The following is a 72,089-nucleotide window of genomic DNA, read 5'->3' as shown; positions in this document are numbered from 1 at the left end:
ATATCCTGTTTTTAAACCCTCTGCCAGACCAGATTTAAAATCCACTCCACCTCCGTCATCCCGGAATGTTCCCCTCCTCACCACGACTCCAGCCCCTGGAGCTGCCAGGGTCAGAGCCTATCGCCCGAGGATGCTCTGGAGGAACGCTTCCTTCTCGAATCCATCGACTGGCCTGAACCTCCGCGCTTTCCTAAAGCTCCTCACTTCAATCAGACCAGCAGCCCTGCACACAGCCACTTCACTATCCTCCCAGCAGAGGGGGGTAGAGAGTGGCATGTAGGGGACCAGCTGAAAGCTCTCATCCAAATGTATGACTTTCAGGTGTGTAAAGTAACTAAGTACATCTACTTAAGTACTGTAAAGTACACTTTTGAAGTATTTGTACGTTACTTGAGTATTTCTGATTTTCGATACTTTTACTTCTACTCCACTACATCTCAGATGGAAATATTGTACTTTTACTCCACTACAATTATTGGAAAACTTACTTTGTAGATATAAATTATAATATCATAAAACAAACATAAACCACTTTAGCCCTATTTCATACCTAGGCTGTTTGAAAATAGCAGATCTACAAGCTCACAATGCGTCGCATCGCGACGCGTTGTGAGCTTGTAGATCTGCTATTTTCAAACATTTAGTACTTTTAATGTTGGTACTTTAAGTACATTTTGATGCCAATACTTTCATACTTTTACTCAAGTACATTTTCAATTCTGGACATTTACTTGTAAGGGTGCCCTCACACCAAAATACCTATGAGAGTGGAATCCGCGTTCCGCCAATGCATTTCAATGATAAGGGAGCGTTTTTTGGCGAAATCCTCTGCTAGCATGAAACCGCTTCACTCTCATTGAAATGCATTGGCGGAACGCGGATTCCACTCTCATAGGTATTTTGGTGTGAGGGCACCCTAACGGAGTACATCTACAGTGCAGTATTGATACTTTTACTTAAGTACAAAATGTGAGTACTTTTTCCACCTCTGATGACTTTCAGGGTCAGCCCAAACACCACGGGGGCGATTTGTTGCTCGCTCGGCTGCACGATCCGTCGCTTGAAGCGGGCGTGGCGGGCCAGGTGGTGGACCTCTTGAACGGGTCCTACTCTGCTGTTTTCCCTTTGCTCTGGGAGGGCCGTGCGCAGGTGAAGGTGACCCTGGTTCACCCCAGCGAGGCCGTCACTGTGCTGCGGAGACTGACCAGGGAGCAGCCGGGCAGGGTGTTCTTCCAGAGTGCGTTCCGCTCAGGCTCGGTCTCGGAGAACACGGTGTGTAACGTTTGTCTGCCGTCAAGCCAGCAGACGCTTTGTAACTATACGAACCTCCACACCGGGGAGCCCTGGTACTGCTATAAGCCCAACAAGCTGAGCTGTGACTCTCGGATCAACCACATGAGGTGCGTCCATCACACAAACATCAGCGGTGAAGAGGCTCTGCTCTTTCAAAGGTGAACACCACTGTCATTATTTCTTGTGCCCTTTTTGTTGTGGGATCGTAAATGTTTCATGTGCTTGAATATCGTCGTTGTCGGGTGAAAACCTTGTATGTCCAAAACCGTTCGTTTTGCATTTATCATTTTAAAAATGATTTAAACTAGTGAAAACAGACGATCTACAAGCACACAACGCCTCGCACCCGCAAGGCGTTGTGTGCTTGTAGATCTGCTGTTTTCACTACCTTTGTGCGACGGCCTTGTACGATGAAGCAGGGCTTTACTTTGTGAAAAAACGTACACATTTGAAACTTGGAGATACGAGGTTTCTGCCCGACAATGACGATATTTTGCTTTGCATTTTAACCACTTTTTTTTTTGTTTCTACTTTGTGGTTGTGTGTTAACCTCTTAAGCCAGGAGTGTCCAAACCTTTTTCACAGGGGGCCACGTTAGAAAATAGTAAAACACCCAAGGGCCGACTACTCTACATCACCTGACAAAATGTACTTTCGGTCGGACCATAACAAAGTCACATAAATATGCGTCGCAATTACAATATTTTATTTAACTATCCTTATCGATATTTAATATCAATGCTCTTTTGTCAGGTGTGTACTCTGAGCAAAATACAAATAACTGACATTACCAAATGTAAGCAGACGTGCAAGACGTGAAAAATACAATAAAATAGCCTCTCTTTGCCCCCTTCATAATGAGACAACAGGGAACACGGAATCCTGACAAATAATACAATACAATATTCTTGTTTGACGGTTTATAATACAATTTAGGAATGAAGCCGCGGGGCGTACAAAAAAAAACTTTTGATCATTTTATCGTCTAATCAGGCTTTTATGAACACCCTGAACAGATATTTAGTTGCTTCATTCAATATTCAGATATTTGATGTAAATGTTATCAGGCCCTCCAGGCCCAGGGCCTCTCCCCATACACACCCATTGTAACTTCAAACTCCATTTTAACCGTGACAGATTCAATAAAAACACCCATTGTTTTTTCTGGTGACTCATACTACCCTCCTAATACGTGAGCAGGCCGTGTTTTTTCGATAACCTTTTTCATTTATTTTTAATAATTAATTTTTCTATTAAATATTTTTCACTTTCCCAAAGAATTATTACAAATAAATGAAAAAAGTTATCGGAAAAAACACGGCCTGCTCACGTATTAGGAGGGTAGTATGAGTCATCAGAAAAATAAAATGGGTGTTTTTAATGAATCTATCATGGTTAAAATGGAGTTTGAAGTTACAATGGGTGTGTGTGTGGAGAGGCTCTGGATCAAGCCTGCTGATAACATTTACATCAAATATCTTAATATTGAATCAAGCAAATTTAAAACTGTTCAGGGTGTTCATAAAAGCCTGATTAGACAATAAAATGACAAAAAGTTATTTTGAAAGTGAAATATCCCTTTAAGCCCTATACAAATAGCTATTCAGCTATTCTGGAGCTTGGCGTCATACATTGATACTGGATGCATTGATTGTGTTCATTTGCTATATTTAAATGAAATCAACTCTCCATATTTCACTGTGCAAGATGTGAACTATCAAGCGAGATGACACTATCTGTTGCATTGTGTAAATTCAAACATTTATTTTTCTCTTCTTTTCCACAGTAAGGTCAACATTAAAGTCCACATACATGCCTCTGGGATTGACAGCATCAAAGTACAACCAAAGAAAAGTAGGTGAGCATGACTATGTGTTTATTGTGGTGTTAACATACTCGTCGTTGTCGGGTTGAAACCATGTACGTCCAAAACCGTTCGTTTGTGTTTATCATTTTAAAAATGATTTAAATTAGTGAAAATAGCCGATCTACAAGCACACACCGCCTCGCACCGCGAGGCATTGTGTGCTTGTAGATCTGCTATTTTCATTAGTTTTGTGCGACAGTCTTGTATGATGAAGCAGGGCTTTAATTTATGAAAAAAAAAGCGTGCCGATTTGAAACTTGGAGATACGAGGTTTCTGAACGGCAGTGACGATATCTGTAGGCACAAGCCAACAATATAAGTATTATATTGCTATATGCTACAATCTGTAGTCTCTTCACCACTATTGTTCACCCTCTGATTCGGAAGGCTGGTTATCGATACTGTGGATGTTTCTCAAATCTGATTATTATTTCAGTTAAAGGGATATTCCACTTTCAACAGCTTACAGTGGAAGGGCTTCTCTCCACACACACATCCATTGTAACTTCAAACTTCATTTTAACCATGATGTTTTATCCATAACTTTTTTCATTTATTTTTAATAATTCTTTGGGAAAATGGAAAAAATGAAATACAAAATATAATTATCAAAAATAAATGAAAAAAGTTATGGAAAAAACACGGCCTGCTCACGTATTAGGAGGGTAGTTTTGAGTCACCAGAAAACAATAATGGGTGTTTTTAATGAATCTATCATGGTTAAAATGAAGTTTGAAGTTACAATGGGTGTGTGTGCGGAGAGGCCCTGCATGGGACTGGAGGGCATGGTAACATTTACATCAAATATCTAAATATTTATAATTTATAATATAATACGTGAGCTGGCCGTGTTTTTTCAATTACCTTTTTCACTGATTTATTTTGAATAATTATTTTGGTTTTTAGGAGGACAGTATGAGTCCTCAGAACCAAGAATGGGTGTTTTTGGTGAATCTGTCATGGTTAAAATGGAGTTTGAAGTTACAATGGGTTTGTATAAGAAGGGGGCGTGTCTGATAAAATGAATATCAAATATCTAAATATTGAATCAAGCAACTTAAAAACTGTCTGGGGTGCTCCCAAAAGCCTGATTAAAATGACCAAAAGTGTTTTTGAAAGTGAAATATCCCTTTAAGCATCCTCAGGTTTTTTGAAAGACGCTATATAAGTTGAAGTTATTATTGTTACCATAATAATAAAGCCCTTTGCACACAGGCGTGTTTATCCGCACGGATAAAACGGACAATTTCATTTTTTTTAAAGAAAACAATGATTGTCTACGACCTCATGCACACCGGATCCGAATTAGCCGTGCGACGAGTGGCTGCGGCCGTGCGTTTTTTTCTCGATCGACGTGCGTCTTGTCGCATGCGGTAAAAAACTCATCACTCCTTTTATGACTCCTTTTGGGATCCGCAGTGCCGATTCCGCACAGCATTGCACACCAAATCCTATGCGTTTTATTCATGCAGTAAACGAAAAAAACGCAACTGTCCTGTGTGCAAAGGGCTTAATAATTGGTATTATTATAACAAATAATTAAAATCTAAATGTCTTAATAAAACTATTCTACTTGCTCTAGAAGCAGAGGTGACGAGCAGCAGAGTGAGTGGGTATTACTACCAGGGTGTGTGGCGAGCCCTCTCTGGCATCAACGTTCGCCAGTTTGACGACACCTCTGCCATCAGTCAGTGTTTGAAAGACAAGATGGTCCATTTGTATGGTGACTCTACGGTCAGGCAGTGGTTTGAGTACCTCAAGAACACTTTACCAGGTAACAGCTGAAACATAAAGAGGTGGTGTTTTGTATGTGTCTGTGCTGTGGAGTTAACATTACTCTAATAGATCACCGAGTGGGGTTATAATGTGCACACTTGCCTTCCCTGTGTGTTTTTGGTTTCTTCCTGAAAGCTGAAAGCCACTGAGTCAAAAAGGCCTGATCGAAAATCACAGATTTAATGATATCATAAAATCATCCCCTCCCCTTTTACCATTCACCCAATACTGTGGGTGTGGCTAACTCCAGCTTGGTCACCACCCACCTGACAACTATGCATACTTAATGAAATGGTGGGTGTGGCCATACAAACATAATTTTAACACTTTCAGTAGCCTACACTTTTGGCTGGCTGGCTGGCTGGCCGTGTATGTCTGTAGCCTGCCATACCTCTTCTGACCACACACACAGACCACACACACACACACACACACACACACACACACACACACACACACACACACACACACCACAGCATACCTCAGCATGACACAGCAAAGGGGTCAATCGGTCAGGGGTCATTGAGGTCAACACAAGCCCAGAAGAGACCAGAGACGCACGTGCGCACACACACACACGCACGCACACACACACACACACACACACACACACACACACATACACACACACACACACACACACACACACACACACACACACACACACACATGTCCCCCCCCCACTAGCCCCCACTAGCCCTTTAGAGAGGTGGATTCGATCATTTTAAGATATTTGTACTTGAGTATTTCCAATAGTTTTACTTCTACTACATATGCCCCTGCATTTACCTCAAGGTGCGCAGGCCTCCACCGCTCAGTTCACACAGGTGTGATTTTTTGAATACAAATTTGAAGGTGTTCAAAAACCCTATGTTAGAAGAAGTCCAACTCCACTTTAAACACGTTAGAACACCCATCCTTGCTTATGGAGACTGATACTGGCCTTCTAATACGAGAGGGGGCAATATTTTTCATTTATTTTATACGATTTATTTGTATTTTATTTTTTAACTTTGATATTCAAAAAAATACATGACAGGGGTAATTGAAAAAAAAAAAAAACACGGCCCACCTCACGTTTTAGTAGGCTAATATCAGTCGCTAGAACCAACCAAGAAGTGTTTTCAATTAATCTAACGTGGTTAAAATGGGGTATGAAGTTACAATGGGTTTATATAAGTACAGAATCAAACACCTTAAAACATTCTGGGGTGCGCACAAACGCCGGTGTAGACATTAAAATGACCTCAAACATGTCTGAAAGTGAAATATCCCTTTAAGGAAATGTAATATATTTGTCTTCAAAATATGGATTTACGTCAGCAAGTGGCCGTTATGCATATTTATTTGTCTAACCCAGGGGTCTTCAACGTTTTCAGACCAAGGACCCCTTAGTTGAGAGAGAGATGAAGCAGGGACCCCCACAACCTTTTTTCAAATAGATTCCATAATAGTTTAATCGTTTGACAGCATAATTGTCAGTGTATTTTGGATTCGTGTCAATTTGTGTTTTCAGATATTTAACCACTTGAACTGTCAATACTTAATAAACTTGACCTTTCACTCTGTACTTAGTCTGCTCTTTTTCCCCTCTACACCAAACCTCTTTGCCTAAAATAGCCGATCTACAAGCTCACAATGCCTCGCAGCAATGCCTCGCAGCAATGCCTCGAGCTTGTAGATCTGCTATTTTTGGCAAGTGGTTAATATAGAAAGGTTTCTATCACACAACGATTTGGAGGACCCCCTGTAGTAACTCTGAGGACCCCTTAGGGGACCCCCTGGTCTAACCCTATAACTATCATGTTTATGATTTATGTCCCCACCTGTCGGACTATAGAGCTGAAGTCGATCAACCTGAACGGTCCTCCGCAAGTCGGGCCGTACATGGCGGTGGACAGCGGCCGCAACACCTTGATGACATACCGATGCCACGGGCCTCCTCTCAGCTACACCGTCGTCCCGGTCAACGAGCTGCGCTACGTGGCCAACGAGCTGGAAGGCCTGGCCGGCGGCGCCAACACGGTGGTGGTCATCAGCGTGTGGGCCCATTTCGACCCCTTCCCCGTGGAGGTCTACATCAGCCGGCTGCGGGGCATTAGGCGGGCGGTGGCGCGCCTCCTGGAGAGGGCGCCCGGAACGCTGGTGGTGGTCCGCACCGCAAACCCCAGGGCTCTGGACCGCGACATGAGCCTGACCTACAGCGACTGGTACTCGCTGCAGCTGGACAGGGTGCTCAAAGCCATGTTCGAGAGGCTGGACGTCGTCCTGGTGGACGCCTGGGAGATGACCCTGGCACACCACCTGCCTCACAACATCCACCCGCCCCATGTCATCGTCAAAAATATGATCAGTCTCCTGTTGTCCTATGTGTGCCCCGACGAAAAGACTGTCGTTCAGAATACATTTTAAGATTCTGTCAATTATCTCTGCCAGGAGAATGTGTGTGTGTGCACGTGCGGTCGTGTGCGTGTGCGTGTTCATGTTCGTGTCTGAGATTTCTCATATCACCAGGTGGATTAGCGCCTCACAACATCCACCCACCCCATGTCATCGTCAAAAATATGATCAGTCTCCTGTTGTCCTATGTGTGCCCGGACGAAAAGACTGTTGTTGTTCAGAATACATTTTAAGATTCTGTCAATTATCTCTGCCAGGAGAGCGTGTGTGCACGTCGTGCGCGTGTGCGTGTTCATGTACGTGTCTGAGATTTCTCATATCACCAGGTGGATTAGCGCCTAGTGGTATCTTGTGCACGCTGACAGCGCGCCATAAGGCTGTGCTACTGTAGCCTTGCTCCGACCTGCAGTGTAAGTGAGCTGCTTAACTCTTACTTAGAACGTCTGAATCAGGTCTCGTTTTCCAACGCCTTGTTTAAGCTTAAAATCTAAGGGCAGATGAACCCCTTCACTGTGTACTGTAACTGTACCGTAAAGCCCTTATCAGAGCCCGAGGTGAAGAGCTATCACCTCAACTTTTAGGTGATAAGCTATCACCTCAAAATGTGATGGCCATCATAGTCACGGACTACGGTGAAGTCCTATCACCGCGCCTCTGTGCCTCTAAAACCAGGGGGCACACTGATTGGTCTAGATCGACCAATCAGTGAACGGGGTGATGGGGAGATTTTCTGAAGGTAAAAACAGAGGAGAGATGTCTAGGTCCGCGGTGATGGCTCTTCACCGCGGCTAATGACGTAATGTCGTAGTTTTCTGACTTTAAAAGACTACACCGCGGTGATAACCCATCACCGCAGACTACACTATGATAGGGCCATCAGATAGTTCCTTAATCTGAATGCTGCTGAATAGATTGTTTACACTGCTTTAAGTAGCATATAAAGCCATCTTTTTTTTTTTTTATAGATGTTTTGGATTGCCATGTTGACTTCAGTACTGTTAATGTTTGTTTGTTGGTTTGTTTTCATGGGTGCCTGGTGACTCTGCCAGTTAGAGCACTGGTTCTTAACCTGTGGGTTGGGGGCCAAATTATTTTGGGGGGTCCCCAGATGATTAACTTAATGTGCAACATTGTTTTCTCACTCAACAGTAACCAAACCAACATAAAGTTTACGTTTATAGAGGGTATTCTGCACATTTCTAAAGTGACAATTTAAAGACTTTTTAATACCTCTAAAATGACAAATTAAACATTGGTCAAATAACCGTGTTTTACAAAATATAGGCTAATGCCTCAACTCTTAGTGATCGTCAGGGTGGGGGGGGTCCCCAGTTAAAATATGATTATTTTGGGGGTCGGAGCCTGAAAAGGTTGAGAACCACATAGTTAGAGTGCAGAGTTCGGTGTGACGTTCTCTGCACTCTGATTGGTTAGGGAAATTCTACACTTCCTCCAACAGTGATCATAACGCGATCGCCCAGGCTTCATTTTCTTCCGATCGTCAAATGAAGCCTGGGTTTCCGAGGCTACACTGACCTAGACCTTTAAATTACACAAATGCCAAAAATAAGCCTTATTTTGTGTTATTGCACCTGTGTCTCATCATGAGTGACTTTATACGTGTGTTTAAAAAAATAATATATATATTATTATATAAGTAATATTTTGCTTATACTTACTGTATATACACATACAGTATATAATTATGTGTATGTGAGACGCACTCAGGAAATATACCTTATTACCTTTTACTGTATAATGAAGTTCTTATTATTTCTTACTTGTTACTTTTGTTTTTATATATTTTGTAACCCAGTTTCTTAGTCCTTTAGAAACACTTGTTTGCTGTTTATTTATGATTATATATATATATATATATATATATATATATATAGGGGTGCAACGATACACAAAATTCACGGTTCTGTTTGGTTCGATATTTTGGTGTCACGGTTCGATACTTTTTCGATACAAAGAATAAACAGAAATGTCCTTGATTTATAAATGTATTTTTATAACTACCGTATGTATTTTTTTGTTTCAACTTTGAACAATACGGTACCCAACCTATAGGGTAGTGGTTCTCTAAGTGGGCTCTGCGGACCCCTAGGGGTCCGTGAGGGGGTTCCAGGGGAATGTGGATGTGGAGTGATATTGTATTGTATTGTTCGGTACAGGGTCATTCGGTTCGATATTTCTCGGTTCGATTCGATTTTCGATATTCAGTTTGATATGTTGCACCCATATATATATATATATATATATATATATATATATATATAATAAAAGGTGTCTGTATGATATGGGTGAATGCATGGATGGGTGGATTGAGTTGGTTGAGTTGACGTCTGTTTGGCCAAGAAATCAGGTTGACTGATAGCTTGCACCTTGTATGGGCATTTCTGCCTTTGTCTTTGGATATTTCAAGTGAGATTCCCCATATGAAATATGTTGGGGGGAGAGAGAGACTTGATACGATAGAGAACATGTTTGTCAGTAGCACTGATGATAGTCAAGGACAGTCAATTGCTGTTTAATTAACTTTTTTTGCACTTACTATTTGTCACAGTTAATTAAAGACAATACTTTTTTGCATTAAGCTCAGCATGTGGTCTGTTTTTTGGACATTGATGTAGGGAATCTCCATGTTTTACTACTTTGTATAAAGCTATAGAGGCTATTGATTTTCTATATGCAGAACATCCATGACTTTAGACCGGCTCCCATTCACTAACCTGGTCGTAAATTTTGTTGATATTGGGATAAGTCAATTCTGAAGTGTAATTCATGAAAGGGTGCAGAGCTGTGATTTGTGCGGATCACAGGTCTATCTAATTTTTGATTTTAAGTCACAAGTGTGCTCCTGTGTAGAATCTAGATAATTTCCATTCTTCCACCCCCAATTAAACCCCATAAAAGGCAACCGGAAATAATCAACAAGGGCAAAGATATATACCGGTATATCTGCAAGCGCAACGCGTCAAGACACACCTTCTTGACAACTTGTAATTAATAGTGCAACCAAAAGTAAATAAATGCATTTGTATCATGTCTATAAATAGATTGTTTCTTTAAGGTTGTATTCAGACACCGTTGGTCCTCGCGGGGAGTGGGGACGTTTGTGTACAAGGTGCACAACACAGACAGACTTAGATCATCATTTGTTTGTTGGACGGACGGAATAAAATACATTTTACACTTTTGCAGTCCCATACTGACAAGTGTGACTGGGGACCTGTCCCCGGGAAGGGTTGGTTGTGTTACTCTGTCAAATCAAATAAACAGTGCACACAACCCAAAGATGAATAAAATCTTTATTGATACAGTTAAAGCACATTTTCAGGGCATGCACATCTGAGTGTGTGGAAAAAAATCCAATGGCATTAATAAAGGTCACATTAATTCACAATGTTGCTACATTATATTATAAATCAATGCATAGACTTAGTGGATTTTTTTTTCACGGTCTGGCATATTGTTTAGGTGTGGACACATATTTCTTTATGTGTGCAACTTATTGTTATAACAGCCTGTTACATCTAAAGAGGAGCGCGCGTGTTGCCGGAAGGCTCGTGGTCTGATTCCCCGAACCACTGGGAAAACTCTGGGTGGAGAGGTGAATGACCACCACTTACACCTCCCACAATATCGCTGAAATGCCCTTGGGCAAGGCACGGAAACCCTGCTCCAGTGGAGCTGCTTCAGTGGGTAAGACTGTGGTTGTAGTGGTCAGCTCCCAGTACAACAGTATGAAGACTGTAGTTGTACTGGTCAGCATCCAGTGTGTGTGCGTGCGTGCGTGCCTGCCTGCCTGCCTGCGTGCGTGCGTGCGTGCGTGCGTGCGTGCGTGCGCGCGCGTGCGTGTGCGTGTGCGTGTAAGTGTGTGTGTCAACCTCCCTTGGTAAATAAAGGATGTCAAGTAGTGGTGAGGTGTAATCTTTTACACCTCACCAGGGCAGAATTTCAACAATAACATTACCGTGGAGTAACTTCTGCATGTTAGCTCATCAGTGTGTTTATAAACAGCAGAGAAGTAGTGGATTTTGGCGATGAAGTGACTTGTAAAAAAGGCAAGGCGGAAGTGTGGAAGCAAGTCTCTTCCAGGACCATTCAATTCAAGAGAGCTTTATTGGTATGTTTCCATCCAGTCCCTGAGTTTGAAAAGACCCGCCTCCGCTCCACCTGCCTCTGATTGGCCAACCGAACTTCCGTTTCTGTGCGTCTGAATTCCAGAAGCTTGCCTTAAAAATGACTTGGACTTTTTTACAGAAGCCCCAGAGCCGAAGGAGGCCTCTACCTTTCCATGTCTATGAAGGTGACCACAGACACAGAGAGGTAGACGTAGACGGTCAAATGACCGCTAGTTTTCCGGTCGTTTCCCTCTTCCACGTGCGTCACACATACGGAAGTTGGTACCGGTAGGCCAATCAGAGGCAGGTGGGGGAGGGTCTTTTTGTACACAGCCTCTAAGAACAGCTGCAACATGGGAACTGGATGAAGACGTGCCAATAAAGCTCTGTTGAATTGAAATGATCCCAGTAAAGACACGCTGTGATTGGCCAATAGTCACTTTCACCGGCAGCGTGGTCTCCGGCCTCCAGTTGTTGCACGTCGCTCCAATGAACTGCAGCGGCTGATGCGGCATCTAGTCAGGGACATGCTGGGCCCCTGATTCAGCCGGGGAAAAAGAGTTGGAGAGGCCCTCATTGCACGCTATAGAGAGAGATCTCTCTCTATAGCGCTGCTGCTACTCAAAGATTTGCCATTTCAGATCATGACAAGTGACAAGCCAGTGGGCCAATTACATGAGTTATATTTTGTCGTTGTCGGGTGGAAACCTTGTACCGGTATGTCCAAACCGTTTGTTTTGTATTTATGATTTTAAAAATGATTTAAACTAGTGAAAACAGCCGATCTACAAGCACACAACGCCTCGCACCGCGAGGCGTTGTGTGCTTGTAGATCTGCTGTTTTCACTACTTTTGTGCGACGACCTTGTATGATGAAGCAGGGCTTTGCTTTGCGAAAAAAAATTACACATTTGAAACTTGGAGATACAAGGTTTCTGCCCGACAGTGACGATTTACCGCCGAGCCCCCAAAATGGAACGAAGGCCGACATTTTCCTAATGGACGGCCTGGACCGGCCCGGGAATGAACAGGACATTCGGGAGTTGTCCCGCTTTTCCCAATGGCCAGTACGTCCCTGATCTCTACAGATAGGTGGCAGTAGTGAGCACCCTGTAGGCCATAGAGAAGGTGACCACCATGCCGGTCATCCAGGTAAGGGCTCTACTGGGCTGGGGCAGGGGCATCACGTACGCCACCGTGTGGCAGATCCGGGCCACCGCAAACACCCGGAAGTGGATCAGGGCCGTGGACAGATCCGGTCCGGTCAGAGAATAGAGCAGACCAATCACAACGAAGGGAATGATGTTCTCCAGATCATTCTGGTGGCATCTGGACAGAAAGAAAACATGGCATGGTAAAAAAAGAAAGTATAAATATGTTGTGGTTGTGTGTCAATGATTTCCAATGTGGAGTCGGCTTCTATTAAATAGTAAATTACAAAGCTTATTTTGAAAGAACTCATGGAGGGGGCGGGGCATCCTGGCATCCTATACAAACTCAAGGGGAACACATACCGGACACGGAGGCGGCGCGGAGGCGGCGCGGAAGCGGCGCGGAAGCGGCGCATCAAAACATACAGCCCCATTATTTTCAATGAACGAACCCACACTGGTGGCGTAAGACGCGCGCGTCGCCTCGCCTGCCGCACCGTTACGCCGCTGTTCTATTTTTACAGCGTTGCTGCGCGGTGAACATGTTCTCCCATGGTTCTCCCCACCGGGGGAAATGGATGTGCTGTGTGGCAGCGCGCCGCATCCAGTTGGGGTTAGTGCGCAGCTCTTCACGTGGATACCGCGACGCGACGTTGCGCAGTTGCCCGCGGCCAGTGTGTGCTCCCCTTAAATGATCAAGGCCAGGTCAACAATGAAGCTCATTCGTAGATTTTGTACCTTTGCATAAGACTGCAATTATTATTATTATTATTACCCTTATTACCCTTATTATTACCTTCTCACACGCTCCACATCTGGATTAGTTTGGAGAAACTTCTTTCTCTCCTCGGCTGGTTTATCTGCTACGTCCTCTGGATTGGCAAAGGCCTGAATGGATGACAGCATATTTTATTATAATTATAGCATATCCTACTATGACTAGAAAATATTGTTCCTTCGAAACAATTGTGGGCTTGCTTCAAGCCAAAAAACAATGGCTATAAAAGTACAAAATGTCAAGATTGCAGGCAGTGCTCTGCTCTCTTTGACGTTACTGACGTAAAATGGTAATCTAACTACAATGCAGACAAGCAGTGTTATTACATGAACTTAACGGTATGGACAATTACGTTAAAATAAAAAAGGGTGCCACGTGTTCTTTGGTCTTTCTTTAATAAGAAGCCTTTTTATCCGATATTTTTCAGTTTTCCCATGTATTTCCGGACCCATTTTTGCAAGGCCACGCTCACATCTCAGTGTTCAATAGATGGCATTGGTGCACATGGGGAACACCAGGAAATGCATGGGAAAATACAAACATATCGGATAAAAAGGCTTCTTATTAAAGAACACAATGCTTGCCAAGATTTACAATGGGTTGTGACTTTATTAAGCACTTTGTTTGTGACATTTGAATGTTTGTGTAGTTTGTATAGCCTCGCAACAGCCAGATTCTCCCAGGAAGCACATTGGTGATGACGTAGCTCGGGATGGCTTGCGAGGCTAGTTTCTATACGCTTTTGAATTCGCGTCAATCCTCATCTGCGACCGTCATGTTTCAGGGCTGTAGCGTCTTACCCCTCGTGAAAAGCGGAAGAACGCCGTCAGGAATGACATCATCATCATCTTCAGGATGACGATGGTGGTGTAGGTACAGAACGCCAAGAACACCGGACTGTCCATGTCCATCTGTAAATGAAGGAAAATAAAGTAAATAGAAATAACATAATGGCTCTCCATGTCCATCAGCTACATCTGTAAATGAATAGGGGGGGGTACTGCTGACCTTGGTAGAATAGTATAAAAGGTAAAGAAAAGGGTAGGCTACTAGTGTGCAGCCTTTTTAATACAGATATAATAAAAGAAAAATAATATAATGACTGTCCATGTTCATCTTTAAATTAATACAATTATAATAAAATAAGAATATAATGTCTACATCCACCTCAAAAGTGGTCAAATGGGCGGTCCACAAACACTTTCGAGATGTGGCTTCTAACCTGGATGTCAAAGGTGACTTACATAAGAGTACAAAGTACTCGACTCCAGTACAGTCAAACTAATTACAGATACTCCTGGTCAAATAATATTTGACATGCCAATAACAGTGTGAGTTGAGTAATACTGTATTACTCAACTCGCACTGTAATTGGCATGTTATATTTAGACACATTCTTTTTACCATGCAGGTTTTACCTAGTTTAGTTTAGTACTGAACAGATTATTATTTTCATGGTATTGTTTAGACAGATGCTAGGTTCATTGTTTACCTGTGATATATATAGTAGTTTACTGAGGCACATTGTCTGCATGCATGTGTTTACCTTGCTTACTGTAAGACACTCTGGATAGTCTTCTAAATGCCTACATTGTAAAGTTTCTCTGTCCTGTCCTGTCCTGTCCTGTCCTGACTTGAGTTAAAGTACTTGCAACAAAACTTGATATATGCATCCAAAAGCAGAAATTAAACTACATTTTATTTTTGATATCAATGCATTGCTGTAGGAAGAAATAAATAAATAAATAGCAGAACTAGCTGATCTACAAGCTTTTACTACAGTACATGTCACGCTTGTAGATCAGCTATTGTCATTTATTGTAAGTATGAAATCATTAATGGGCTACAGTATGTCAGGACTTTATTTGTATATTTCAGCTATTGTCATAATCTGACCTATGTAATTTTTCAAACACAATTAAATTGTTACCTTGTCTTTCAGGTTTGTCTTCCTCCTCGATGTCAACGGCACCTGGCAGCCTACTTCCTTGTTGTTGGTGTTTTTCTGTCCACGACGCGGAAGACGGAATTTCTGGAATGCCTGCCGGAAAGAAAAGTCATTTAGAAAAGCAGTCTCTCTGGTTCAGAGAGCCTGGACCGCCTCCCAACGTTAACACTCTCTGTGACCACACTGTTGTTAGTGTTTAATCACTGTGTTCACTAGAGCAGGGGTCATCGCCATGTTGGCTTGTGGTTCCATTTATGGACATAGAAAATGAGCAGCAGTGTTGATTTCGTCGACTAAAACTATGACGAAAAATGTTTGTCGACTGCGTTTTTTTCACTGACGAAAACGAAATAAGAACTAAATAAAAACTAAGCTGTGATGACTAAAACTAAGACTAAATATATTGACAATTATGTCAACAAAATAAAAACTAGACTAAAACGTTAGGGAGGGACTAGTGGAGGAGAAAGTAATTTTATGTTTGGTTGCTATCAGGTGTTGCGTGCTGAAAATAGCCGATCTACAAGCTCACAACGCGTCGCAGCGAGCTTGTAGATCGGCTATTTTCAGCATGCAACCAAAAATCAGTCATTACGATGCCATCAAGGCCTGCCAAAATGCATTTTAGTCGACTAAATCAACTGTAGATTTAGTCAACTAAAATCTTATGATCATTTTATTCAAAAGACTATGACTAAAACTAAATCAAAATTTGCTGTCAAAAACAACACTGATGAGCAGACAATACTATTACCAGAAAGACATACAAGATATAGCCCTGAATGACCATAACCGCTCTGTAACTCTGAGAGTGTACAAATGGAACCAAATGGTTCCATTTCCCTTACGGGTCCATTTGGTTCCATTTGTACACTCTCAGAGTTATGGGGTCCTTGCAAATAAAATCTTTGAAAACCACTAGTACTAGTTGGACTCAATATTGTGCCATAATGTCGTAGTAAATCAGCGTCCTACATATTATGAAGAAAACCTGGAGACCTGGCATTCAGTAATTGGGTATTGTGATCAAAATAAGAACATTATAATGGTGTGTAAAAACTAAATCTAACAACAAGACCAAGTCTTTAACACGGACACATTTTGTCCGGGTGCCGTGAACGGACATATTGATGTCTGCACTACAGTGTTAGTGGGACCAAAGTACAGTACGTCCCGGGGCCAGTTGTGCCACAAGGCCAGTTTTGTACTGTATACGGTCATTGGTCGTGTTTGCTTCATTTTAAATCCAGACAACTGGCCCCCTGCCTGGTCTGTGTGCAGGAGCCACCTGACCTGCAGAGACACAACAAAACAATGCATTTTGTAATCATAAATATAAGTGATTCTCTTCATTAATATAAAAAAAGACAGAAGAGATTGTTTTTCGTGTACCATCATCAGAGATCCACAGTTCCCTTATTACTATTCATGACATCAATCAGGTATGCTCATGCACAAACAGTACCTAGGAACAGCTAGACCTAATTTAGATCTATACCCTATCTGTCAGTCTTTGTCCCTTTTATTCCCATATATGGAGATCTCTGTATCTGTCAGTCCTTGTCACTTTAATGCCAATATATGGACATCTCTGTATGTCAGTCCTTGTCATAGGGGAGTCCATGTCCCTTTTATTCCAATATATGGTGGTCTCTGTATCTGTCAGTCAGTCCATGTCCCTTTATGCCTATACATGGAGATCCATTAGCCTTGCAAGCCAGCCTCATACTGCACATTCACTCACTCGTTCCTTCCCACAATACAAGTCTGGACTTTGGCCTATAGGCAGCTTGAAAAGGGGGCGGGAGTACTTGCCTTGACAGGCAGACTCCTCTAACCAATCAGCGTCATCACAGTGCAGCCAATCAGAAGAACAGCAAACAAACACGTCTTTTCAGACGCTGAACTCCGCTAGCGCATATCCTGTTCCTTTTTAATTGTTATAATTGATTCCAACTCTGAAATAACTTATTGCTTGTTTTATTGTTTCAGTGTTAACTGTTACACTTGTTGCATCTATGTCACCATCTACACATGGACCAATTCAGGGGAAGCTTTTCACTTGTTGTGCGGACAGCAGTTGAAACGCAGTCACTAATTCGCCCTGATCATTTTCTGATTTCTCATACTCGGTGCCTATAGGCAGAAGTCCAGCCATGATACTGGGAAGGAATGAGTGACTGAGCACATATCAGGGCTGGCTTGCAAGGCATCAGTTTTTGGTATCATCAGAAGAATCAGGGGCTTGGTTCATCAGGCTTGCCTCTTAAACCTTTATTACAGTTTAATAAACCTAGGTAGGTAACAAAGGAAACAACCTAATTGGGAAACATGATGTCACACTGCAGCATCATGACATCACAATTAGGATTATAAATAGAAGGATCGTAAGTGGCAAAGTCATATCAGCGGTTGAGTGCAGATTAGACTCGGAGTGGCATCAGGCTAACCTGACCTCAAGAGTCAACCCTCAGGCCTGTCAAGATGCAGATCTTGGTGAAGACCCTGACGGGGAAGACCATCACCCTGGAGCTGAAGATCCAGGATAAGGTATTCCTCCTGATCAGCAGCTGGAGGATGGACGCACCCTCTCAGATACAACATCCAGAAAGAGTCCATGTTGCACCTTGTGCTGTGGCATCATCCAGCCATCTCTGAGACTGCTGGCCCAGAACTGTGACAAGTTGATCTGCCGCAAGTGCCACGCCCATCTCCACCCTCGTGCGACCAACTGTCACAAGAGGAAGTGTGGACATGCACAGCACCAACCTGCGCCCCAAGCATAAGCTGAAGTAGACAACTTGTTTGCACTATCTAAGAAAAAGCAAAAAAGATAATGGTATAATAGAAAGGTCAGGGGGAGGTAAGGTTAGGCCAAGTTTACTGTTACCAGTTTGGAGTAGCAGCCGCCATGTAAGTGGCTTTTCAGAGCGGTTTTAAAGGAAGTTAGGGATTTACGAGAACTTTCAAGAACCCGTGAGGTTCCCGGACCAAGTTCTGCATACGTTTCCATATAACCAGACCTAACGTCTGCTGGCCCCGCCCATAGGTTCCCAGAAGTTTAGTACTACATCAAGACCTAAAAATAGGTTCCCTGAAACCAGGCAGTGCGCTAGGGAAACAAAACTAGGAAAAAAAAAAATATATAATAATAATAATAAAATAAAAAAGTTCAGGTTCTGGAAAGTTCTGGTTCCGCTTCGTAGTGGACGGTCTTATCTTGTACACCAGGCCCATTGCTAGATGCTCTACTCTGTCATCGACTCATCTACTTTGAGCCTCCCCACGCTTGAAGTGATTAGTGGTGAGGTGAGCTTGAAAAGGGAGGTTAAGCAGGACCCTAATTAGTTTGTTTTGGGCTGTTTGGGGCCTTGTTTTTAGGGCCTTTGGGGCATCACGATACCACACGTGGACTGGACTCCATAGTCATATTAGAGGGGCTGAATGAGTCACTCGCTAGAGTCTTCCGTGAGTTGTTATTGACCAGCAGGGCCATCCTCTGTAAAAAAACGAGTTTGTTGGTTGATTTTTTTGATTACTTACTTTAGTAGTCATTTTTGTCACTGGAAAGATTAGCCTCTAGGATGCAAACCAAGTAGGTATAGGCTACTTTAAGTTTTTTAATATAAATACTTTTGTAGCCTACTTTTACTCAAGTAGGGCTACATTTTGAATTCCGGACTTTTACTAGAGTATTTCTACATTGCAGTATTGATAATTTTACTTCATTTTACTACTTAGTAAAACATTTGAGTATTAAAGAGCATGACAAAATATAAGCTACTTACTACACACTCTAGCCCTGAAACACGACCGCCATGGGACCGGGTGTAAATGGGTTGGAGCAGAGCAACTTATTTCGCCACTTACAACTACACAAACGATCAGATTTCACAAACAAAGTGCTTGATAAAAATGTACACGTGTCTAAATACGGTACGGCTTACTATAATTACCCGTATCCTCCGTATTCTCTAATAAGAAGCCTTTTTATCAGATCGTTTTCTGTTTCCTTGTATTTCCTGGCGTTCCCGATGCGCACCAACCCCAGAGCCGTACGGCTCTGACCAACCCCATCTATGGACACTGAGATGTGGGCGTGGCCTTGCAAAAATCGGTCCGGAAATACATGGGAAAACAGAAAACCATCGGATAAAAATACTTCTTATTAAAGAATACGGAGGATACGGGTAATTATAGTAAGCCGTACCCTATTTAGACACGTGTGAGACTTTATTAAGCACCTTAATTGGTTGTGAAATCTGAATTGTGTAGTTGTAAGGGGTGAAATAAGTTGCTCTCCTCCAACCCATGTGAAGTGTGAACCCAGGGCTACTACACACTCCAGTTCAGTAGGTGGCAGTACCGTAAAAAAAAAGTCGCTCATGCTCGTCTGAGAGTGAGAAGAAGAAGAAAGAAGAGCGGAAGACAATTTAGCAGCGTGAAATTGGCGAATATAGGACTTCTGGTGTAAGAACTGGCGAATATAGGACCTTCAAAATAAGATGCTTAATCTATATTTTGAATGTGCATATCATGGGAAATTCATCGTTTTTCCAATATTTTCAATTGCCTCAGGGTTAGGGTTAGGCTTATTCTGAAGAGATCGTCTTATATTCGCCAGCTTATATTCGCCAGTTTCACATAGACAGTTTTTTTGTATTTGACCATCAGTTCTCGTTTTCATGTCCTCCTCGGTCTTTAGCGGGATAAAAACAGCAACAACAACACCGTGAACACCGTAGAGACCTCTGACGAGGGACGCATTTATTTTAAATGCGTTTTGAGTTTTTACATTATGGAACTTTGTGGGTTTACGTCTCAGAATGACCTCGGGATTTACAGGTTCGTTTCTAAACATGACAGCAGGTTCACTATCTCTGGCTCTGGCTGTTTGCCTTTAGATATCCAGGAGTAGATAATATATAAGCCTAGCATGAGCTGTATAACATAACGTTGAACATTGGTTCTCAAAGTGGGGTCCAAGTCCAGGGACCCCCAGGGGGTCCTTGAGGGAACTTCTAGGGGGTCCCCCCAGCTAAATGATAGTTAGGAACCAGGTCAGATGTTAAATTAACATCGATTTTACTATTAAATGGGGGTCCGTAGCCTAAAGCATGTCAAACTGGGGGGTCCTTGAAATTAAAATGATTGGGAATCACTGCCATAACAATCTTCTCTTATGGGGGTCCCTGGGGGTCTTTTCAAATGGGGGGTCCGTGTGGGCTAAGTGTCATGAAAACATTTAAGAACCACTGACGTAGAACAGATCCATGTTGTTAACATTATTTATGTACTATTACACTGTTTTACACACACACACACACACACACACACACACACACACACACACACACACACACACACACACACACACACACACACACACACACACACACACACACACTTTTATTTTGGTGATAGATTTGCCTACTAACTGCTGTAGCAGCCTGCTACATGCTGTGTGTGTGTGTGTGTGTGTGTGTGTGTGTGTGTGTGTGTGTGTGTGTGTGTGTGTGTGTGTGTGTGTGTGTGTGTGTGTGTGTGTGGCTATGTTTGAAATGTGCAGGACAACTTGTGAAATCCAGTGTGTTTGCTGTATCTTTCTAGATCTGCTGTCATTGTCACAACATGCCTTATAAGGACGATGAGGTGTTGGTGAAGTGCATGAAGATGGTGACAGATATGATAGTGCTCTGTGGCACTTTGGCCCTTTCCCTCTCCTTCTGGCTCATATCCATCATAATCACTACCTACAATGGTGAGTGGGTCTCTGCTTGTCTATAGTAGTGGTTCTCAACTTGTGGGTCGGGACCCCCAGGGTGGTGGGGAGGGTCCCCAGGTGAGGGTCCCCAGATAGTTAACTTAAGATGTTTTCTCAACACTGTTTGCAACCTCTTTCATACTGTATGTCCAGTTTGCGACAGGGCCAAATATCAATTGCTAGATATCTAGAAGCGCTATAATTGTGGCCAGATCTTCTCTCAGTGCTTTTCACACACAACAAGCAAAACCATGGCAAGCCTGATCTTGTGGCAGATCGCCGTTTTTATCGGCGAGCGCCAAAAATGGTCACAGCCAAATCGGCTCAAAATGTCTGGCAGTTTGTTGAGCCCTTATTCGATTTCTAATTAGTACATAATATAGGGATAATTAAGGTATAACTGTGTTTGTTTCTGTCTAATGAAAACATATTATTTCTAATTACAAACACATTATCTCTTATTATGGCTTTATTCTGTACTGTAAATTAGGGAGGGACGACTTTTTAATACCTCAAAAATAAAAATAAAAATAGACTTTGGTCAAATTGTCAAATATTAGAGGCAGAAAAGTAGCAGATCTATGTTGCGAGGCGTTGTGAGCATGTAGATCTGCTACTTTCACAACAGAACCATGTTATACAAAATGTAATGCCTCAACTCACTTAGTGCTCGTCAGGGTGGGGGGTCCCCAGTTAAAATATGATTATTTTGGGGGTCGCGGCCTGAAAAGTTTGAGGACCACTGGTCTATAGCAACGATTGTTAACCTTTTTATGAACACCAATGTATTGACATTAGGCCAAGGACCACCAATTTCTATTTTAATCTCTGGAACCCAACTTTCAAAATCCTCAGTGTTGATTTAATTTCTGAGTGTGTCCAATTGGATCTCTTGAGTTATAGACATGTATTATCCATTTTCCATTTGGTAACTATCTAGTCATCTAGCTGGGGACCCCTGGAACCCCCACACTGAGAACATGTGATCTACGCTGGCTATGCATCTGTTTAAAGTTAAACAGTACCAAAGTAGAAAGAGCTAAAGCTCTGAATACATGTGAGATATCGAGGAAGATACAATGTTGTGTACATGAATTAAAGGTGGATAATGGAACTCCTGGCCACTATGGTGCACTGTCTGCGATTGTGGTCCAGTGCACCCAAGTTGTACACAACAGCATAATATTTCATGGACACGCTGCTGTGAGCTTGTAGAACGGCAAAGTACACAACTATTACATATGGCCTGTAGGCCTACAGGCCATATATTATATATATATATTTTAAACTATTAAACTATTATTTTAAACTATTAAACTTCATGAACATTGTATGAGATAAGAGAGTTGAGTTGTTTGTATCGTACTTATTCAGTGACGTAGACCACAATGTGCACATTGCACAGTATAGTGAAAATTGTAATGTCAACAAATGTGTACAAAATGTGGTTTGTTAGCTTGTAAAGTTCCATCTGAACTGCAAGTCGCAGGTTTTACCCCTTTGCACATTTCATGACGCACATTTTCATTTGTCTCAAGATGTTTGTTTTTATTCCGAAGTGAGGTTTCTTTCTCTCTTACCTGCGATCATTCATGTGTGTGTGCGTGTGTGTGTGTGTGTGTGTGTGTGTGTGTGTGTGTTTTCAGGCACCCTGCAGCCCGTATCACCGTGGCGATGGTTTTTCTCCATCCTAGTTCCCCTTGTGATATCAGTGAGAGCCGTGAAGAAACGCAGCTTGGACAACACAGGAGCCCTGGGAGGTCTGTCTGTCTGTCTCTGTGCGCATAAGGGATGGGATGATAATTAAGCAATATTAAACGAGAGGGTGTGTGTTATCGTGAATATCACGCAAAGACATTTTTGGCAAAGACATTTAATAGAGAGTTAAAAAAGACTGTATCAAGTACATATATTTTAAGTACCTTTTACCAATTATAGAGGGTTTAAGTGGTACCGGATATGCAGCTTGGCAAATAAAAGGTGAATTGATCCCAGTGCATGACGGAGGACAATGTCACGATAAATGAAATCTCCACAATACGATTATCGTGAGTGTTTTTATCCCGATAAACGATAATACTGCGTATCGTCCCATCCCTGCAGAGAAGTGGCCGATGCATACTCCACTTTTAGAGTCGAGTTTATTTCGGTTTGTTTTTCGGGGAGTCACAAAATCTCTGCAGCACCGAAAAAGCCGAATTAATGACGGTATACCCTCTCCCCCGAACCTCTGAATGACGCCGTATTGTAGTTTGGACAGAGCCGAACCGAATTTAAATTTGTATGCATCGGTCCTAACAGAAACACACACCCTCACGTATAATACTGTGATTATACAACAGTTACCCTTAAAAGAACACATCATTGGAACTGTTTTGTATTTTACTTGGTTCTCTAGCCCTCCTGGTTGGCTTTGTGCTGACGATGGCCAACTACAGCTTCTTCTCTTCTCTACTCACCTTCTTCTTCACCTCCTCCAAACTGACCCGCTGGGGAGGAGCAAGGAAGAAGAAAATAGACGCCGAGTACAAGGAAGGTAAGACATGACTCATCGTTGATCCTTCTCTGTGTTGTGCCCAAATTATTCTGTATCTATCACAGCATCCCTCTTCCATTACTTTTACCACTTAAAAGTAGACTCGGTAAACTGGATCTGAGTTTAAACTGTAGTACTTGGCCCGCTGTTTTCCATCTTCTAAACTTTGTAGATGGGATATTTTTCGTTCCCCCAGAATATGGATACTGAGGTTCAAGGGGTTAATCTCTCATTCTCGTCTCTTTTATCGCTTTCTCTCTGTCTATTCTTTCCTGTTCCTGCTTCAACCTCTCTTTCTCTCTCTCTCTCTCTCTCTCTCTCTCTCTCTCTCTCTCTCTCTCTCTCTCAGGTGGTCAGAGGAACTGGGTTCAGGTCTTCTGTAATGGAGGCGTTCCCACAGAACTGGCCCTGCTTTATATGATAGAGGTACGAACACACACCTTGGGGCACTGTTTCCCAAGCGCGGGAGATTTAAATTGGGTCGCCAAAACATTTCTTTAAACCTTTTAAACCATTTTTTTTTGCCAGCATTGCGAACTAAACAGTTTCCTCAGTTCCTTCCAAAATATTGCGAAATCGCGGTAAAAACGCAGATTTCTACCCGATAGTCTTTGAAAGTTATTACTAGTCTGCTGGCTTTAGTCTAATGTAAATCTCAAAGAAAGATGTGCTAACAAAGATATTTTGTAAAACTGCCATGCTGTGTACCCTGACCACTGGTTCAAGCAAGTTCCAGCAGGGGGCAGTGGACAACAGAGACCAGTCCCTTCATTGAAACCTAACATCACTGTATAGATGTCCTTCTGTCTTCTGTCTTATACATTTATATCCCCCGGATTTTCATCTTAAAGAAATGGGTGTCCCTGGGAACAACTGCCTTAGGGGACATTGAGTTCAATGGAGGAGAAATGACAATATAAATTACAGGCTACATCGATTATACTTTCATATTGTTCTTTATTCCACGTTTCCTTTTTTCTTGTATTATGTTGCAATAGCTCTTTCTCAATAGACGTATCATCCGGGGTTGTTGCGCCAGCCCGGAAATCCTGGCTACATACATCACAGTGGAGGAATATGGGCGACCGCGTAATTCCCGGTGAACCTATAAGCGCAACGGTGGGGGCTTGGGAGTGTGGGGAACACGCACTACTGACTATTGTTGAGGATGGAGAGGTTATATAGCTTAGCCTTTATGTATTGAGAATGAGAGGCACTCTTGCCGATTTAGTAAGAGACTCGTCGCCAATTGCAAGATATTTAAAAGTTATTTGGGGCCATGATGACAACCTTTTCTTCCCACAACTAGACTAAGGATTTATATTGTCTGTGTTATTGTTTACAACCACCATTATTCACGTGTGGCAAGATCGCGGTTCCACTAGTTTTTAGTAGGCTATAGTGTAGGCTTAGAAGCCTTTTCATAAGTTAATTTAATGTTTTCCATTTAACGATTTCCTATATCGTCATCTTCCGCTAATGCACGCAACTGTTTTCGCCAGGTTTAAGGTCTTATTTTAGTTGTTTCACATATGCTCACGACCCTCCTTGCCCATCGGCCCCCACCTTTGCGCACAGGTTCACCGTAAAATACGCGGTCGCGGAATATGGAGCTCGGCTGCCCATTCATTTGATGTTTTATTTCAGGTTGGGCCAGGTGAGATGCCAGTGGATTTCGGTAAGCAGTATTCTGCTTCCTGGATGTGTCTGTCTCTACTTGGCGCCCTGGCCTGCAGCACAGGAGACACCTGGGCCTCAGAGGTGGGGCCGGTGCTCAGCCAATCACCACCAAGACTCATTACCACTGGGAAGGAGGTCCCAGCAGGTTAGACCAGGGGTCTTCAACAGGGGGTTACTACAGGGGGGCCCCCAAATCTTTGTGTGATAGGATAATTCTTTTAAATGAACAACTTGAACCCTTGCATCCCTATTCGGAGGAGAAATCTTGCAAAAAATAGCAGATCTTCAAGCTCTCAACGCCTCGCAGTGCGAGGCGTTGAGAGCCCTGCTTTAACATCTCCCTCTCAGCTAAAGGGGTCCTTGGCCTGAAAATGTTGAAGACCCCTGGGTTAGATCAGTGGTTCTCAACCTTTTCAGGCCGCCACCCCCAAAATAATCTTACTGGGGAACACCCTGACAAGCACTTGGAGTTGTAAGAGTTGAGGCATTACATTTTGTATAACACAGTTCTATTGTGAAAATAGCAGATCTACATGCTCACAACGCCTTGATTTTGAGATTTGGTAACATACAGCGACTATACGGTAAGATAAGCCATTTCATTGATTGATTTCACTTCCTCTTCTCTCTCGTTCAAGGAACCAATGGAGGAGTAACTCCTGTGGGATTGGTCGCTAGTTTCCTGGGTGGGCTCACCGTGGGTGTGGCTTACTTTTTGACTCAGCTGCTAATGATCACCGACCTGCACCTGGCCGACCCTCAGTGGCCAATCATAGTGTACGGGGGCATGGCTGGCTTCTTTGGGTCGCTACTGGACTCTTTCCTGGGAGCTAACATGCAGTACTCAGGTAGGCTACGTTCACACATGAAGGATTTACCCCCCCGCCACTCCGACATGTCTCCTTTCCGACATGTCTCCATTCCGACACTAACCCTATCTCTATCCCGTACCCTAAACTTAACCCCTATGGATGTGTCGCCCCTCCGACAATAAGAAGTCAATTTCGGAGTGGCGACATGTCGGAATGGAGAGCGACACCCCCCATTACCTTGGGGTGTCAACAAAGTGACGTTCTTCCTGCGTTTAGGTCTGTCCCATTGGTTAGTGAGAGTCTCTACAGGGTGAGAGTACAGCAGTGCTGAACCATGAACCTGTATTGAACCCTTGAGCCTGTGACCCCACAGAGGCATAACGCCTCTTCGGTCAAACTGCGAACGCCTCTTCCGGGTTATTCTCTTAACATGGGAGTGTGATGCATTTTAGATCGGCTATTTTCAAAAGGTTTTTATACATTTGAAAACTTCAAATTGGACATTCTGCATAAAGAGTACTCTCCACTTTTGGTACTTTAAGTACATTTTGTACTTTTACTCAATGTACATTTTGAATTCCAGACTTTAACTTGTATTTCTGCGTTGCAGTATTGATACTTTGACTTGAGCTATAGTCAACTTTTTCTTGAAAAACGGATGCTAAAATAAAAATAATGTTTCGAAAATATTTTATAAAAAAATAAGCTTCATATAGGCTATGTGTTTCTATAAAAAGATGACCACAAAAAGCGTAAAATAATGATAAAATAATCATTCTATTCTTTGATAGTGTTAGACTAGAATGTAAACAAAGTGTCGGCCCGACAATGGCCAAAATGATTATTTTATCATTATTTTACGCTTTTTGTGTTAATTTTTGAACTGAAACATATATGAAGCTTATTTCTTTACAAAATATTTTTGAAACATTATTTTTATTTTAGCATCCGTTTTTCAAGAAAAACTTGACTATAGCTCCTTTAAGTAAAACATTTTAGTACCTTTTCCACCACTGGACTCAGGGAGGCTGAGGGGTGAATGAAAGCGTGAACGTAATATTTTAAGGAAATGAACAAATCGTTCACGATGAACGACACATCACTAGTACAGAGCTGCAGTGACATGCGGTACTCATTGGTGCTGGTGCATGGCATGAAAGAAGGACAAAACTATATCATATCTCTCTCTCTCTCTCTCCCTCCTTCCCTCCTGTCTCCAGGTTTTGACACCAGTATAGGTAAGGTAGTGAGCTACGAGTCAGCCACCACCTGGAGGATCTGTGGGAAGCCAATCCTGGACAACAACTCTGTCAATCTCTTCTCCTCCGTCCTCGTTGCCCTCATCCTGCCAGGGTTCGCCTGTTGTGTCTGGCCACGATAAACTGACGCCTGTGATGCATTCATTTAGGGCTGTCACAATTATTACATAATCGTCTAATCGTGATTATTTGACATAATCGTGATTATTTTTCATAATCGTCATAATCGTTTCCATGTTGAAAAATGTTCATATATTTTTAAGAAAGTCAAAAATAGTGGAAATAGCCGATCTACAAGCTCACAACGCGTCGCGATGCGACGCGTTGTGAGCTTGTAGATCGGCTATTTCCACTATCAATGTTCTTTTTTAAGTATAAAGTTGTCAAATATGTCAGTAATTTCATTGTATATTTAGGTTATGTGTCATATCTGCCATGTGCAACTTCAAAGCCTACAAGCCAAACAGAAATGTAATTGTCAACGACAAAAACACAATTAAATCGCTAATCGCAATTATTTGAGAGAAAATTAATCGTCATGTAAAATGTCATAAACGTGACAGCCCTAAACTGACGCCTGTGATGCATTCATGGCATACACTTGGTTTAAATAATAATAACATACACCATTTTTGGCAGTACTCCACAAGGAATGTGGTCTATTAAAAGCCATTTAGGCCTGAACGCAAATCTGTGCCAATTTAGATTTGAACCACTTTAACCATTATTTTATGCTTTAACTATTAAAAAATAGCAGATCTACAAGCGAGCTTGTAGATCTGCTATTTTTTGAAAAATCGTGAAGATTTGCACAGGTCTTTGAATATAAGTGTTGAAAAACCTATGTTTCTATGTCAGTGGTGCTCAAACCACTGCGCGGCAAAATGTTTTTTTTTTTTCAAAAATAGCAGATCTACAAGCTCGCAGCGCTGTACTCGGTGCCACGTTGTGAGCTTGTATATCTGCTATTTTTCAATAGTCAAAGCATTAAATAATTCTAAGCCTAAATGGGTTAAATAATAATAACATATAGCATCTTGGCAGCACGCCACGAGGAATGTGGTCTAGTAATGTCATCGGATTACATTGTGCAGGCTGACTGTGATGTACACACATTATGCCATTTGTCAGATTACAATAGACTGATTTATACACAATACATAAATATCGTGGTTGCTGATTATTTGGATTATCTAATCCGGATCTGAGTATGAAGAGAGTGGCACAACGTTGTTGTTTACACGCACACACAGGGGCTTCTTCTTGGCTTCATGCTTGAACTATTCACATTTACCACAAGACCACAAACATTTACTGTGTTAACTGCATTAGGTTAACACAGATGTGCACACACTGAAATGCAGGAAAGGTCCAGCTTCATCCTGTGTTCAAGAAGTAGAACATTTCACAACTAGAAAATATGACATCAAATGTATTTCAAATTGTCAGTTCCAGGTAAACAAAACAAAACCTGCATGACCACTGGAAACTTTGCTGCAGATGAACACAATATTAATTTAATTGTATAATAAATGTTTCATAATTCTTTCTGTCATGTTTTTGTTGCTGACATCAGTTTTGACTTGCTCATTTTCAAGGAATCCCCTTTTAGTGGGGGAGCCAATCAAGTGATTCTGCTGGTTGTAATTTTGGAATGATAATTGTTGGAGACATGTATATCTTCATTCTTGGGGTTCTCACAATGCCAAAAAAACATGTCTTCAATTTTTCTTTTTGGGTTTAGCATGTGTAATTAGCATAATTAGCCAATTAATTGCCAAAAACGGGAAATGGCAATAACTTTGCTTCTAGGTAACTTATAAAGGTGATCTAAGAGTCTAAGTCCATGTTTGTGAGGTCCAGAAATTCATATGTTACCATTGTGAAGTCATACAACCTTTCATAATTAGCATAATCAGCTTAAATTATACAAAAACGAGTTGAAAATCAGGAAATCGCTTCATTTTTCACATTTAGCTGACTTTGGAGAGATAATCTGAGACTCTAATTGACTAATTGAGTATGTTTACATGTCCAGAAATTCCTATCCTGATGTAAGTAAATCATGCAACCTTTTGTCATTAGTACAATCTGCATACATGATTTATTAATTAGTCTGAAAGTAGGAAATTACCTGTTTCTTTTTCTGTTAGTATATCCATAGATTAATTCTTGTCATAATGAGTCAAGCAACTGTGCTTCAGCTGTGAGGGATCACAGCTAATCATAGTTATTGAAATGGTGTTACTGATATACACTTTCATGCGTGCTACCCGTGATGGCCTCTGGGAACTTCATCTTTCTTCCCTGGATGAGCTATGCAAATACTTCTTTGCTCATGACAAGCAGAAGTATGCCCGGTTGGATCCAGTCTACCTAGCAGAAATGAAGGCCCTGCAGACCACAGATCCAGAGATATACCAAGAATTTATGGATGGGCAGTTCACTGTCAATAAAAATCAGATACCTTTCTGCGCCATTGGGGTGGATCATGCCCTTGAGCACATCACTCGCATCATGAAGGTCACTGGAGGCCTTGTGGGCATTACTCAGAATGCTAGTGCTAGGGAAAGGTTCTTCTTGACAGCACCAGAGCTGAGTAGACTTGCTGAAGAAGCATGCCAGATGGCTGGCACACAAACAGCTACACAAAAGGAGCACCATGACTTGTCCATTGCTGTCTGGACAAGGCAGGAAAAGAATGTACTTCGATTGATTGATTGATTGATTGAAGAATTTATTAGAAGTTTGCAATAGAAAAAAATACAGTTTCATGACAGTACAAATCACTGGTACAAGGTCAACTAAAAGGAGATCCTAGAAAGCCGAGGCTTATTTCCACAGGAACCATGATTGAAGCATGTGATCAAGTCATCTTTGAATCCTCTAACATATGATGGCAAAGACCTACCCAATATCATCACAAAAGTTGTGATGCCACCCCACGTGGAGAAAGATGTATGCAGCCAAGACGAAATTGGCCAGCAGAACTATGTTGCCTTTGTGAAAGCACGCAATAACAAAAATGAAGTCAGTGTCTGGGCCAGAATGAAAAAGGTTCAACTGAAGATAAAAGTTGTGAAACACAAGCTCGCTGACCAGGTGGTGGAATTGAAGGATGACAGGTCATTGTTTGCTCGAATGCTGATTGTTGCTCGATCACGTTCAGAGATCAACCTCAAAGAAGCCATTGGCCAGCACGAGTTCACTGCCAAACCACGTGCTCTCTTCACAGTGACTGGTGAGCTTCGGCCCTGCACAGACAAGAGCAAGCTCATGACCATTCTCGAGGAGCTGCAGAATGAGAAGAGGACTGGTGACGTTGGTGTTGATCAGCAACCACAGAGTGCTGCCACTGACAGTTGTCCCCTGCCATCTAAGAGTGTAACTGTCATAGATGGAATGGCATTGGTATAGGCAATGGGAAAGCCATCATGGATCAAGATATGTTCCCAGTGGGCTGACCACTTCATAGCCATACTGGACAGGAAGACCAAAGAACATAGTGAGACCCATGTAGTATTTGACCGCTATGATATTGCATCTTCACTGAAGGAGGCCACGCGAAAGGCCACTTTTAACCGCACGGATTCGGCGACGATTCGGCGGCGGAAAGCGTCTGTTGCCGAACGGGAGCTCATCGTCAGGTTTTCGGCAGCGGGTCTGGAACCTTATCGACCGAAAACTGGAAAACTGGACTTGCTCAGTTTTGTTCAGTCGCCCCTCGCCGTCGGTAAGATTGAGGGAGTTGTAGAATAGTTTACTACTGCTCCAAAACCAAGCCAAAACAAGCCAGAGACATTTTCCCGTCGCATATTTTTACTAAATACCATATTCTCAATCTCAACTCTCAATTCCTATTCCAATCGGATCCAAAGCAAAGCTAGTAGTAGGCTAGTAATAGTCCATCAAGTGCCCGTGTTGTTGTTTTCTTTTTTTTCCTCCTCTGCACGGAGAACAGAGCTGCCTCCGGCCGGGTTAGGGTTGCCAGATTCTGTGAGTGAAATACGCGACCAGGTCTATGAAAATAAGCCCAAAAGCGCGACCAGTTTCACCTCTGAACTCTATTACATTAGTTATTTTATAAAATAATGTTGAAAGCAAGGCCAAATAAGCAACTACACTTCAGAAACAAGCCCAAACAAAAGCAACCCACATCTAGCAACATTATAGGAAAACAGGATCAACGTTGCTTATAAGGAGCAGACCTGGCACCACTGCCATACAGTAACTACAGTCGGTGTCGTCTGAAAAAAATAAAATAAAAAATAAGTGCTTAGTTTTTTGCAGTTCTTTGCAGTCTGTGTACAATCAGAAGGAGTCTCCTGTAGGCTGTTTGGTGTGTAGACACCTAAGCGACACCAGGGTTGCAAGCCCCCTACCACTTATCATGTGGAAGACAACACACCGATAGGGAAGGTGTCTGAAAAACAGTTCTTGTCAGGTATCCACACCAAAGATGAGCTGAACCCAACGTTTTCATAATCACGTCCCACCGGTGTGGGAAACAAAAAACGTATTATCTCACTGGAGCCAGTAGTGCAGGCACTGGGTAAAACGAGGACTTCAGCCTTACCAGGGTTCCATGCCTTCTCTGGAGCTGACCAGACAGGCCATTTTGCTGGAAAGGGAAAGTTAACCTGTTGGCAAGCCCTAAACCGGTGTCCTGTGGAGGTGGTATCTGCATTTGCTACTCTAGGTACTTCAAAAAAGTTCAGTTCTGACACAGAAAAAAAGATTTAAGCATTTGTTTGCCAGCTGTACGAGCCCGGTACAAATCTTGTGGATGTTGGTGAACTCAGGTGGAGGTTATTCACAAAGAAACAATTAGAAGCAGAGAAGCTGCCACATACACAAGGAGCATTACATCAAGCCATTGCCCGTGCCCATTACCAGGCAATGGTATGGTATCAGGACCACGTACCTAACCCACAGATGCCACCAGCAACTGAATATGGATGGGAGGCTGAGGGAGATCATCTGGTGCCAGTCACAACACGGGATCCCCCAGCTCCAGCCACCATTACTCAACTGATCAAATGTGGCTGCAAGAAATCCCAGTGCATGTCACATTGTTCTTGTCAATCTCAAAATTTGAACTGCTCTGAGATGTGCATGTGTGGGGCAGATGAAGAGGTGTGTTGTAATGTAAGCAAGGCGCAACTGTTGGGGATTGACGATGACGACGACGAAGATGGAGACCCTTCTATTTAAATGTGTTTACAGAACTTTCTGTACATATTAGTATAAACGATCTGATAATTCTGTGACCATTTCTCATATTGTTTTTTATTTTATATGAGGGATATATAAAGAAATATAGCTATTTCTGGTTTCGGTGTGATTATTACATAGTTATTACACAGACAAACGGTTGCATGATTCATGTATAGGATAATAATAATTCCTTGACTTGTAAACATACATCTTAGAGTCTGTGAGAAGCTTTCAAAGTTGACTAAAACAAAGAAATGCAGCAATTTGCTTATTTTCACCTCGTTTTTGCGTAATTTATGCTAATTATGCTAATTAGGAAAGGTTGTATGACTTCACAATGGTAACAGATGAGTTTCTGGACCTCACAAACCAGGACTTAGACTCTTAGATCACCTTTATAAGTTACCCAGAAGCAAAGTTATTGCCAGTTACTGTTTTTGGCAATTAATTGGCTAATTATGCTAATTACACATGCTAAACACAAAAAGACAAATTGAAGACATGTTTTTTTGGCATTGATAGAACCCCAAGAATGAAGATATACATGTCTCCAAAAATTATCATTCCAAAATTACAAAAATTGATAGACTCCTCTACTATTTTTACAGTGCAATGAAGAAAGTGTTTGTTTTACAGCTCGGATCATTAAACAACTTATTTGCATTTTCAGTCCATAGGCATAGACTAGAGGTACAATCAGACAGTCCAATTACGGACGTATTTGACAATAGTATTGAAAAGTAGTAAAGTACAGCCATTATTAATGGGATTGAGGACTATATAGGCCTATGTGTGAAATGGAATTGCTTGGTAAACAGGAATGGGCTGACTTTTGCTCGTGGTGTTTTTGTGTGCATTTATTCATTTATTTTTAAACTTGTAAAATAAATGCTTTCTCAAAATGGTGTAGATTATATTCAGCCAACATGGCTTAAATGAAAATGTACGTTTTGCTAAATATCTATGATGCCTTATGCTACAGTATGTGGACAGTCAGTTAGTTGAAAAACCAGCTCAGTTAGTTGAAAAACCAGCTCAGGCTCTCTCAGAGAGGGAGAAGGCGTGGTTGTTATGAGAGAGTGGCGAGTGGCGACAGCCAATGAAATTACCCTGTTTGAAACATGACAACGTTTAGTCTGGGATCACTTCACTTTTCGGGCTTGTAACCGGTCTGGAGCGGAAACCCCAAAACGTCACGTTGTAGTACTCAAAGGACTACAATTTGCCGGAAAGATCAAACCGGATTCAGTTTTAACCCAAAATATTCCCCTGCGCTCAAGGACATACTTTTAAGGCCTACCTAATAAACTGCTTGATGCGGTGTAGTTTTGCTTTTGAAAAATTCGTTTGGTATATGCATCTTTTAGTCCAACTTTTAGCGACTGGCAAGACTACACTAGGCCACTCGAACATTTTAATAGGTATTGGGGAAACAAACGGAGGGAACCAAATCAAAGCGACGCTGCTTCTTCTAGTGGTTTCCGCGCTCTAGGCGGAAACCAAACGGCCTGTTGTGAACGAACACCAGGCTTTTTCTCTGAGAAAGCCTGGTGGGCGAGGTTAACAACGTTTGAAAGGAGATTTTCTAAATTCTAACGACCAACACATCACCAGCTGAAACAATCAGTCAAACTCAACACCATCACCACCAGTCCACCGCTACACTCAGTACTGTGTGTGTTCGACAAGATACAAGTAAGTTTCTTTTTGTTTGCTTTTACTTTTAACATTTATTTCACGAGTGCATTTTGCAACTCAAAAACTAACTTATATTACGAGCTGCTCAGTCTGAGCATTTATTATAATCTATCGTAGTTGCAGCAGCGACCCTTATGACACAGGAGCAAATTTGGGTTGTACAGGATCGGGATATGAACTCGTTTTTAGTAGAACAGTGGTTCCCAAACTTTTTAGCCCGATCGCCCCAAAAGAGAGATTACACATTTGCCTGGGCTGGGACCCAAAGTAGTGAAAATGGCATATCTCAAGCTCGGCTATTTTCACTACTAATGTAATGTTTGTTTTCTAATTTATGGCATTTCTTAGATTGTTGGGGGGGATGTTCATTGAAATAATTAATACAACATGTAGGAAACAAACTTTAGGGACCGTGACTCACAACTGAGTATTGGGACGTCCCAATATAAACTACTTATACAAGAGTTATGATTTATGGATCCCGACCCACTGTTTGGGAAACAGTGAGTTAGAACATGGCGCGACGCGTTATTTGTTTTGTTATTATTGTGTGTGTGTGTGTGTGTGTGTGTGTGTGTGTGTGTGTGTGTGTGTGTGTGTGTGTGTGTGTGTGTGTGTGTGTTCTTGGCAGGCACAGATATGGAGAGAGGAAATGGAATGATGTTACGGTCCTCATCCAGTTCTAATCAGGTTCCAGTCACTCCCACAATGACCAAGAGAAAGAAAACACAAGAGAAGTAAGTAATCTAGGGACCTAAAAGGAACAAACAGTGGAATATCCTTACAAATACTGTAAAGTTGAGGATTATTTCCTAAGCCACTTAATTTAATTGTTTTGTCTATTAATTTATAAAGAACTTTAAAAAAATACATGTATTTTGTTTTGAGAAAGGTTATAGGCCTACTTCCAATATGTGCTAATTACATGCCATTTTCTTTCTTGCACTTTTTCTCCCTCTTTCTGGATGTCTGGAGGCTGGAGCTCAATCTTTAATTATATTTTTGTCATTTTATTTACTCCCTTGTAGGTGCGACACCTGTAGTCCAACAGATGGCCTTTTGTCACCATGCTCCAGACACCTGCTAAGGAAGACAAATAAAAACATGTAGGTGGAGAATGAAGATGAGAGAGTGTGTGTGTGTGTGTGTGTGTGTCTGAGGCTGCAATCACACATATGCGTGAGACATCTTCTCCGTATCGTTTGAGAATGAGGCGAGGTGGGGTCCACTTCATTTTCTATGCAAGTCACGTGGTTTCATGTCGTTGCCGTGTCTCTTGCTCAACCGAAGGCTGTCTTTTGGCCAAGAGATTTGCAAGAGACAAAAAACCATGTGACCTTCATTGAGAATGAATTGGATCCTCCCTATCCCCTCCTGCCCTCATTCTCAAACGACACGGACACGATAGCTGTCGCAAATGTTTGGACGGTGCGTGACATTTCTTGTCTTCCTGTAGGCCACCCGATGTTGTGAGCAGACCCGATGGTGAAGACAAGGAGAACACTGTCCAGAGGTAGACGTCAAACGTTGGGTGGACATCGACAGCTCTGTAGCTCCCGAAGGGTGGATTTCACCTCAGTAATGTTCTGATTGTATTGTATTTGTCAGAATAATGCAAAGTAAGACTCCTGAACAAATCATCTACTGACACTTTATTATTACAATGACTGCTACTACTTCTAAACATGCTGCTACAACACTATTGCAACTACAACTGCTTTGCTTATTAACTACTGTATTCATTTCCAGTACTCCTACTCTTAGTAGTACACTACTGCTACTCAAAGCTATGTTGGTATTCAAACCCAAAGATAAATCAGTTACAGGTATTTTAATTTGTGACCTTGCTGCTTCTATTTGGTGAATGTGTTCTACTGTTTGCACTTTAAATGCACCATTCTGTACTTTAATACGTTTGTTGAGTTGACTTATTAAAATTATATTATTCAAAACAAATCTGTCTTTCAATGTTCACTAATCTGATTCGTGGCCCAAATCATGTAGTTGTCCTATAATCTAATGATTTCTAATTCGTCATTGCATTATGGCCGGGATATTAAATCCCGGTACTGTATTCTGGCTAATATCACTGCAAATTTGTACTTGTCAGACCCTACACTGTACACACAGTTTACTACTCGGCACGACGGGCACGTTGAATAGTATAACATGCCGAGTAATTCTTTTTCAGTCAAGTTCTAAACTAAGGAGGGCTGTAAGAGGGCTGTTTCTCACTAATGGCTCCCCTCCAACATGCATGCCTGTATGAGGGCACGGTCACACCACACTTGGATTCTGCCAATGCATTTCAATGGGAATGGTGCAGTTTGCTGCCATTTGTGGATTGCTTAAAAAGCCATTCAGAACGGGTACACTATATTGTGTATCATTATTTTATGCTTTAACTATTGAAAAATAGCAGATGCGAGCTTGTAGATATGCTATTTTTGAAAGATCGTGAAAATTAGAATTTTGACCCAATTCTATAAGCATCTTTTGAATGTTTCTAAGGTTTTTTGAAAAACCTGTGTTTCTATGTCAGCAATCTGGCCAGCCATCGTCAAAGAAAAGGTCCTTTTCACTTAACTGGAGCTCAGTTAGTCTGTTCTTGAGAGCTCAAACCTTTTCACGTGAAGGACCCCCAAAATGATATTTATATGGCCACGGACCCCCATCTCAAAATATCTAGTTCCAGGGACCCCCCAGAAGCAAAATTTGAGTTACAAACGTTCGCTTTAAAAATACACATTCAAACATTTTCACGACTTGTATATCTGCTATTTTTCACTGGTTAAAGCATTCAATAATTCTAGGCCTAAATGGGTTGAAAATATATATATATATATATATATCTGTGCTCATTAGGTATAATAATAAAGTGCGGAGTGACAGAGTGAAAATTGATAGGCACTCTTCATCTCTTGCACCTGTTCCTAAAGGTGCTGCTTGTAGATTTGCATTTGTGCTGTCAAATGTTCTAAAGAATGCAAAACATGATCCATTACAGATATATGCAGTATATGCAAACAGTACACTATTCCAAGACACAAAATATATTGTCTTTAATCTCCCACAGAACATACACTGTTTTCTCCTGCCCAAAACATTTCTCTTTGATAATAGTTCTTTTTTTCTCCATCGCCATGTCCCTTGATAGATATTTTTGGAGTGTCTACTGCTGTGGGCAAGTTTACTAGATGGCAGGTAAAACAGGCCCACCTTGCTATAGGTGTGCCAGACTGATTTGAAATGTAAATCCTTTGCTGTAAGGATTTACACAAGACATGGGCTGAGCATGTGAGCAGTAAATAAATAATAGTTCATTGGGCAACTTGGACACAGACGCGGGGACTCTAAAGGAGGACTGGGTGTTTAGGTGAAATAATCAGCACGTGTATCAAAATAAAGCCAAAGCTTAAGAATTGAATCTCACCCAGTATCAAAACAGGATGAAGAACAGTTTCCCTGGGTGCCTCTTCATTATCTTCATCATCACCACCACTGTACATGCGCAGGGATTAAGAAAGCAGTTCTATGTTGTTAAAGTTAGTAAGACCTGGGAGGAGGCCAGAGATTACTGCAGGAGTTATCACACAGATCTAGCAACAATCAGGTTGGTTTTCACTTTTCCTGTTATCATTTGTTCTTTTGATTTACGTACATCCCTTTAAATGAGTGTTTCCCTAGTAGTCACGCAGTCTATAGAGGGTATGCTCATGCAAAAAGTGAACGGCAAATCGAGTGGAAATTGTGTTATTTGCTGGCAGGCAGGCACTTTGTTAAGATGAGTTAATCGTCAAGAAACATGCATGAAATCAGTTTTGCACATGAAAATAAACATATCACCTGAGAATCGTTATTGGGAATTATAAGGACTAGATCTGTGCGCTGGCCTACATGGAGGCCATGCAAGTCTGGAACAATCTAAACAACATCACCGGACATGCATCATGCAAGTTAAGGACTTGCACGATGCAAGTTGGGGGCCATGCATGTACCTACTGTACTTGTTCTGATATTAGCCAGAAGTCACAATGCAGTATCCACTAATTATTAGTAACTAGCCCTTACCCGTTCAAAGATATGAGCTCCAAAATGATGTGCAGTGTGTGGGTTATGGGATGTGCACTGTGCACACAGTATATGAGGGATGGAAAGTAACTTTAACTGGTGCTTGCATGATGTAGGTGCATCAATGTAAGAAACCCGTTTCGTTTAATGGCTACAGAGATACTGTTCCCCCCCCCCCCAGCCCGCCCGCCCACCCGCCTGCACACACACCCGCCTGCCTGCACACACACACACACACACACACACACAGAGCTGGTTAAACATTTTGCCTCAAGCTAGATGCAGAATAGATGTGCCTCATGCTAGATGCAGAATAGATAGTAGATACACCATAAAAATGCTAATATACAGCATACGATTTGTGAAAGTGACAAACGGGCTTCACAGTTATGTCAGGTGTGTTCATATGCTTATGGTGATGCGATTTCAGATCAATTGCTCCAGCCACTGAGGAGAAACGCTGTTTCAGACAGACAGACAGACACTCACTCAGACAGACATTCGCAAAATTATAGTATAGATATGACCAATTGTACCCGCTGTCACTTATATTGACGAAGAGGCCCAAACATGACACAAAGCCTACAGTTTTTTGTTTCTCTGAAACCACCTGTCTTAGCGAATTTCCAATCGGCCGCACAGCACCCGAGTTATGTCGGGGCCACACAGACAGTTCATTAATACCGTAGATAGATATACAAATGAATGAATACCTGCACAATTAAAAATGACGTGATAAGAAACATTACTGATAATGTACCCAAGAAATGTTCAAATACAACTTTAATCTTTGTTCAGGAGCCAAGATGAAGCTGACTCCCTTTGGAACTCAACATTGAGTTACACTTTGGGTGACTTCTGGATTGGGCTGCATCGTGACACCTCAGATCCCATACTCTGGAGGTGGACAGAACTGGAGGAAACCCCCATGGACCCCAGCTTAGTGAAGGGCCATTTTGGCTTAGATAGGAATTGCAGTGATATTTGGCGTGGGAAGTGGTACACTGCACCCTGCTCCGAACAACGCTACCACACCATATGCAATAATGAGAAGTCTGTTACCCTGGTGAATCGGGCGATGACATGGGAAGAGGGTCTGCGGTACTGTCATGATCATCACCACGGCATGGCCACCATCAATGATGGACATGGTCAAGACTTTTATTTTGATCTTTCTGCATGGATTGGATTGTACAGGTACAGTACAACATTTAGGAGAAAAATAAAAGGGCACATCACTCATTTTAATTAACGACCTATGGGCAATGGTCTTCAACAGGGGGTCCGGGACCCCTAGGGGGTCCTCAGAGTTACTGCAGGGGGTCCTCCAAATCTTTGGGTGATTTTCATATTAACCACTTGAACCCTAATGTCCATTTTCTGAGAACCTTAGCCAAAAATAGCCGTTTTACAAACTCACAACGCCTCGTGCTGAGAGGCGTTGTGAGCTTGTAGATCGGCTAATTGTCGGCAAAGAGGTTTGGTGTAGAGGGGAAAAAGTGCAGACTAAGTACAAAGTGAAAGTATTGACGGTTCAAGTGGTTAAATATCTGAAAACACAAATTGACATGAATCCAAAATACACAGATGATAAAATTGTGCAAACAATGAAACTACAGTATGAAAAGGTTCTCTCTCAACTAAGGGGTCCTTGAAATGAGCAAACCTGCCTATCAATTATGTCACTGGTAGGCAAGCCCGGCCTCCTCTGAGACATAGACAGATTAGACAGAAATGGTAATATTTATGTGATGATAGGTTGAAAATGGGTGAAGTGGCCCTTTAATGCCACGGGTGTTTCAATACTGAGGCTTAGAGTAGGCTATATGGGCTATTGTGAGACAAACTAACATCCTTGTCATTCTATTCCCCAGAGATGTAGATGGTGTGTGGAAGTGGGTAGGAGAGCAGCAGTCCTACTTCAAAGACTGGGCAACGGGACAACCAGACAACCAGGACTGTGGTTGTGTCAGGTCCAGTGGTGGCTTAATGACGTGGCACAATAAGCAATGCCTTTCCAGGTCTTCTTTTCTGTGCTACGAGGAGAAGCTGATCCTGGTGAAGGAGAACAAGACATGGGAGGAGGCCCTGGATCACTGCAGATCTCTGCGTGTCAACGTCACATGCCAATATGACCTCGCCAGCCTGCTCTCCCCTGATGACCACCTCTATGCCAGGGAGAAGATCTTGAAGGCTACGTCTGACCAGGTGTGTGTGTAGTTCTGTGTATGTGTGCAATGGCAGCTATAGGTAACACACAAAGATTTGAATGTTAATATTTAACACATTATGTGAAATATGTAACTTAGCAAAGAAAGAACTGCTGCACTACAAAATGATATGGGGATCCATTACATATTTCAAATGCCTCGCTGTTTTGTATCGATAGATATTTATGTAATTTTATTGTGTAGTACTGCCTACACTCAATTTAAAGGTGGGGTGCCGTGATTTTGTCCCCCACAACGCGATCATCAGGTATTATGATTATACTTGGAGGAAGATCTTTTTTTTAAGTGTACAGAAAGTGTTAAAATTACGTTTTTATGTGGCCACACCCACCTGTTCCTTAAGTATGCCTGGTTGTCAGGTAGGTGGCAGTCTGGCTAACCATCGTCAAATAAAAGGGAACGCCCACTCTGTTTGTTCCTCTTCATTTGAAGAGGAACATTTGATGATCAGAGTATCAGAGTCTGCCTTGAGAGATTAGGTGGGCGGTGACCCAGCTGAAGTTAGCCACACCCACAGTGTTTGAGTGGTAAAAAGGAGGGGGATGATGTTATGATGTCATTATATCAGAGTATTTCAATTGGGCCTTTTGACTGCTTTCAACTTTCAGGAAGTAACCAAAAATACACAGGGAAGACATATTTGCATATTATAACCACACATGTATGTCTATTAGAGTAATGTTAACTCCATAGGCACATACAAAACAGAAAAAAGTACAAAAACTATGGCACCACCTCTTTAATCTCCTCTCCAGGTGTGGACCGGCATGCGGTTCCTGGCTGGTCAGTGGATGTGGGTGAGCGGGGACAAGCTAGAGTACCAGGGCATGCCTCTCTGCCCAGCCTGGTGGCAGCGCTGTGGTACCGTAAACAGGGAGGGAAATGGAAGCAGAAGCTGGGAGGCCAGGGACTGCAGCGAGAGAAGGAACTTCCTCTGTTTCGCCAGACGATGACTTAACTGGGAGCTTCTAACAAACCTTGTCTGAGCTGGAGAGACCATACAAGGCAACCCCCCTACCAGATCAATTCCGTCAGGAGAAGGCGCATTCAACTCAAGGGGTCTAAGATATACAATTAAAGGATTATCCACATTCTCTTGAGTAGTTTATGTTCTTTTTAGAACCCTGATTTATACTTTGTTGTACGACAGTGTGACGCACATGGCAGATCTACAAGTCTAATAACCAGTACTCCCTAATCGGGAGATAAGAACCGTCAGGTCGCATACACAAACTTTAGAAGGCAATCAGGAAGGAATATGGGAAATGGGACAGATCCATGTTGATGACATGACTTTAGAGATACCGCTTTGCGTGATTTTAAGGCAAAATATGTAGGTGTGTTTTGCAAGAATCGGCCTCATGGTGGCGCTAGAAGAGGGCCATGTGAGAAATGAGTGGCGGAGGTTGTGGTTTGGCAGCCAAGGAGTGAGTGTGTGCAAAGTTTGGCATGCCATGGATAGGGGCAATGGTGGCGGAGATATGAGTAGGGCAAAAGTGTGACGTGACGTGTGACGGACAGACTAACTGACTGACTGACAGACAGCCGGTGGAGGTTTTGATAGTAACTGCAACCTGACAGTCGCAATAATAATAATTATTATTATTAGGCAATTATTATTTTTACAACCATCAATGATAGCTTAATTCCTTTGATAATTAATCATTGAATAACCTTTTTTTCCCCTTGTCTTGTCTTCTTCTTTCCTTCCTTCTGCTTTTAACCTTTGGGTTGAATAAAATTCACTGGTTTATAATGGAATTGAAAATTGCATAATTTGATTCTGAAAGATAAGATTTACACACTGTGTAGGCCAGTTTGGAAAACGTGGGGCTAGGCTACTGTGTAGAAGTAATGGATTATATGGAATAGCATCTTGTGACCACCACTGTTTTGTTTTGCAAAACTCATAGTAGCCTGCTTTGTGTAGCATACTGTGTGACATGAACTTGCATAAGATCATGTGTCATGCACCCACCCAGTGCACGTTCTCTCATGTCATGATGGAAGTGAATGGGAATGGGCATGTTCACCACGGGGTTGTTTCAAACACTAAAACATCATCACCACATTTTATATTTATTCTCTTGTTCACTTCTTGCTTGATAGCGTGATCAATTGGATAAGCATTTTCCTATGCAAACTTCTAATACAGTTTTCAATCAATCAGTCAATGCCTGGCATGGCTACACTGTTTTTCAAAACCATGGGGGGAAAAAAGAAAAATTGGTTTACATATGTATTTATTCAAAATCAATAAATTAATCTGAAGTCACTGTTTTCACTTGATTTCCCATTGACCATAGATAGAGCTAGAGTAGAATCCAATACTAGTCTACAGTAGTAACACATGTATTACCATTTTAAGCCTGTCTCTTTCTACAACCCTGTGTCATAACAGCCCATTTTTAGGTCCTGACTCACAGGTTTAACATTGCTCAGTCAAAAGCGTTCCATATCTAGTATGTAAAGTAGGTTGCAAGAGGAAAAGGAAGTCAAGTTCATGCACCTGCTGCTTGACTGCTTGAGAAACCATGTAAAACAATTAACAAAACATGTCCTGCAAAATCTGCCCCCGTTATAATGGGGAAGAATAACAGTAGGTAATCATTCTGTCATTTCCAGAACTTATGTGTCTGACTCTCACTCTGAGTGTGACAGGCCTGATATTTTAACATAACAAAAATCCCCAGCACCACTTTGATCATGACGGGAACAGAGGCCTGTCATCATATGATCAAAGCATGACGTACACTCGAGTAAGGATACCAAGGATGAGTGAGTGACGTCAAAAACAATCGGAACAGTGTGGAAGTGTCACTGTGTTTAGATTAACTCTTTGCATTTCATCTCACATTCGTCATTCGTGGTTGATGTGAACTAAGAGTATCAAATCAATACTGCAATTATGTAGAAAAATACTGTTACAACAACAAATAAAAGTCTGGAATTCATCATTTACTTGAGTAAAAGTACGAAAGTATTGGTATTCACTATGCAGCATGTCCCATTTCACGTATTTTCAAGTGCATAAAAACCTTTTTAAAATAGCAGATCTACAAGCACAGAATGCGTTGTGATGAGACGCATTGTGAGCTTTTTTTTATTTTCACAATTTCTGCCTCTAATATTTGACAATTTGGCCAATATTTAATTTGCCATTTTAGAGGTAAAAAGTCTTCAAATTGTCACTTTAGAAATGTGCATATACCCTCTATACACTTAAACTTTATTGTGGTCCGTTTACTGTTGAGAGAGAAAACCATGTTGCACATTAAGTTAATCATCTGGGGACCCCCCCCCCCCCCCAAATAATCTGGGGACCCCCGTGGGGGTCCCGACCCACAGGTTTAGAACCACTGCTTTACACATCTACAAAAATCACGATACCGCCACCATACGAAGCGCTTCCGCGTGTGATGTTGACATCACGTACGCATCCTTGGCATCCGTCTAGGCCGTAGAGGAAGCTAAGCTAAGCTAAGCTAACCCAGGCTCAGGGAGACGCCATTAGTGACGGGGTGGGGAAAACAGAAACACTTTGATATTTAAATTCTCCACACGTCTTGACATTTGCTGCTAGACATTCGTCGGAGGAGTTGGACACACGTCCGCGGCAACGACTTTCTTGTCATTCCCCGTCTCTCCGGGGTTTGTTTTTTATTTATTTGTTTCCCCCCCTGGCTTTTTGTTGTGTTGTTGATGTGAGCTGCTGCGCCAGACTTCACTTTAATGGGGGTTGTTAGCTGTTAGCATCGCTGGCTAAAGCTAAGAAGCGACTCGTTACTGAAGCCCAGGAAGGAAGGAAGGAAGGAAGGGGGGATTAAAACAACATAAAACATGGCCTCAGGAGGAACGGGCAGCAACAACAACAACAGAACCTACTCGTTCAAGGTGGTGCTGCTGGGGGAAGGCTGTGTGGGCAAGACGAGCCTGGTGCTGCGCTACTGCGAGAACAAATTCAACGATAAACACATCACAACTTTACAGGTGAGACATGGTGGTGGTGATGATGATGATATATCTATCTATGGCAGGGGTCTTCAGGCCAAGGACCCCTTACTTGAGAGAGAGATGAAGCAGGGACCCCCACAACAGATACCATATAGTTTCATCGTTTGACAGCACAATCATCAGTGTATTTTGGATTCATGTCAATTTGTGTTTCCAGATATTTAATTGAACCGTCAATACTTAATAAACTTGACCTTTCACTTTCCCCTCTACACCAAACCTCTTTGCTGAAAATAGCTATTTTTGGCTAAAGTTCTTAGTATATGGACGCTAGGTTCACGTGGTTAATATAAAAAAGGAGAAAAAAAGTCCCTATCACTCAAAGATTTGGAGGACCCCCTGTAGCAACTCTGAGGACCCACTAGGGGTCCTGGACCCCCTGTTGAAGACCCCTGATCTATGGCCTCCGCCTCCAGGAATCGGGAAGCGACATGCTTTCATGTCTGAGAGTGTACAAATGGACCCGTGAGTTACAGACCCATAAGGGTCCATTTGGGTTCTTAGCTATCATTTAGCTGGGGACCCCCTGGAACTCCCTCATGGACCCCCTGCCCTGGGGGTCTCCCACTTTGAGAACCAATGCTATAACGCAACCTATGGGTATTTGCCACTATCGTGTGTGTGTGTGTGTGTGTGTGTGTGTGTGTGTGTGTGTGTGTGTGTGTGTGTGTGTGTGTGTGTGTGTGTGTGTGTGTGTGTGTGTGTGTGAGAGAGACACATAGAATGTTTTGGGCTGTCCTGCCCGGTTCATCCCGGGTGAGCAGCGGAGCTGTTGCGAAACCTCTGGTTCTTTCTGGTGGCCGAAATATGAGCTCTCCTCCTTCTCCTTCTGTCCTCCGCCCACCCGAGATTATCCCAAAGAACAGAACGGAAGCATCAGCCGAGGTCCACTCTTGTTGTCAGTACTGCCTAGTTGAGTTGACAGTGACACACAATTCAATGCAATTCAATTCAAAGGAGCTTTATTGACATGAGAAACGAACGTACGTTTACATTGCCAAAGCAATTGTCAAAAAATATAATAAACTGTTGAAAATGGGGAACATAATACAGTTATACACACAGTTATACAGTTGGAGGGGGTATAGCATTGTGTAAACTGTAAACAGAGCTTTGGCACATTGTGTTGTTATTGCGACTGTAGGTCGCAGATTAGTATGTGAACAGTCACAGCTTGTCCGTATGTATGTGTGTCTGTCACCCCTGACACTGTGGTTCTATGGGTTTGTCGCCCTGACATCATGCTCTGGCTTCACTGATGTCACACTAACAGAATCCCTTTTAGGCCCATATATGGATTTCCCTGATGTCATCAATATTAAGCCCATATCTAACAGGACTTAATATGGGAATGAAGTCCCATGATGACCCCTGGTAATCTGCAGGAGACAGAGTTTTATACATTAGAAGGTGTGGCTTGTGATTGGCTGGTGCGGAGGTCGGGAGTGCTCGGCTGTGTTCACTTGGACCGTGCGGGTGAATGTTAACCTGGTGAAATGCTAACCTGCCAACGCTGCTGACTCAACAGCGTCGGCAGGTTAGCTACTCAGCAGTGCTGAGTAGCTAACCTGCCGATGCTGGTGAATGCTAACCTCTATGCCTAACCCAAACCCTAAGCCTAACCTCAGTAACCCTGACGCTGGTGAGAAGCTAACCTGCTGACGCTGGTGAACCGAAAACAAGCACTCCTTCCCCCACCGTCTCTACGGATTCCATAATTGCGTACTGTAAATGGAGATATGCTGTGAGAGCCCAAACATGCTTACTCAGTTATTCGTTATTTGAAAGTCCTATGCCGTCTATGACATCTGACATACCCTTTTATGCCCATACATGGAGATCCCTGTCTGTAGAACCAGTCACACAGAAATAGGCTGTCTTGGCCATCTTTCTTGGCCATATATGGATTCCGTTAGTGTGGTATGTGGCCGATGTGGCCTCCATATATGGGTAACTGGTCCGATATACATCAATGGCCAGATGGCCAAGAATTGGCGAGGTTACATGTCGCCCTGAGGCGTCTTACTAGTATATACATGTTATATATGCACTATGCAGGGTATGAAGCCTTTTGGAACAAATAGCATTTCCTTTTTCTCTATACGATTTTAAATGGTTTACAAAAAAAGCCTCAGATTTAAGATTTGTTTAAAGGTAGCAGCTTTGTTTATACTGTATGTGCAGTAGGTCTAGTGAGTGATCTAGTGAGCGGTAGGTTGTGTTCCATTCTCTAGCCTTCTTTTATCGCAACAGTTCCCAAATCTTGCTGCTGTGTTGTCAGTCACTTGTGTTGGCCATCTTTTGAGCTGACACACACACCAACGCACCATGTGCGTCATTTCATTTACCTTGTGTTATTTAGTCCAAGCTACTGTACGTTAATGTGTATGGATGTTGCCTTGGCTTCAACAGGTTGGGGGTGGGTGATCTCTTAACAAAGGTACCATCGGACCTACAGTGATATTTCTTCAGCTACCCATCTGTATTCCTAAACAATGAGGCTAGTGTGATACATCATAAGCTTGCATCACATCGTGTGTGTGCGTTTGTGTCTGTGTGAGAGAGGGAGAGCGGGAGAGAGCGATTCTCTACATCTACGTGTGTGCATGTGATATCCCATTGCCATCATCACATGCCCTTTGCATGTCTCTGCTATAAGGGCCCCCCCCTGTCTTAGCAGGATTCATTCACCGTAGCCCGCCTTTGCTCTCAGAGGAAGCGTTTCAACCAGGAAGTGTGACGCAGCATTTGTAACCCAGCTGTGAAAGGTGCACACACACACACACACACACAGAAATGCTCTCCTCTCCTTTGCTCACTCACTCCATCAATGACTCGCTTGCTCCATCTCTCTCTCTCTCTCTCTCTCTCTCTCTCTCTCTCTCTCTCTCTCTCAATCAGTCACACTCTCACACACTCCACACTCTACAGATCAGTGGTTCGAAAACGTTTTAGCTCGTGACCCCAAACTAGTGAAAACAGCCGATCTACAAGCCCACAACACGTCGCTTTGCGCCGTGAGCTTGTAGATCGGCTATTTTCACTACTTCTTAAACATTTGTTTTCTAATTTATGGAATTTCGTAGATTTTTCTTTTAATTTAACGAAATTACTTGGAAAAATCTATGCATTTTCGTTTTGTTTTAATTCATGAAGATCTTAACCTTTTGGGTTAGGGTTAGGTTTTTTCTTTTTTTTTTTTACTTTCTTAATACATAAAAACAAAATGTAGGAATTTAGGAAACAAAAAATAAAGGGACCCATGAAAAAGTTCGACCCAGTGTTTGGGAACCAGAGCCCTACAGATCAGCAGCCAGTGGCCTCTGGTCACACGCAGCATTAGTTCAGCCTCTGTCTGTTACCAGAGAGGTTGTGTAACCCGGGTTTACGTTTGACTGGTCCCATGGACATGTGCTGTTTGTTGCACATGCACAGATTAGTCCATATACTGTACATTATATACCAAGAGACCAGGAGTTCATCTGGACAATATTTCCAGTACTTATGATATTTCAATGTACATTGTGAAAATGGAGCCTTAACCCATTTAGGCCTAAATGGTTTTCTGAAATCGTACATTTCTATGATCAGTGGTGCTCAAACTTTACAGATCAATTTCCGAAAATTAGAATATTGTGTAAAAGTTCATTTTCTTCTGTAATATAATATATTTTTTTAAACTTTCGTATATTCTAGATTCATTGTGCATACTGTGAATTATTCAAAACCTTTTTTTGTTAATATTTAGATTTTTATGGCATACAGCTCATGAAAATCAAAAAAATCCACATCTCAAAATACTAGAATATTACACACGACCGTCGACCACTCAAAAGAAGGATTTATAATACAGATTAAATGTCAAACTTCTGAAAGGTTATGTTAATTTATGCACAATGTACTTGGTCTGGAATACTTCTGAACAAATGTCTTCATCAATGGGGCTGTGGCATGAAGGTGGTCAGCCTGTGGTACTGCTGAGGTGTTATGGAAGCCCAGGTTTATATTATAAATATATTTATATTATAGTTATGATAGCATGAAGGTGGTCAGCCTGTGGTACTGCTGAGGTGTTATGGAAAGCCCAGGTTTGTTGTGATAGAGGCCTCAAGCTCATCTGTGTGGTTGAGTCTGGTGTCTCATGTTCCTCTTGACAATACAACAACACAGATTCTCTTGTGGGGTTCAGGTCAGGCCAGTTGGCTGGTCACACAGTGGACCAACACCACCAATACAATGCAAGTTTTTAAACTGTACACTGTTACACTGTATGGTTGTTTTGTTGTTTTTGGGTTGTCCTGGGTGACCCGTTGTTGTCTTGTTTTTTGTGTGTAATAAGGCTGAGAGTGCTCTTGGCACAAGCATTTCATTGTATGTCTATACCTGTATGGATATGCATTTGACTAATAAACCTGAACCTGAACCTGAACCTGAACCAATGCTGGTTTTGCAGCACATTGTTGTATCAAGTTCAGAGTCAACACATCCATCTACCCGGGGATTTTAGAGCACTTTGTGCTTCCATAGGTTGACAAGCTTTATGGAGATGATGATTTATTTTAGCCAGAAGCACTTGGCACCTGCCCACAGAGCCAAAACTACTAGTAACTGGTGTACTGACCATGGCATTACTGGGCTTAACTGACCAGCCAACTGTCCTGACAGAGAATCTGTGTTGTATTGTCAAGAGGAAATGAGAGACACCAGACTCGACCATACAGATGAGCTTAAAGGCCCATTCCCACTGGGCCAGATAACAGATATCTGGAGATATTTCTCCAGATATCTGTTATCTGGCCCAGTGGGAATGGGCCTTTAGGCCTTAAACAAAAAAAGGTTTTGAATAATTCACTGCATGCACAATGAATCTAGAATATATGAAAGTTTAAAAAGAATTATTATTATATTATAGAAGAAAATGAACTTTTACACAACATTCAAATTGTCTGAGATTGATATACAGTATGTATTTGACCACCGACCCCCATCTCAAAATATTTTGTTCTAGGGACCCCCCCAAGGAAAATGTTGCTTTAATTGTTCTGGTGGTTCCAGACAGTGCAAGCGGCCACTAGTGTTCGGCGACATGCCATTAAGTGTCAGTATTTGATATGTCTCATTACTGTCACATTTTCCAGCAATGTTTCTACGTGTACATATTTTCTCTATGGAAATCAGACTACAGTAATTATAATTAATAATCCACTGTAAACGATTATCTTCAATGAAAAGAGCACTGCTTGACGCAAACATAGTGACTTATGTGTCCTTATGTTACAATGTTTCGATTTTCCCAATAGAGATGGCTAAATTATTTTTACCGGCTTGCAAAGCTGCCGGTCTATGTCTTCACTGAGCAAATGAGCTACTTTTACACGACTTTTAGACGACTAGTTCCAGGGTTGGCTAACCGTGGCCATGGTAGCGGCCAATGTCAGGACAGTTTGGCTCGACCATGGTAACCCATGGTAACGCGCTCCAGGCTATGGGGGGAAAGAGAGACACGTCACACAGCAGAGAACGGGAGGGGCTGCCCGTCTCTAAAAAGCACTCATAGACTATATAAGCCTGTTACACTTCCCCGTACAGCCTTCGAAAGTAGCAGATCTACAAGCTCACAACACGTCGTGACCGCGACGCGTTGATTATTTCTGTCGGAGTTGCACCAATCTCACTTAAGTGACAAGTCTCACTCACTGGCCAAAACAACCAACAACAACAAGAATAAATTGCAATACATCACCTCCATTCCATAGGATATTATTTTAGGAATATTACAACAATTTCTAGTTGTTGTTTTTTTGCACTTTAACATACCTGATACGTGGGTAGTTTGCATGTGTCTTGATCACTGCTGACCAGGTGTACTGTATTTACCAGCCTGCTGTTTGCATATCGGTTTGTCGCTCTTGTATTTTGCATTGATAGTTTAATCTGAATTTGTTGTTCCAGAGTCAAATTAGAATTCAACTTGATGCCTTTTTTAACAGAGTCACCGACATGTCTGAACGGGCTGTTTGATGATGACGGTGGCCTAGTCTTGCGTGGCCAGACTGTTGACTTGATTTGCAAATGCTCCCGTCATACAGTCTGGAGAAACGGAAGTCTTATGATGACTATGGGATAAAGCGGATTTGACGCACCCGCTCCCTTGGTGCAGTAGCGATAACAAGTCCTACTGGAAGCGTTATGTCTTCTTTTGAAATTGTCTGGGGCGTTATTTCGTCTTTCTCTGGTGTTGTTGGTGTTGTTTTCAGATGTTTTCTTAAACTATACACCCATATTGAATACGCTGCTCAAATGATTGTTTGTGTTAGTGTGTTTCTGTTATGTCTCCAATGGAGGGGGGGACTACAGTTCTGTGCAGCAGTGACAACTTCCGATACTCGCCGTTCGGGAGCTGTCATCCAGACTCTATATACAGACTCTATATGTAGCATTCAGAGATTGTGGAATAGTTGTCTGGCTACACAAGACTAACGGTGGCCTGAAAGCTCAAACGTTTGTTGCAAAACGTCCTGTTTGCAAATGTATTATCTCCAATGGAGATAATACATTTGAGTACCAGTAACATTACCACAAGGAATACTGATGTGAAATTAGATAAACGTTTTTATTCGTTTTATTTTCAAGGCATTAAATTCACTGGCCCAACGGGCAAGTCCCTGATGAGTTCTGGTGGCCCTGTCACTCTAAAAAGTACATCCGGGCCAGCGGGCCATTTATAATGTTGAGTGCTGTCCATACAGCAGCTTATGTCTGGACATCCTAATAAAAGATGTGTGTTAAAATGTTTTAATTTACTCCTTTCTAGAAATATATGACAGAAAGGTGCTTGCAGCTAAAAAAAAAAAAAAAAAAAAACGCTTTGTGTGGACACACTGCCCCTGACGCTGCAACATGATCAGATCCATTAATCAGATTTAAACTTGTGATGCTCTAAGTACAGTATGCAATATCCGTCTTTTAAACATGTTGATCCATTGTTTTGTTTTGCAGTTGTCGGGTTGGTTAGCTCTAAACGTTGCCACTTCGGAGGAAGAACAGAGAGGCTGAAAGAATGACTGAGGGAGTGAATGAATGAGAATAGAGGCTACTACTGTAGTATTTACAGATAGTCCTTGAATTGGAGCTGTTTGTAACTTTGTAGAGACTGAGGAGGGGAGAGGCCTGAATGGGTAATGCTTTGCATTGTCACTTGTTGTGCCCTCATTATGTCCATATCTAGTAGTCCTCAAACCTATCCGAACTATGTCCACTTTTGGTCCCCTATCCACCGGTTGTGAAACGCTGTGCCAGATTCTGCCTTCGATATCTCGTGGTCTCGAATCGCTCCCAGAGACTGATTAACGTGTCTGTTTTTAAGCATATATAATTTTTATAGTTTCAGATGACATGTAAAACCAAAGGGACTTAGAATGAGCATATCCTTAGAATAAGCCTCAGTTGCTAGATCTCTTGTCATCGCAAACCAACAGATCTTCTGGTATGTTGCCTCTACTCATGGCAATGTGCTGTGTCCATGTCAATCGGTCTTCAGGTTCCGCTCCCATGTGACGTGTGTTACAAGCTATGCACATTGAGGAGTGGACAAGGCTATATGGCAATGATGCATCCATCCATCCATCTGTATATACTGTAGGTGAAATAAGTTATTATTGTTGCTGGTGTATTGGCCCTGCCACCAAGTGGCACCACTGACTCTGATTTTCACAATATAAGAACAAAGTATAAAAATATATTGCCAGCAATTAGGGCGTCATGAGTAGAAATGCAGAGTATGAGCAAACAGTTGTCTCCCTCTCGTCTTTTTTCCACTCAGTACTAGGAATGAACCAGGAATCCTGGACACCGCAGAACGCTGTCGTTGATCCTAGACCCACTGGGTTAGCCCTGGAATTATTTTATACTTTAGCTGTTGAAAAATAGCAGATATACAAGCTCACAGCGTGGCACCAAGTGCCACGCTGCAAGATTGTAGATCTGCTATTTTTTTTAAATCTTGATGTGTGTGTGTGTGCAAATCTTTATATTTTTAAAGTGAGCATTTGTAACTCAAACTTTGCTTCTGGAGGTCCCTGGAACTAAATATTTTGAGATGGGGGTCCGCGGCCAAATACATATACTGTAATTCTTTTTGAAAAGGTTTGAGCACCACTGACATAGAAACATGGGTATTTCAGAAACCTGTAGAATCGGGTAAAGAATTATTTAAAGTCTTGCACACATTTCCAAGATTTTTCAAAAATGGCAGATCTACAAGCTTGCAGCGCGGCACTTGGTGCCGCGCTGTGAGCTTGTATATCTGCTATTTCTCACTATTTAAAGCACAAAATAATGGTTAAAGTACTACGGTAATAATGCGTTACCGGTCTAAATGGGCTTCATGTGGTTACAGAGGTGGCCAATATCTTAATTAACCATAACACCGCAAACAAACAATATTTTCTCTCTCTCTCTCTCTCTCTCTCTCTCTCTCTCTCTCTCTCTCTCTCTCTCTCTCTCTCTCTCTCTCTCTCTCTCTCTCTCTCTCTGTCTGTTCATATTGATTTAATTGAGCTTTATGATTTGCCAGCTGATAATTCCAAACTCTGAAATCCAAAAATTAACAATCCAAGAATGATGAATTCAAAGCTTCAATAGACTGAACTCGCATGTTTCACAATTTCACTTTTTTTTTAAGGTGTGTCTTTCCGATACTGATTCTGGTGGTGGACTTTGGTTTGCTGTGCTGTAGCCAGAGGGCTGTAAAAAATAAATCTCCCATTCATTTTCCCCATAGACTTTAAAAAAATATTTATAACAATTATGTTAAGCCTAGAAGTATTAATGTAGACCCCTAGATTGGAACTGACTCAGACTCTCTATGTATTTAGATGTCTTTACTGGTTGTAACAGTTGGTTGGGAGTTGTTAGCTATGTTATGGACAGAGGAAGGACACTATAAATGTGACACTTCCCTTGCCCCCAGCATGCAGTGCTGATGAAGGCTTTACTGTTGCTGCTCTGCAGCTCACCATGCCGACCATAATATAAAATAAAAAAGTGCCTTAAAACCCATTTAGAACGGGTACACATGATTGTCTATCATTATTTTATGCTTTAACTATATACAATATACAAGCTCACAGCGTGGCACCGAGTGCCACGCTGCGAGCTTGTAGATCTGCTATTTTTTTTTAAATCGTGAAAATTAGAATTTTTACCCGATTCTATAAGTGTCTTTTGAATCCTTCTAAGGTTTTTTTTTTTGGAAAAACCTATGTTTCTATGTCAGCAATCTGGCCAGCCATCGTCAAAGAAAAGATCCTTTTCACTTCAACTGGAGCTCAGTTAGTCTGTTCTTGAGAGACTACTATGTCAGTGGTTCTCAAACCTTTTCATGTCAAGGACCCCCAAAATGATATTTATTTGGCCATGGACCCCATCTCAAAATATTTAGTTCCAGGGACCACCCAGAAGCAAAATTTGAGTTACAAACATTCGCTTTGAAAATACATATATTCAAAGATTTGCACATATTTTCACGACTTTTTCAAAAATAGCAGATGTACAAGCTCACAGCGCAGGACTGTTCCGTGAGTGCTGGTGTTCTCTTGGAGAATCTTCTTTGAAAGCCTAGAACCAAGCCATCCAGGATCTCAGTGAATCATGACCATAAAACCTATATAAAAACATATTTTAATATTTAATTGTTTGATATACTACATTTAATAAATAGTAAATACCCTTAATAGCAAATTTTCTTCTCCCAGAAATAAAGGTTTCATGTTCATGATTCACTGTCATCCGGGATGGCTTGGTTCCGGTTGGGTTGGGTAAATAAATTATTTGCATCGTGGCTGAAGAGTGTGCGGCCTCTTTCCTCTCATTCATTATTATCTGCGTGGTCAGCACCTCACTCACTTAGGTGTGCGCTCCTCCTTATGTGCTTGATATCCGTTCTAGGCTTAACATAATTGTTATCAATATTTTCATGAAAGTCTATGAGGAAATGAACGGGAGATTTTTTTAGTGGCACCAGTAAACCAAGTCCACTGCGATGCTCTATAAAGGCAGAAAAGACCCCAAAAAAATATTTTAGAAATATATGAACGCCAGGAAAGGCAAATCTCTCATCTCTATGTGCCTTTAAAGGGTTTCGGTCATGTCTCTATTGGCGTACCATGGTTTGAGGTCAGATAAGTTGGTGCTTGTGAGATAACAGTATAGGTTTCTATTCTCCATGATCAGGTGACTGATGTGAGCACTGTGGACCAGGAACTGAATCTAACCACAAGCATTCACAGAGCCATGCAATCTTTATCACTCTCGCGTGCATTCAAAATACTTCAGCCCGTTCACACACACTCTACCTTTCCTTTCCCCTCTCTCTCTCCACTCTTTATCTCTCTTGAAATGAGTTACATGACATGAACTAGTAATCCAAACTTGAATCAAACATGTCAAATGAAGGCATGTCGGTCTCTATCTCAGACTCAGTCCAACACATTCTTGAGGTTTTGACCTTAATCTCTCCCCATGTGATGAGGTAGTTAGAACTTAAGACATTGTTCATATTCCATTTGGGTTGGGCAGTTAATTGTGTAAGCAGTTCATTGTGACAATCAATCGCTCATGCCGGCTGTGTGAGGATGAGTCAGGGCAGCAGTAGGGATGGGACGATATGAAACTTTCATATCACGATTATTGTGAAAAAAGAAATCGCAATTTACGATATTATCGCGATAATCAAAATCCATTATCCTGGGCGTAACATTTGCCAAAAAATAGCAGATCTAATAAAAGCTCACAACGCGTCGCGTTGTGAGCTTGTAGATTGGTTATTTTTTTAGTGAAAAAAAGAATTTATATTAGGCCTATAACTACCTTTTACCAATTATAGTGTTTAAGTGGTACCGGATATGCAGCTCTGCAAATAAAAGGTGAATTGATCCCAGTGCATGATGGAGGACGATATCACGATAAATTAAATCTCCACAATACGATTATCGTGAGTGTTTTTTTTTATCACGATAATATCTCGTATCATCCCATCCCTAGGCAGTAGAAGTTGTCAGTTGAGACTGAGAGCGCTTGTTTTCTAGTGCAGCTAGTCCCATTGAGCAGCAGTCGGTCGCAGAAGCAGTCGCCACAACAATATTTACTATTCTGTCCCCCTGGTTTACACATTCTAACGGCGCTGAGTCGGCTCATGCGACCTTTGCCTGAGACGGCGCGCCTCCGTCATGGTCAATAGAAAACGAGCACCCCTGGTCTCAATCTCACTGGGTCTCAAAAACACTTGTGACATATATACTTGTGTAGGTATGTTTATTATGTATATACACCAATATTATGTTTCTGTATCCTTTTTATAATTTAAGATGAAATGTCTTAAAAGTTTTTAAAAAAATAGTACAAATGGTTACTGTTGTGTAATAACAGCTGTAGAGTTAAGTCAAATCTCTCTTCTCCTTCCTCAGGCTTCCTTCCTCACAAAGAAGCTCAACATCACAGGAAAGAGGGTCAACTTGGCCATATGGGTAAGACACACACACACACACACACACACACACACACACACACACACACACACACACACACACACACACACACACACACATCAAGAATCAAGCATCAACAATGAATGTAGCTAGTGGCCTTAGTATTTCTCTGTATCATCTGCAGGACACAGCGGGACAGGAGCGGTTCCATGCTTTAGGTCCCATCTATTACAGAGATTCCAATGGAGCCATACTAGTGTATGACATCACAGACGAAGACTCCTTCCAGAAGGTGAGCATCATAGATTCCTGACTAGTCTCCAGTGAATATCCAACACAACTGCAAAGAGTCTGTCTCCGTTCCAATGCACTAGACCTGGGGTTCTCAAACCTTTTGATCTCACAACCCCATGTTATTGGCAAACATATTTGGCCACAATTAATACTTTTTACCATCTGTGTTCTTCTTTTTTCACCAGGTGAAGAACTGGGTGAAAGAGTTGAGGAAAATGCTGGGCAATGAAATCTGTTTATGTATAGTAGGTAAGTGATTTTCTTTAGTCCAGCCCATAGCTGTTTATATTCCTTCCACTCTAATTCTGGGATAGGTAGCCAGGGTCATGACCCAAATGGGGTCAGGTAAAGGCTTGTGTCACATGGCCACAGAAGACGTTTTAATGAGCACCTGGTTTTTACAGCATCCTTCACATCTAATGACATTTCTAAAGGACCATACCAGTGTGAGGTGGCTTGTTATACAAGTACAACCTCTGGACATGATGCTAGTATGTTGTAGTTACTTACCCCCAATCCAGCCTTTGGTGCTGAGTGCCAAGCAGTGGTTGGGGGTAGGGCTGCACGGTTAATCGTTTTCAAACCGAAATCGTGATGTGAAATCTCGCGATTAGCGAATCGCAAAGTCCGCGATTTTCTGCGAAGTTGACTTCCCAAGCATTATGCAGACGTTTTAATTTTAGAAATCCGTTCATAATTGACTATCAATGATCAAATCATGCTTCCTAAATACCCGCGCATCGCCGCACCAACGGGTTGCTCCAATCTCCTCAGAGCAGGAGAGGAGCCAAGCCAAGGCATGACACTGTCTGTCTAACAGCACACGTAACAGTGTATTTCCCTTCCAACGGAGAAGTAGGCCTACTCCATGGCTACAGGTAGTGAATGTTCTGGTAATCATTATAAATATAACATCCTTAAATCCTTGTGCATAGATTAGATCCCGTTTGTCGTAAGCTGAAAGTGAAAGTAATTTCTGTGCAGCATGCTGCAGCTCCCCCTCCTCCGTCCCCCGCACACATGTGAAACTTATGGTGTGTGTCTTAGGGTGCATTTCTTTGCCTTGATAAAACTTAAGCAAGGCAGCGACATACAGTACTTTCTTCCTTGACAATAATGAGAGGCAGACAAAACCATTACTGACATTTTGCTGAATATAAAAACGTTTTATATTGCTAATAAGCAAAGTAAAAGGGAATCTTTTGGAAATATAATTGAACTGAATCAAACCATTTGCCAATTTGCCTAGTTAGTAATAATCAATTCATTTTTAAATGTAAACACAATAAATATTCAAGGAAGCTTAAATGATGTTCTTTGGTTAAATAATTTCCTTGACAATGAGAGGCATTATTACTGAGATTTTTCTGAATATAAAAACGTTTTATATTGCTAAAGCAAAATAAAAGGTAATCTTTTGGAAATATAACTGAACTGAATCAAACCATTTACATGATTGCCAATTAGCCTAATAATCAATTTATTTTTTAAATGTATTACACAATAAATATTCAACGGAAGCTTGACCTAAGGTAGTGAAATGATTTTCCTATGGTTAAAATTATTTATTATATCATCCTTTTAACAAAAGAAAACTATCACTTATCCTACCTTGAAATAAATATATAAATACAGGGGTTAAGGTTCTCCGTCCTGGGGATGGATTTCCGTCCTGAGGAGTCCCTAGGGGCCATTTATGAGATCGAGGCAGATTTGCCAAAAAAGAGAAAACAAAAAATGGGGGTGGGGGGGTGTAGCCATGGCCGTGATGTTAATAACATGACCGAAATCGTCAAAATGCAGCATAATACTTGCTAGTCAAGTCAAAATAAATTTCCGTCTTAGGATTTTTTTTTTGCTTTAGCCCCTGTAAATATCGCGAATAAAATCGCAATCGCAATATTAGTCAGAAGAATCGCAATTAGGTTTTTTCCCAAAATCGTGCAGCCCTAGTTGGGGGGATGCGTAAAAGTGTCAAAAATATGTATTTTTAGACACAATAAGCCGGCAATTTCTTTGTTACTATTTACACCAGCCCCCATAAGTCACATCTGCCCATGAATGATTGTGGTGCATCTTGGGAAAGGGCCTATTGTGTCTAAAAAGACATATTTAGCCACTTGCATGCATGCAAATCAAAATAGTTAAAATCACAAAAATTAAGTAAATGAAAACATTTTAACACTCATCTTTTCTTTTCTCTAATTACTAAATATGAACTCTTGTTGTAAAAAAACAAAGTTGTCCTTTAAAGCAGGGGTCTTCAACAGGGGGTCCCTGTTTAAAATAAAAAATATGTCGTAGCCCCGACCCCCCCACCCTACGAGGTGGTAGGGGGTCCCTGCTCCATCTCCCCATCAGTTTGGGGGTCCCCGGCCTGAAAACGTTGAAGACCCCTGCTTTAAAGCATAAGATAATGCTGAACACTTTAATGGTTAAAGTGGTTCAAATCTAAAGTTTCTTTTGGTATAATAATTGTTTGGTATGTCCAGATTTTATTCTAACTCGTAGCGTGACTAGCGAGAATAAACTAATTGATTTGCATTATGTGGGGAACAAAAACAATGCGACACCAGCCGGAACCACCGCTCTTTTTTTCTTCCTAACCCGGATCACACGTCTTGGTTCAGAACCATTCCTCTGCGGTGGAAAGTCTGGTGATGCGAGATTACTTCGACACTAACTCTTCTGGGGGAGCCCGGTATCGAACTGGGAAACTTCTGGTCCCAAGTGATCCTGCTCATCTTCCCAAATAAATTAACCTTCTTTGGTATGACTCTTTCGGGGGATTGAACCTCCCATTCTCAGGGCAGACAGAGCTGGTGACATTTTATTAAAACATGGCATTAATGTGGCCGGACAATCTAAATGTGTTAAACAAATCGTAAATGTCACAATATGATAGATCTATATATAGGTGCTGGAATGCTAAATTAAGTGGGACCAGTTGGAGATGTCACAAAGTTCACTGTCAAATTCTCAGTGTTGGTTTAGCTCCAAAGAATGTACACATTTGTTTGGTCCTCAACACGTCAACCTCTCGTCCATCTAATAGCCGTAAAGTAGCGACACGTTGCGTACGGTGTGAATGCACACACAACTTAAGTTTTTAAAGGTCCTTAAACACTTTCGCAATGCGGTGACATCACTGACAAATCCTTTTTATATAAGCCTTTTGACAACCAGCCTTGAGCTTTAATGCTCGAGCACGCTGTCACTATTAAGCAGTTTTTCTGGTTCTCGCACTGCTGAAACACTAGCAGGATTAAGGTACCGGTCTGGTAGGCTACATGAGTCAATATTTCAAGTCTAACGACATTCAAGTAGACCCATCAGAAGGTGCAAACCAGGTCAAATAATGCAGAGGTTCTTAAACTATGGCATTTTCTCAGATCTTTTTCTTTCTGTTTTTGAAACAGATATAGGCTAAATCCTAGGGATGTGAAATAAAATGTAAAACTGATTTGATTATTGATTAGTGCACAAATCGTTTTTTAAAATACTAATAAAAAATGAAATTATTTATTTAACTTTAACTTTCTGATAGCATTTTCAAAAAGGTTCTAAAACGTCAATTCCAAACACTCTCTCTCTCTCTCTCTCTCTCTCTCTCTCTCTCTCTCTCTCTCTCTCTCTCTCTCTCTCTCTCTCAGGTAATAAAATTGACTTGGACAAAGACAGGCATGTATCAGTGGAGGAGGCTGAGAGGTACAGTATGTACATTTACACCACTTTTCAGGTTCCTCATATTGTAAGGAATCATATTTTAAGGACACATGAGGTTTTCACAAGGTGCAATGGCCTTATTCACAAAACCTTCTTGTGATCATATTTCATCTTAAAATGCCAGTGTGTGAGTGCTTCCACAAGCATAGCCTGATTCATCATTCTTCTTCTAGCTGAATTGTTTGTTGGTACACTAAAAACTCACATCTGCTCTTAGACATGCGTGTGTGCCATTGTGCCAGAAAGCATGTGAATGCACTTTGATTGCCTACATTTCATTACACACCAGGAGTGGCGCGAATAAACAATGTGAAAGCGCGTCACGATTATTTCACATCAAACTTTTGTTTTGGTGAATGCCTCAATACAGGTTGTTGAGGCAGGTTGTGTCACGTCTCTACTACTGTGTCTGTCCCTTCTCTCTATCTCTCTCTCTCTCTCTCTCTCTCTCTCTCTCTCTCTCTCTCTCTCTCTCTCTCTCTCTCTCTCTCTCTCTCTCTCTCTCTCTCTCTGTCTGTGACTCTTGCTCTTTCTGCAGTTATGCTGAGTCAGTGGGAGCCAGACACTACCACACTTCAGCCAAGCTAAATAAAGGCATCGAGGAACTGTTCCTGGATCTGTGTAAAAGTAAGTCCTTTGACAGCCTTCCACATCTGCAGTGTGGCAAAGATGTGGCGGATAAAAGTATTCTTCTTAATTAAGCAATATTACACGAGAGGGTGTGTCTTATTGTCAATATCATCACGCTTGCGCTGCCAACCATAGAATAGAATGGTAGACGCCTCCTCCAGCGTTGGTAAAAGAGGACTTTTTATGGCAAGCTTCCTGAATTCTGAAGGACACTTCCTTGTGTGTCACAGAAGGGCCAATCAGAGGCAGGACTCCCTCTTTCCAAAAGGCACTTGCTTTGGCAATGTAAACGTTTGTCTCCTCATGCCAATAAAGCTCCTTTTAATTGAATGTAAGTCCCGGAAAAGACACGCTGTAATTGGTCAGTAGTTACTTTGAGTGGCAGAGTGCCTTCCACACTTCCACACTTCCGCCATCCTGTTTCACCAGTCACGCCAACTAACTGCAGCGGTGGATGAAGTATCTAGCTTTTTATATCTGTGCTGCCAACGGCCCTTTGGGCTCATCATGCCTGAGGCAACGCAGGCGTGATGATATTGACGATAAGACACACCCTCGAGTGCGATTTTACAACCACTGCCCTTAAAAAAAACACGTCAACTTCATTTCATTGTAATTAAGATATCCGATAGAAATGGGAATTTTTAATGCCACATTTAGCTACTATGTCCCTGAACTTAACATGAAAACTACTAGCCTCGCTGCCTTGGATAGTGTGGGGAGAGGGAGCGCTACAGCTCTTTTGTGACCAGCACAGCTGATATCTTTGTTTGATGAGACGGTAGTGCTCATTATTTGCACGGGTAGAGAGCTATTTCAACCAATCAGATTGCTTCATTGCTTATGCACTGGTTCTCACCCTTTTCAGGCCGCGACCCCCAAAATAATCATATTTTAACTGGGGGCCCCCACAACCTGACGAGCACTAGGAGTTGAGGCAATTACATTTTGTATAACACGGTTCTATTGTGAAAATAGCGGATCTACATGCTCACAACGCCTCGCAACGCGAGGCGTTGTGAGCATGTAGTTCGGCTATTTTCACAATTTCTGTCTCTAATATTTGACAATTTGGCCAATGTTTAATGTGTCATTTTATATTAAAAAGTCCATAAATTGTCACTTAGAAATGTGCAGATACCCTGTGTACACATACCTCTAGGTACATTATGTATACACATTCCTCTTTCTCTCTCTGTATGATGAAGGGATGATGGAGATAAATATACACATTCCTCTTTCTCTCTCTGTATGATGAAGGGATGATGGAGATAAATATACACATTCCTCTTTCTCTCTCTGTATGATGAAGGGATGATGGAGATAAATATACACATTCCTCTTTCTCTCTCTGTATGATGAAGGGATGATGGAGATAAATATACACATTCCTCTTTCTCTCTCTGTATGATGAAGGGATGATGGAGATAAATATACACATTCCTCTTTCTCTCTCTGTATGATGAAGGGATGATGGAGATAAATATACACATTCCTCTTTCTCTCTCTGTATGATGAAGGGATGATGGAGATAAATATACACATTCCTCTTTCTCTCTCTGTATGATGAAGGGATGATGGAGATAAATATACACATTCCTCTTTCTCTCTGTATGATGAAGGGATGATGGAGATAAATATACACATTCCTCTTTCTCTCTGTATGATGAAGGGATGATGGAGATAAATATACACATTCCTCTTTCTCTCTCTGTATGATGAAGGGATGATGGAGATAAATATACACATTCCTCTTTCTCTCTGTATGATGAAGGGATGATGGAGACGGCTCAGGCAGAGGAGAGGTTGAAGGGCAACGGTGCCAGCCAATCCACATCAAGTAGGCGGGGAGTACAGATTGTTGACGACGAACCACAGGCCACACCCGCCGGCGGTTGCTGCTCTTCCGGCTAGCACGCGCACACACACACATGCGCGCGCGTCCGTGCTTACTTATATGAACACGGATAATACACAAAGCAGTATTCGTGTTTTCTAAATTAATCTCATTGTTTCTGTGTTCATCAAGCATCATCACTACCATCATCGCTGTTCGAAAACATGAAATGGCCTGTTCGAAAACAGGCCATTTTCCTCTGAAAACGCAAAGAAACTTTTATCCTAATTTAGAATGAATTGTATTTATGTCGATGAAATAATCCAAAAACAGCATTTTCTTTTCTTTTCTTTTTTACGCAACGAAAGAACTGTGATAGGATGCCAAAAGTAGCATTGACAAGGAAATGTACAGTTCGATCCACATCCCGTGATGTCAATGAGCCCCCCAGACTACTTTACACAGCCATTTTGTGTCTTTATAAATGGTCTGCATTTCTACAGATCAATCTAAAAAATATATATATATATTGTGTAAAAGCATTGCAGATGCCATAGAACCCCTGATATAGAACTGACTGTGGTAACTTCCCACTGGACTTCAAGCAACTCTGACTTCAGAACGTTGACATTTCTCTATCATAAATCCTTATTTTAAGTGGTCTCGTGTAACATTGTAATTTTTTGAAATTTTGAAATATGGACTATTGATATTCATGCCATAACAATTCAAAATCTTAACAAAAAAGGTTTGGAATAATTCACTGCACGTGCAATTTATCTAGAACATATGAAAGTTTCATAAAATATACGAAGGTTTCAAGGAAATGTACTTTTACACAATATTAACATTTTTCGAGATTGATCTGTCAAGCGCCGGGAACCTTCTGGAACCCAGATGGCCGCTCGACCTCCTGAGCCACTGACTCCTCTCTCTCTCTCTCTTTGAATTCGGTTTAATGTATTTGATGACGCAGAATGACAGAGTTGGGAGTTATGGTGGAGAACTCTAGTGTGGACTGTGGAGAACATAGTCAAAATGGCTGTCACAGGCATTCGTGACCCGCTGGGAAATATTCCCTAGATAGGTGGTTCTCAACCTTTTCAGTGCCGCGACCCCTCTGGGGGTCCCTGACCCACAGGTTGAGAACCACTGCCCTAGAGACTAGCACTTTAATACCGTGGTAAAACAAACTGAAATATAGCCAGTAACTCTGCAATCCGGATCCGCTCCCATGCCGAGATACACTACCGCAGGGGTTTTCAAAGTGGGTGACGGGGCACCCTGGGGTGCCGTGGCGGCAGTCCAGGGGTGCCGCGAGATAATTTGATAATATTTGGAATTTATTTGGACACTTGAAAAAATATTTAGTATCATTTTAAACTTGAAGTACAAAGTTATTTTCAGTCAGTTCTAACCAAAATGGCTATTATCTCAACGTTTTCCTCGCAACATAATCACTAAAATATCGCCACTGTCGGGCAGAAACCTCGTATCTCCAAGTTTCAAGTTTGTACGTCTTTTGGTAAAGCAAAGCCCTGCTTCATCATACAAGACTGTCGCACAAAACTAGTGAAAACAGACAATCTACTGCTGTTTTCACTAGTTTATAGATGATAAATACAAAACGAACGGTCTTGGACATACAAGGTTTCCACCCGACAACGACGATATGCTATAAATATAAGGTGCTGGGAGCGAAAATTATAATGTAGGGGTGCCTCGGATTAAAAAAAGAAATATTTATGGGGTGCCCTGAGACAAAAAGCTTTGGGAACCCCTGCACTACCGACATAGTCTGTCTTTCCCCCAACCCAACCCATCCCTCCAGACATGGCTTCCCTTCTCCCATTCCTCCTTCTTTCCATCTCTTCTCTCCATCCCGGGGGGCCAGTGTAGAGCTAGAGGCCCACCCCACTCTGCACCACCTCCCCTGCTTCAGCACCTATGGGTTCCTGCCTGGTCTTCAATCCAGATAAGAGCAGTGATGCAGTAGCATAGCAGGGGAAGTGAACAGTGGTGCAATGGCACCATCTGCAGGAGCTAGGAGGTAAATGTTCCTAAAAAAATAAAGAAAGTTGAAATGATTCATATAAGTGTCGTTGAATCTAGAATGGATGCCTTCATCCTAGCCGTGGATCACTGACTTTACCAGGATCAGTTTGTACCAGGATCAATTTGTACCTATTTGAGGGAAGGGAGGAACCTTTCCCTCCCTTTTATCAGCCTGCACTCTAAGAATGGGATTCTAACATCCCAACTGCCCTTCAAATTCAAAGTATGCATATGTGTGCAAATTAATGCGCAGGCATACACAGATGAAATGATATGAAATATTGTTTGTGCACATACTTAAAGACGTACAATACATGCTGTCCATACATGATACCACCATCATATTGACTCTTTGACTTTTCTTGACAGAGAATAATACTGTGCATGGTTGTTTGATTTCTGTAAAAGCTTCATTTATTTTACTTTAAATAATTATAATAACTAAAAGAGAAGAAAAAAAATCATTATTATTTAATAAGTTATGTACACGTAGAGGTCATGGACATTTGTACATGTATAAAAAAAAAACGAGAAAAAAGTTTTTTCTCTGTATTCATACTGCTCCGAGGTTGTGGTTTTCTCGCTTACATTTCCTTTCTCATCCTCTCCTCAGGTTTTTCTTGCCTGTTTAAAGCGGCTAAAGGCTCATTTATGCCTTGTGTCTTTTACAAAGGATAAATTAGCCTTCACGTGTCAACAGTCTGCAGTAGTGGTTTGCCTCTCGTTGAAATGACACAATCACGGTCACAACCTTGTTAGATGCCATTCTGAGACCTGGCTGTGCAATGAAAATGCAGTGATCTCAACCTGGTTAAACTCTCAGAATCCATTCAGAATGTTAAACAAAATGCCTAGGTATACATGAACTTTAGCTTCCCTATTCTGAGACAAACATTTTGGCAAAAATAGCGGACCGGCTATTTTGGCAAAGAGATTTGGAGTAGAGGGGAACAAATCTAATTCCCCGGGGACTCAGGTCAAAGAAGTACGGTATATAGGTAGGGTTTAAGAGGCCAGGAATCTCTACTGTATCTCTCTTTCTGTATGTCTGCATTATTTCTTTTCCACGCCTGCTTTCTTTTAGTGTCTTGAGGTTTTCTTCAGAGTTGTGCACTTTGGCCTACATTCTCTGTCGCTGATTGCTTAACTATAAAACAAGGAAGTGTACAAAGCATAATGGACATTTTATCTGCCTTTACTTGCTATGGGGAACCGACTCACACAGGAGGAAAAGAAAAACATTGTACAGCTGTCCTCTTCATGATGGAAAAAAGAAAATAAAAAAGCGAATGTGGGTGAAAGACAAAAATATATACACAGCACACTTTTTGGAAATGTAATTTTTTTAATCTGCTAGTGTCAAGTGTTTTGTAAAGATAATAGAACAATTAAAATGATTTACACAACGAATTGAGGTGTCCCACACATCATTCTTTATTTACAGTCATCGAGTATGACAATGGGGCGAGTCATGGAATACATGGAGTACACTTTGTGCTGTATGTGTGTAATTGTGTATACCGTATTTGTGTTTTTGTACAAATAATACAGCTGCAGACCTGCCAACCGGTATGCATTTTTACATCAAAGTATGCTGGTACAATTTGTCCCTTCAAAGTATGCAAAAACTGGTGACGTCTTGTGACTACTCAAGTCTGCGTGCGTGTCCATGCTCTAATAATAGTGTGATGACATGTTAAACCAGGGGTCTTCAATGTTTTCAGGCCAAGGACCCCCTGGGTCTAGAGAGAGATGAAGCCCCACAACTTTTTCATACATTCCATATAGTTCCATCGTTTGAAAGCACAATCATTGTGTATTTTGGATTCATTTGTGTTTTCTTATATTTAAAGTGTTAGTTCACCTACTTTTGACATAAAGCTGTGTGAAATACTTGCCATTAAAATAGTGGTTACAAATGTATTAATCCATTACCAGAGAGAGTCCCGTGGTCAGAGTTCTGGTCGGTTTTAGATGAATATAAAGTAGTTCCGGTAATTTGGCAGGGGCTCATGGCCCAATCATTAAAAATAGATGAATCCACAAAACTAGCTTCATTTGTATTGTTGACCTATTTCTACCAAATAGACCAACTTTCGTTCAACTTTGACCCCTCTGTCACATGGTACTATTTTTTGTGTCCAGTATATCACTACGCCGCTGCAACGTATTTCCCCAAAACGGTGCTTTGCAGTCAGCTGATCAGAACGAAACCTCGCTCTATATGGTAGAAATAGGCCAACAATACAAATGAAGCTAGTTTTGTGGATTAATCTATTTTCAATGATTGGGCCACGCCAAATGGCCCCCACCCCATTGGAACTACTTAATATTCATTAGAAACTGACCAGAACTCTGACCACGGGACTCTGGTAATCAATTAATACATTTTTAACCACTGTTTTAATGGCAAGTATTTCACACAGCTTTATGTCAAAAATAGGTGAACTAACACTTTAACCACTTGAACCGTCAATACTTAATAATCTTGACCTTTCACTCTGTACTTAGTCTGGTATTTTTCCCCTCTACACCAAACCTCTTTATTTGTGGCTAAAGTTCTCAAAATATGGATGCTAGCTAGGGTTCAAGTGGTTAATATAAAAAAGGAGAAAAAAGGTTTCTATCACACAAAGATTTGGAGGACCCTTCTAGTAACTCTGAGGACCCCCTAGGGGTCCCGGACCCCCTGTTGAAGACCTCTGTGTTAAACTATGTTTCCTATGAGTATATCACCCCATCTCTCTTTATGCCTCTCTCTGTGGCTCACTTTCAGTGTGTAAGTGCCATTATGGCACACTGTGTGCAAGAGACACTGCGTGTTGTGATCTTTAGAAAATCTCCCCGATGGATGACATTAAGAGACACAAAAAACCCTGATCTAGATTAGCCACGGTCTTTCTGTCGGTGGTTAGTCTTGCAAACCGAATAATAATAATGTGATTTTTGTTTCTGAGAATGCTTTTCACATTTTGTGAATTCATAGTGTCAGATTCATCGTCCCTCCGTATTTAGGGATAGACTAGTCTAACTTAACGCAGACATTCTATGGCCCCGACAGTCGACAGATCTCATCGGCTCCTCCGGCGTCTCGGAATGGACGCGGCAGGGGACATGACTCCTGCTGCTGTCCGCTTTGAGTAAATGAAGCGATCCATGGTGGAAAACCAGTGATAAATCATAGCGATTTTATAATTATAATGGATAAACCTAAACAAACGAGTTCACACGAACAATACTGATGTAAAATAAGATATCTGAAAGGCTACATATATTTTATATACAATTAAAATTTTGTAAGCCACAGTTACGGGGGCGCCATCCCAGGCTTTTCTTTCTTGAAAAGTCTGGATCCCGAGGCTAGGGATAGACTGATCTGATGTCATCAACATCACTTTGAGAGCCACATGGAAGTCACACAGTTATTAGATCTTGTTTAGAGGCCCCTGTGGTCCATAACGTAATGTGTTTGTTTCTGATAATCAGTGGTGGTAAGTAACCAAGTACATTTACCCAAGCAAATGTACTTTTTACTCTACTACAATTATTTGAAAACCTTTTGTTACAAGTTACTTTGCAGGTGTAGATTATTATAAAACAACCCTTCAGCCCTATTTCATACTTTGTCTATTTGAAAATGGCATATCTAACACGTGAAATTTGGACAAATTTACTTGGTGCAAATTTTGAGCACAGCACAATATAGGAGCATGATATTTCCACCACCGCTGAGAATACAGTACCATGTGAGAGAGTGTGCAGGTTCTTGTCGTTTCCATCGTACAGCAGTTGACCCAGAAAGTTGGAATCTCCCACGCAACCACCACAGACAACCAGGGGTTCTTTGGTAAACCAATGACTGTTGTCATGGCACTGCAGCTACAGCCATCATCATTAGGGGTGTAACGATATAGTAACTGAATCGAAATATCGTTTTTAACTTAAAAAATCGAAGTATATCGAAATGAAAAAGGCTAAAATCGAATCGTATCGTTTGATTTTGTATCGTATCGAATCGGCAGTGCAAAGAATCGATTGTATCGATACTACCTACTTATGCATTGTATTTAGCATTTTTAAGAAGAAAAGATTTAAAGGAGGGGTTTAATTACTTTTCCATTCCATATAGCTACACTGGTCTATCGATTAATGTGTGTAATCTCTGTTTTCATGTCAAGGTGCAGGTTTGTCAATATACAATGTCCATGTATTTGGCAGATAGTCACAGTATTTACTTATTTATATCCATAATAATACATGTTTCCCTGCACTATCCACACCTTTCACACAGATTTAATGTTTTTGCTAAATAGTTACTATATCGATTTTAAATCATTGAATCGAATCGTATGGTATCGCCATGAAGGAACCAATATCGGCCATGATTCGTATCGTCAACCATGTATCGTGATATGTATCGAATCGTTATTAAAATGTATCGTTACACCCCTTATCATCATAGATGTAACAACCTAAAGTACTATTTATCAAATATTGAATTATAGTGTGTTCCATCAACTCCAGGTGTTGAGTGTGTTTGTGTGTGTGTGGTCCTAATAATCATTGATGGATATGAACTAAATACATTTACTCAAGTAATGTACTTTTTTTGGGTGTCACCATGCAATACTGTAGGCCTACCGTAAAGCTGTTTTCAGGTGTCTTAACGGTAAGATACCTACCTTCTGGTCAGTCGTTACCTTTACAGTATCTTATTTTGCATACAGGTGGTTGATTGATCGGTTCTTTAGATAATCTTGGAGAAGTTAGAATTTTCCCCCAGCTGCCTTGTTGATTTAATTGCGACCGTCAGGGAGCAGTTTACTATGAAAACCTCCACCGGCCGTCGGTCGGTCGGTCGGTCGGTCACACGTCACACCTTTGCCCTGCTCATATCTCCGCATCAGTATATAGGGCTTGTTTGTTTATTGTATGACATCACGCCACATCATCAGCTGTGGACTCTGTGATGTCATCGTATCGCATCAGTATATAGGGCTTGTTTGTTTATTGTATGACATCACGCCACATCATCAGCTGTGGACTCTGTGATGTCATCGTATCTCCATATATGGCCATCTCCGTATATGGAGATATAAGTCGTCCATGCCCAAGTATGGGCTGGTGAGGTCAGACTTTGTGTGATGCGTAGGTTATCTCCATATATGGAGATTCAACATTCCAGGCAATGCTCTCTTCCCTGGTGAGAATTGCCCCTTTATATAGGGCTTGTTTGTGTATTGTATGACATCACGCCACATCATCAGCTGTGGACTCTGTGATGTCATCGTATCTCCATATATGGCCATCTCCGTATATGGAGATATAAGTCGTCCATGCCCAAGTATGGGCTGGTGAGGTCAGACTTTGTGTGATGCGTAGGTTATCTCCATATATGGAGATTCAACATTCCAGGTGTAACTATGGCTACCCGTATGACGTGAGAGGTGGAGGTTGTGATATTTGTGGAGATAAGCGACCAACGGTCGCTTATCTCCCGATTAGGGAGTCTTACTGGTCTAGTAAGACTATACAGTTAGTCCACCCTATTCTCATATTGAATTACTGTTTTATTAAATGAATAAATTAAATTAAATAGAAGTTCATAGATGTCTGTCATAGATGTGTATGGGGAGGAGCCTGGCAACATTTACATCAAAAATCTAAATATTGAATCAAGCAAACTAAAAACTGTTCAGGGTGTTCATAAAACCCTGATTAGACGATAAAATGACCAAAAGTTTTTTTGAAAGTGAAATATCCTTTTAAGATGGCTCAGGGGCCACTCAGCAAAATACAAAAAGTCCAAGGGCTGCACGTTAAAAACGACGGTCCTATTTTGAACAATGATTTTGTTACACAGATCAGAACAAACTGATTAGGGTCGTGCTTGGTCTTCCTCCTCGGGCCCACCTCACTGATTGCGACCGTAGGGAGCTACTTACTGTAAACCTCCACCGGCTGTCCGTGGGTCAGTCAGTCCGTCCGTCCGTCCGTCACACTTTTACCCTGCTCTTATCTCCACAACCGTTGCCCCCATCCATGCCAAATTTTGCACACACACTCCTTGACTGCCAAACTACAACCTCCAAGGACCCCCGGAGCCCCAGGGACCCCCAGGTCCCTGGGGGACCCCCAGATGTAAAAAATGACCAAATGTGCTCACACGTCACACGTCACACTTTTTCCCTGCTTATATCTCCGCACCCGTTGACCCGATCCATGCCAGATTTTACACACACACTCCTTGCCTGCCAAACTACAACCTCCAAGGACCCCCGGAGCCCCAGGGACCCCCAGGTCCCTGGGGGACCCCCAGATGTAAAAAATGACCAAATGTGCAAAAATGACCAAATGACCACCCCAACGGGGCTGCTCAAGGGGAATTCCCGGGGACCACCGACTCCTGGTGCTCCAGAACGGATGCAAAAGTGGTGGCGCCCCCAGTGGATGACCCCCTGCCACTGCAGCGCACATAAAATGCCGTAACTCGGGCTAGGAGCGTCCGGGAGAGCCGGGGCCGGTACCTATTCGTCCGCCAATGCCAAGTTGATTTAGTCAACTAAAATGCATTTTGGCAGGCCTTGATGGTATCGTAATGACTGATTTTACACTTGGTTGCGTGCTGAAAATAGCAGATCTACAACCTCACAAGCGCGACACGTTGTGAGCTTGTAGATCTGCTATTTTCAGCACACAACACCGGAGAGCAACCAAACATAAAATGACTCTCTTCTCCACCAGTCCCTCCCCAACATTTTAGTCTAGTTTTTATTTTGTTGACGAAATTGTCAATATATTTAGTCTTAGTTTTAGTCATCACAGCTTAGTTTTTATTTCGTTTTTATTTCGTTTTCATCAGTGAAAACACAGTCGACAAACATTTTTCGTCAAAGTTTTAGTCGACAAAATCAACACTGTTGGACAGGCTTTCACTTTCTTCTTTCTATTCTGTCTCTGAATCTCCTCAGCCATGTGGTCCTGTCATTGTGGAAGCCATCGTCCGTGCCACACTGAGGTTGATCTATGGCTTTGCAGTAGCAGCGGTATGTGGAATTACAGTATCTCTCAAAGCTAGAAAACATTATAATTAAATAAAAACCTGGAACGCAAATCTGTGGCATTTTAGATTTGAACCACTATTTTATGCTTTAACTGTTAAAAAATTGCAGATCTACAAGCTCACCGCGTGGCGAGCCTGTAGACCTGTTTTTTTTTTTTTATCGTAAAAGAATGTGTGCAAGTCTTTCAATATTTTGACCTGATTCTATAAATGTCTTCCAAATCCTTTCAAGGTTTAAAAAAAGGCATGTTTCTATGTCAGTGGTTCTCAAACCTTTTCATGCAAGGACCCCTAGAATTATATGAATTTGACCGCCGACCCCATCTGAAAATACTATGTATCAGGGACCCCCCAGAAGCAAATATTTGAGTTA

The 72,089-nt window shown here is 41.7% G+C and overlaps 4 protein-coding genes and 1 long non-coding RNA gene across 5 annotated transcripts in view; 4 read left to right on the top strand and 1 right to left on the bottom strand.

Annotated features, from left to right (window-relative positions):
- The window catches only part of LOC308308770 (NXPE family member 3-like), a gene marked incomplete at both ends in the record, with an annotated part of 8,866 nt that extends 1,518 nt beyond the window's left edge, over positions 1-7,348 (top strand). The window contains 5 exons of the mRNA XM_080754223.1: positions 28-321; positions 1,003-1,451; positions 3,080-3,147; positions 4,743-4,934; positions 6,777-7,348. Of these exons, the coding sequence (XP_080610349.1) occupies positions 28-321; positions 1,003-1,451; positions 3,080-3,147; positions 4,743-4,934; positions 6,777-7,348 (1,575 nt within the window). The remainder of the gene's footprint in view (positions 1-27; positions 322-1,002; positions 1,452-3,079; positions 3,148-4,742; positions 4,935-6,776) is intronic.
- A 4,960-nt stretch (positions 7,349-12,308) lies between these two features.
- On the bottom strand, positions 12,309-15,491 carry mgst1.2 (microsomal glutathione S-transferase 1.2). The gene is made up of 4 exons (XM_080754812.1): positions 15,326-15,491; positions 14,196-14,306; positions 13,414-13,505; positions 12,309-12,795 (listed from the first exon to the last, which is right to left on the bottom strand). The coding sequence occupies exons 2-4, from the start codon at positions 14,304-14,306 to the stop codon at positions 12,549-12,551; spliced, it is 450 nt and encodes a 149-aa protein (XP_080610938.1). The 5' UTR covers positions 15,326-15,491; the 3' UTR covers positions 12,309-12,548.
- A 4,545-nt stretch (positions 15,492-20,036) lies between these two features.
- Positions 20,037-27,667, top strand: tmem19 (transmembrane protein 19). Its single transcript, XM_080753983.1, has 8 exons — positions 20,037-20,188; positions 20,954-21,104; positions 22,754-22,867; positions 23,506-23,643; positions 23,993-24,069; positions 25,291-25,468; positions 25,962-26,171; positions 27,356-27,667. Exons 2-8 carry the CDS (start codon positions 20,975-20,977, stop codon positions 27,514-27,516), a joined length of 1,008 nt encoding a protein of 335 aa, XP_080610109.1. The 5' UTR covers positions 20,037-20,188; positions 20,954-20,974; the 3' UTR covers positions 27,517-27,667.
- A 7,289-nt stretch (positions 27,668-34,956) lies between these two features.
- LOC308309296 lies at positions 34,957-35,994 on the top strand. Its single transcript, XR_013963325.1, has 3 exons — positions 34,957-35,046; positions 35,338-35,415; positions 35,766-35,994. It is a non-coding gene; the product is annotated as an uncharacterized lncRNA (long non-coding RNA).
- Positions 35,995-44,106: 8,112 nt separating this feature from the next.
- Positions 44,107-66,047, top strand: rab21 (RAB21, member RAS oncogene family). The gene is made up of 7 exons (XM_080754039.1): positions 44,107-44,601; positions 56,091-56,150; positions 56,296-56,403; positions 56,591-56,654; positions 60,059-60,113; positions 60,670-60,758; positions 62,536-66,047. Exons 1-7 carry the CDS (start codon positions 44,452-44,454, stop codon positions 62,673-62,675), a joined length of 666 nt encoding a protein of 221 aa, XP_080610165.1. The 5' UTR covers positions 44,107-44,451; the 3' UTR covers positions 62,676-66,047.
- Positions 66,048-72,089: the final 6,042 nt, after the last annotated feature.

This window comes from Nannobrachium achirus, assembly GCF_963921795.1.
Source record: "Nannobrachium achirus genome assembly, chromosome: 23".
In the NCBI taxonomy this organism is placed as follows: Eukaryota; Metazoa; Chordata; class Actinopteri; order Myctophiformes; family Myctophidae; genus Nannobrachium; species Nannobrachium achirus.
The sequence above is the reverse complement of the archived record's forward strand: the minus strand, read 5'-3'. Positions and strand labels throughout refer to the sequence as shown.

Excerpts from the sequence above, each read along its gene's own strand:
- mgst1.2 (XM_080754812.1), bottom strand. The coding sequence starts at position 14,306 with ATGGACATGGACAGTCCGGTGTTCTTGGCGTTCTGTACCTACACCACC. Across the intron at positions 13,506-14,195 it reads TCTTCCGCTTTTCACGAGGG|GCCTTTGCCAATCCAGAGGA; the intron begins GTAAGACGCTAC and ends TCATCCATTCAG. Across the intron at positions 12,796-13,413 it reads GATGTGGAGCGTGTGAGAAG|ATGCCACCAGAATGATCTGG; the intron begins GTAATAATAAGG and ends CTTTCTGTCCAG.
- rab21 (XM_080754039.1), top strand. The coding sequence starts at position 44,452 with ATGGCCTCAGGAGGAACGGGCAGCAACAACAACAACAGAACCTACTCG. Across the intron at positions 44,602-56,090 it reads AACACATCACAACTTTACAG|GCTTCCTTCCTCACAAAGAA; the intron begins GTGAGACATGGT and ends CTCCTTCCTCAG. Across the intron at positions 56,151-56,295 it reads GGGTCAACTTGGCCATATGG|GACACAGCGGGACAGGAGCG; the intron begins GTAAGACACACA and ends TATCATCTGCAG.
- tmem19 (XM_080753983.1), top strand. The coding sequence starts at position 20,975 with ATGCCTTATAAGGACGATGAGGTGTTGGTGAAGTGCATGAAGATGGTG. Across the intron at positions 22,868-23,505 it reads CAACACAGGAGCCCTGGGAG|CCCTCCTGGTTGGCTTTGTG; the intron begins GTCTGTCTGTCT and ends TTGGTTCTCTAG. Across the intron at positions 24,070-25,290 it reads CCCTGCTTTATATGATAGAG|GTTGGGCCAGGTGAGATGCC; the intron begins GTACGAACACAC and ends GTTTTATTTCAG.